General features: G+C 37.5%; 1 protein-coding gene across 1 annotated transcript; it reads right to left on the reverse strand.

Annotated features, from left to right (window-relative positions):
- Positions 1-1,534: 1,534 nt before the first annotated feature.
- LOC140241842 (CDK2-associated and cullin domain-containing protein 1-like) lies at positions 1,535-27,432 on the reverse strand. The gene is made up of 9 exons (XM_072321596.1): positions 27,296-27,432; positions 24,978-25,104; positions 23,152-23,254; positions 20,802-20,897; positions 11,894-11,996; positions 7,964-8,053; positions 3,945-4,086; positions 2,427-2,525; positions 1,535-1,841 (listed from the first exon to the last, which is right to left on the reverse strand). Exons 1-8 carry the CDS (start codon positions 27,345-27,347, stop codon positions 2,474-2,476), a joined length of 765 nt encoding a protein of 254 aa, XP_072177697.1. The 5' UTR covers positions 27,348-27,432; the 3' UTR covers positions 1,535-1,841; positions 2,427-2,473.
- Between the last annotated feature and the right edge of the window lie 44,657 nt (positions 27,433-72,089).

Here is a 72,089-nt window from a genome sequence, read left to right on the forward strand (position 1 = left end):
CAAGGCCAAGCCTGGAAAATTTCATCTGAGCCAAGCTTGGGCTTGGCTCGGGCCTTGATATTTGCAAATGGGGTAACAGTGACAACTTTCTGTACATACTGTGTTTGGGGACAGATGTCAACTCTCACAAACTTTGTTCTCAGTTTCACAACTGGGTCAAGTAAAACTAAATTAAAGTTTTAATTACTTTCACTGAGTGGGACCAAACCTCTAATGCTGCAGAACTTTCCCCCCTCTGTAGAAGACATACACTTGCATTAAATCAAAGTAGTGTGTACTAGATAAAGTTAAGACCTACAGACAGAAAAAAACTACACATATCATATAGAAGAATGGAAATCTTTTCTCTGAATAGATACAAAACTACTGTGATTTAGTACAGTGACCTTTCAGCTCGACCTTCTACCTTTCACAACAATTATTTTATGGAAATGATTGTCTATTTTTTCCACCCTTCCTACCAACGTGCTTTACCACTGGACATTACTATTATGAAGTCAGAGCTGAAAACTAAAATTTTGTAGTGAAAGTTCAGCATCTTTTAACCTTTGGCCTTGGAGGACGGTGTCTGAAAATCTGACCAATGCATCTACACATCCCGCAGCATACCTGGGCCAGGTACCAAAAAATATCCCTTGTTTCTCTTTTTTTCAACTTAAATAATGAGATGTGGGACAGAAGGACGACCAGGAACAAAAAATGCCTCTGTCAAGAAATGAGACGAGAATCGATACAAGTATACCTCTAGTGTTCATCGTGCCACAATATTATGTGTAACAGATATGTAACAGGTATTTCATATCACACTCAAACGTAGAATATATAATATCATATACTTTGGTTGATCCTACTGCGTATCTCAGATTAACACTGTTGGCAAATGAAGAGAAAAGTGGCAAAAATGTACAAGTATAAGTCAAGAATGGGTGAAGATTTCCTACACAAATAGACGTTTGCATTGCACTATGGGATATCAGCTTCCCAGCCAATGTACACATATCTCTTAACTCTAGGATTTCAAGTGAAAAACAACTTCTACGATCTCACTGCAAACACAAAATATGAAGTCTTTCCAGGATTAAAACATAATCCTCTCTGTTCCTAACACATAAATCAAAAGCTCGTCATATATTAGACAGACAATGGATAAGGATGCACAGGATCTGTCATATTGAGAAACCAGCATGCAGATTGACACACGGGCAGAGACAAAGACAGAATGCAAACAGGGTGAGAACCTGGTAGACGGTGAAGAAATAAAAGCTTTTCTGATAGTCATGTAGATAGATATTTAAGTAAAAAGAGAAATAAATAAAGACAGAACTATGGACAGAACAAAAGGGTAGAAAAGGGAGTATACAGATTAGGGAGAGATCAAGAGATTGAGACAGAAAGATGTACAGATGGACAGAGAGAAAGGAGAGAGAGAGAGACATATACAGAAAAATGGACTGACAGACAGACAGACAAACAAACATATAAAGAGAGAGAGAGAAGGGGGTGGAGGCAGGAGGGATAAAATTTGTGATGCGAAATGAGTCACTGTAACATCAAACCCTGTTCTACATTTACGAATTTGAACTGATCTGGTGCAATCCTGATAGTCTCAAATTCAGACACTCTTTGAGACCAGCAAGAAGAGTAGGTAGGGCGGGTCTTTCTTCCAAGTCCAGGGCCTCGCTAGCCTTCCGCTGGCAAAGCTCCGACGGGAAGGAGCGCGGCTGGAGCACTGGTCCTGCCAGTTCAACATCCAACAATGCACGGCACCAACAAGTACATCGTATTCACGTTCTGAGTGACGGCCCCTATGGGGCTTACATGACGATCTCTAGTTGGATGATCTGCATTGCAGGGGGCAAAAATGAAAATAAAGACATCAACATCAACTCTGTTGTTGGCATGTGTATTTTCTGTGCCACCAAAATCACAAAATATCCTCACAAATTCATAATTTTCTTGACTGCATTTTATTTGAGGATTTTTCTTCCCTGGGACATTTACAAATGTGTCATGGTCTATATGCTATCTAGTCTTGTTGAACTCCATTATATGTATTTTTTCATTCCTTTATAACACAGTTGCCTGGATGAGCGGAATGTTCCATCAGGCTTACATTCATGAAATCCACATGGTCACGAAGTAGCACTGTCCTTTATTTTTCTATCTGTTTGATTTAAGGTCAAATGACTTCTGTTTTTGCGTATCAAAGTAACAATCATTTCCCTCCCCCCCCCCCCCATATGCTGCCGGCTAATAACAGTCCATTTCCCCCCTTTTGAATGGATTTTGGCGTCCAAGAGGATGCTTTAAATATACTTTGAAATTTAGAGAAGCAGTTTAATGATTTTCATGTGATATTACACAGGGGAATTCAGCGAAACAAAAATGAACAAAAATACTCTTTAAAAAAAAATGTTTTTACTTACACATCCTGAAATGCACAATACTGAAATTCTGTCGACTGACGTCAGTGTCATCTGTTGACGGGCTCGTCTTCATTGGTTCGTTTCCTGATATGACCAAGTCTGTAGGACAAAAAAAGAGAGTGACATAAAGAATATGAAAGTTTGAGTGAACATTTGAGAGCAATGCCCATAAAGGATCATGTCCCTGCAATGTTAAAGTAACATGGAAACATGCAAGTTATGCTCGTTGTACTTATAAAGCAGTGATTGACAGATAATGTCATCGACAGAATTTTGGTTTGAACGGTGTTTTTATTTTTTTATTTTTTTTTTTTTTACGGGCAAATCCAAGTACAATGTAATCTGAAGAATACCGTATATGGCATGTACATCAGATATTCATTTGGCCATGTAAGTCATGTTGAGGGTATCATGAACCAGCATACATAGTATGCTGTACATTTGCACTGCATAGGTCTTCTAATGCATGGATCTACAATTTGTAGATTTAACTACTTTGTAAAGACTACAGATTCATGAACAGCAAGAGTTCAACCAGAGATAGGTATGGCCAAGCAAGTTCAACTGGGACAATCAACCCCAAACTGCAACGACAGTCCAAGCTGATCACTGTTCAGTGGTCTGTCTCTTCTCCAGTGATGACCAAATGGGGGAATAGATCATAGAAGCTGGCTTGGGGGGGGGGGGGGGGAGGGGGGAGGGTATTGTTTCTGGACTAGGACCAATTCTCGCTGTTGCTTATGAATGTAAACATTTTGTCACCAGTGGTCTGGTTTGTACAGTACATGCAAATGAATGAGGTGATCTTACGCATCCATGCACAATAAGGGGAGATGGGGCAAGGTCGCACTTTCGGTGGCGACAGGTAATTTGAAGTTACATGTACTGTGCAGCAGGTGCAGGAGAGCGTATAATTACACAGTAATCACATCTAACTTTTTCCCTTCTTATCATGACTAAAACATTGTCACTTCACAATGCATTTTCAGGGCATGATAACTTCAGTTGATATTTTTTCCCAAAAAACATAACAATTGCTGAGAAAATCTACAAAACTTTGGTAGACTGGAGATAGAGATAGTGCTCCCATGTTTTTCCTGTACGATCAAATACAGCACGTGCTGTGCATCAGCACAGCATTGTCAACACTTTGACATGGAAATTAAATAGCGCCACCGCTGTTTGAGTTTTTATAGTGATATACGATAGGGAGAATTCTTAGAGGAAGCACATCATGACTAAAACATTGTCACTTCATATTAGAAATGCATTCGCTAATATCAGAGTATGCAATCATTTTTTCCCAAAACAAGAAGAAAATCTACACAATTTTGGTAGACTGGAGATAGAGATAGTGCTCCATGTTTTTTTGTTTTTTTTTTTGCACTTGATCAAATAGATCATTGTCATTAATGTCAACACATTGATACAGAAATTAAATGGCGCCACCGCCGTTTGAGTTCTTATAGTGATATACAATGTACGATAGGGAGAATTCTTCCAGGAAGCACACCGTACCTGTTGAAGTCCTGGCACCCCGTCAGCTCTCGTTGCAGTCTCTGGGTCTCCTCGATGTAGACCGGGATGTCCTCCAGGCGGGTCGGAGGCAAGATGTTGGGGATGTACTTGGCAAAGAGGCCTGGATTGAGCTGTGCATATTCTGAAGTAGATGGGATCAAAAGTCAAAGGTCAAGGGTGAGATTTTGCTTTACTAGAGTGCTGCTGGATGGAGTTACTCTCAGCGTGTTTAGTAAGTCCTATATCTTTGTACTGAACATGATAGGCTATCAGAGCATGTTCCAGTTTCATGTAAACTGAATGAAAAGAGGGCAGAAAAATTTGTGGATTTATACAGCAAGGTAGGCATTACATATAAAAGGGTATTTCATTTTAGATTCTCTTACCAAAAAAAAAAAAACAAAACAAACCAAAACACAACTTACTGTGTAACTGTGACCCTAAAAAAATGTTTAACACATAATGGTCATGTTGATCATAAAAATTTCTTGGATAAGATCACTTCATATCACGATGCACATGTAACCTGCCTCCACAAAATCCTGGCAAATAGATATTTTCCAACTTAGCACATTCCCAAAATGTATGATTTGTCCTGCTTCACTTTTAACAATCTATTGTAAAATGTTGAATAGTGAGCACAGGCCCTCACACAAACACTGTGGTGAGAGAACTGGCTTGTATGTGCAATCCCAAACCATGTTTGGACGAGTAAAATTTACCTAGTATGAACAGAATTGTAGTGGTCTAATTATACGCAAACTTAGAGATTATAACGGTCTTGAATTTGAAAGCTTAGCAGGTTTCTTAGAAAAGAGTGTTATTCACTGCAGACATAAGTGCATATTGGAGGACATGGTGATGTCATCATGTAAACAAGTGTCTCATGACCTGTACATAGTACATGACCACCATATTTCCTTCAAGGTTGTATTAAAACTTTTTGATTTGATTTAAAGGAATGGTACAGTTTTGGTTGAGACCTAATTTCAGGTTTCTAACATTTTCTGGTGAGATAATGAGAAACCTATATGAAATATGAAAGAGCATGTAATTCTATGAGGGATTCAACGTTTATCTGATGAAAATTGGTTTTGAAATGGCTGAGATATCCAAAAAAGAGTGATTCTATCTAATAAAGTGTGGGACCCACACTTTATTACGATCGCTTTGTTTTACTTTGTTTTCGGACTTTTCAGTCTTTTCAAACCCAATTTTCATCAAATAAACTTTGAATTCCTCTTAAAATGGTATGCTCTGTACTATATCATAAGTTTTTTCTTGGTATCTCGCAAAAAATTAAAAGCCCAATTCTCATCTCCACCAATACTGTACCATCCCTTTAATACCATTGTCCCATGATTCAGATTTTCTATGCCCCATCTTCCTGTCCATAATCCTTCATTAAGTTTCTTTGATTTAACATCATTTCGACCATTCTTGATCAATTTTTCCAGATTTTAATCTTTTGATTTGATTAAAAGATTAACCCATTGTTTAAATGTTGTTGTTGTTGATGTTTTTACAGTAAAATCAATTATAAATTGGCTTAACATACATCAACTATCAACGTACTAAGCTTGTTATGATGTAGCCAGATATTACAGAATTACAGGAGAAATTTTGAATTTCGGTGATGAACATGAATTCTGGACATTCATCACAGTTTGTCCATATGTATGGTGTTTCCCATCCGACCACATTGGTGAAACGAGTTTGATGATACCGTGTTCAATACTTCTTGAATTTCACAGTAAACACTGAAATTCATATTTGCCTTTTGATCTGCGTCACCTTATCTGTTCAGATTCTGCCTTAAATCATGCATTTATGCAATAAATTTGAAGAAATGATAATTCATGAAATAAAGTATAAACAATGAACTTGGGAAATCTCATCTTAAGCTCTCAACAAAATTACTCTTTGTTAGTTTTGCTGAAAATCAACTCATTTGGGTGTAAGGCCATCCTTCACCTGACTATCATATCTTACAAAAGCCGTATTAGTGCCCTATTATTAAGGTTGAATAGACAGAAAGATCAATAACCTCCGCCCCCATTCTCTTGGCAGGAAGGCTTGCAAGAATACCACAGCATACTTTTCACAGGAAACAACTGTTATGTACTAGACAGCAATTGTTTGCACAGACAATGATTACTGGTTGATGGAGGGTGCATACTAGGAATAATAGGATGACTCAGCATGTGAAATTAGGTCAAGGATCATAGGTACACGCCCAAAAGTAGGGCATCGGTGTCTTTCTCTGAACTGACATTGTTTTGATTAACCTACTGTTGATTAACCAACAGACAATCATCCTTAAGGGCACAAAAATACCCATGCCAGGTGCGTGACAGGCCCACGCCTAGATGTACGATACCTTCAACCTGGTTCGATGCTGAAATATGACAGATTACGCATTGTATAACGGGATGCAGTTGTCATGGCATGTAAAAGTTTTACAATCAACCCATCACTTGATCACATACGGTATCTAATGTGATGCTCAGCCACATAAAAGACTTTGTGCGGCATGTCTTGTCGTTTCGGTTGTAATATGCCTGAAAAATGAAATTTGGGGATGATCTGTGCACAGCTCAGTGAAATCCTCTTTAGACTATGACATCATCACCACTGCTAGATTCGACCAGTTGTTTGGGACTATTTGTGACTGTCTCATGGAGACATTCTCATGGAGACATGGGAAACTTTCAGAGTCCATAGCTTTCTTATGTTTTAGGGTCAGCTGATTTTGATGATCTCCCGCCATTTTGACTGTTTTGATTTACTCTATACATAGTAGAGCCAACTTGAAAATAGTGTGAAATTGTACTTTTAATAAAGTTGGTTGGCTACCCAACAGAATGCCATAGCATTCCCCCAGGCCCAACCAAGTAAAATTTTACAGGCTACATGTTCCAAAGTTCTCCAGCCTAACCAAACTCTCCATCAATAACACACAAACAGTGTTTTGTGTTTCACTGTTTTTAGCTGTCTGAAGCGTAAATGCGGATTCGAGTCAACAGCCAATGTTGGCAGACGTGTGCGTCAATCTAAAAGTGGGTACAACCACCAACCCACCCACACACACATGCACTGTGGTGATGACAATAACAATCACTGCTTTGTTCTATTCTTGTTGTAAATGGCTTCTAGTGGCTAACGGGGTAGGTGGATGATTACTTGGCAGGATTTGGGTTGGTTCTATTACAGATCAGCCCTTAATACATTATAGAGGGAAGCATTGGCAATCAGTACAGGCAATTTGAACACAATGCCTATTGATGAAATGTTGAGATGAATATTTTGAATTGGCGCAGAGCAAATCATGATCACGGTACACTATCCGGAGTGCTGCATGGATGCTGAATTACGTTTGGTTTCAAATCCTATAGATTTGAAGTGCTGTGTAAACATGATGCGATCAAGTATTATCTTCAGATCAGATCTCTCTTCATGTCAACAAACAGGCTAGACTATAAAAATCTCATTTGCACGACTATTTAGCCAAGAGGAAGCAACAACTTGATTCAGATACTTAGTAGTTTTTATTCTTTAAAACTGGCGATTTTACAGAATGGGTGCTAATAATTTTTGGCTTGATTTTTTTTTTTTTTCATGTCTTTCTTTGCAAAGACACAGCAATTCCAACACAGCTGCCCAGGAATATGGCATGAAACGTGAGATTCTTTAAACCACATCAACACCTCACACTTATAAACACAGACAAAAATGCATGGGGTGATAACACAAATGCCATGTTTTCCAAACTGTCCCTGTCTTCTGCCATATTACATGTATATCACCCACATGCACATAATGGGGGAGGGGGGCACATGGGTGATTCAATACACTCATGTTGTATAATCAGCTGTTTGCATGCCAGAAAATAAACATTTTTTTTTTTTTTGTAAGGCTGTTGACAAGGGGTGGCACCAGTCCATCATTTACGGAGCAGATCCAGAGGCACCATTGGATAAATTGGTGGTCACCATGACATTTCAAGAATTTTGGCTGACCTTGGCTGAAAGAGTACAGACTGCTGACTATCTCCGAGGCAACCGTCGGGTGAACAGCAAACGGCCTGGTCTGGGCATCCTCAAGCAAGGCTGTGGGAGAGACAGAGATAGATAGATAGATACGATAGACAGAGAAAGAGGGAGAGATAAAATTAGGTGTTGAGATGGAGACAGACAAACAGACAAACAACATGCTGCCATAAAAACAGAAAGATCAGAGACTACGCAAAGAAATACAGTAGCAATATCAATTGATATCTATCTATCTCGTTATCTATCTATCTATCTATCTATCTATCTATCTACCTCTCTATAGATCTATACCTATCTATATCTATATCTTTCTCTCTATATATACCCATATACTATCATATACGAGAGGATATATAAAAGATTCGTCTGACACTTTTGACACGCCGTACAAGAAAGTTTTATGTCCTAATGTGAAGCCAAGGGACTTCTAATTTCTCCCACACAGAGCATTTGAAACCCTGTTCCTAATACATTGGTACATTAGATGTACATTCTGTATAATTCCTAGTTAACAGTTATCAGCTGCTATAGGTTGGTCAAAGGTATAAATGTACCTTCAGAGTAACATACAGTGTAAAACTCCAACTATCTTTAATAGCATCATCAACAACCAACAGCTACTGTAACTGGCAACACACAACTACATGTATTGGTATGTTTAGCATCAGCATCTTTACACCTCATTCATGAAGTGCACATGTCCCAAATTGCGTGTCCCAATTTCATTATGCACTGCTTTCCTCATTTGCCATGTGTTAAATCCTTTATGTGCTCAAGTACTATGCAGTATGTAAAAGCTTTTTCATCAGGCTCCCAGTAGGCCCTACCCCATCCAAACTTAACCTAGTTGTAAAGTCAGCAAGCCCATGTTGTACACTTGGGAGTAAAATTTGTAGCAATTTGCCTTTAAATAATAGTCCAACAATTAATGAGCCGCAGTCCAGGACCATGATGACATTACGGGTGCCTTGGTGGCCTGGGGCCAATATAAATTGATGTTGGGCCACCAAAATTCCCAAAAGGCTATCTTTTGGTGGCTCAATCGGGCACTTAAAATTCCACATTGTATGAATATTCATAAGGACTGGTCAAGAAATATTTTCTGAAAAAAATGTGAAATTTCAAAATGTCATATCTTCCTTATTTCTTATCCGATTTTTTGTCATTTGTGCATTGTCTGTAAGGAATATTTGAGCTTTCCTTTGAAATTTATTTATTTTTTGAGGTGAATTTCCTCTTCAAACATGAATGTTCTTCATTACGACAACATTCATAAAGAATGTTAACATTGCAAGTGATCTGTCATTACATAATTCATTCATCCAATTGTTGACTTGTATTTGCCTAAATTGTAAATGTGGACATTTCTGCATGAGTGATTTTTTGTGCTTGGCTGGGTAAAGATGAATTTCACACATTTGTAATTTCGCGGATGGTCGCTTCAAACAGCTCACTGCTGCCAGTGCAGGTAAGGGCTTTGACAGCACATGTACGTATTATGGTAGTGAACGGTAACTAGTCTGCATAAGCAATACAAAGTCATGCACACTACAGGACCAGCAAGCACGAAGAAAACTACAAATTGCATAGCAGTTTGCTACCCCTAAAATAATATGCTAACCTTGAAGTCTTGAAAGATATAAAACAATATGACATAGAACAAGCAGAGAAATTTGAGAGAATGTATTTTTGCGCTTGTTCATACTGCATGAAATGTGCAAAGATTTGCGCTTTTACAGTACCTAAAAAAGTACTGTATTTACCTCAGTGTAACACATCAAGGGTGTGAGATGTGTAAATGATTATAGCTAGAACAAATGGTACTGAAGGGAGAGAAAAACTAGCCACAAAGAGGACTTGGAATGAATTTTTGTATGCGTCATCATACGACATAGGCATAAGTCCAAAATCTCAAAGTGACTTTAACTTCTATTCCTGGTTCCCAAGATGACCATTGACAATAATAGTGATTGCCTTAAACTGTGTGATGGCCAACAAATCAAACACAATTACACAACTATTAAACATACTTTTCAGATATGGTGTAATGTTATGTTTACAATGTAAAATATGTGGTCAATATATTAATATTCACTTCATGGTGTAATATAATACCCAGTAGATATGTAGTTCATAAATTATACAATGTACGGTGTACACATATTTTCCATATTATGTGAAAGTACAATCTTGACATTTCTATGATTTGCCATATATACAGTGTACAAGCTGTAGGTTACTTTTGTTTTTCATGAACACAGTTACAGTGTGCAAAACAAAAAAATACTGTGATAGTTTGTTATTATTGTCTTTTTTTTTTAATGTGTGTGTGGTGTGTGTTAGTGTATAATGTTGGTGTTTCTCTGAGGGTTCACATTGTATAAACAACTGGATGTATCCAACACTTCATGTGCCTAGGCACTAGTAAACTTGCAAGCTTTTTCATCTGCATTATTTTAATAGCGATTCATTTAAACTTGACCTAGTTTGTAGATTAGCAAGCCCAATCGGGTGAAGCAATGCGCCTCAGTCCAAAAGGAATACCTTGGTGATACAATAAAGTATTAATTGACAGTTACTGTAAAAGTGATTTCTTTCGCGTACAAATACTTTCGCGGTTTCCATCGGTGCCGACTTTTTCGCATGTCTATGTGTTTAAATTCGCGGTCGGCAAAATCTGTGAATTCACAGTAGGCAAAAACTGTTTTATTTTGCACATGAAAACCCAAACTAAATCCAATTATTCTTTTATCTATTAAATAGAAATTGAAATTAAATGCAGGCTTACTGTATACGCCGAATATTTTGTGAGGTTTTTATTTTCGCGAATTTCGCGAGTCAGCTGCTATTCGCGAAATTAAAAACACGCGAATATATTGACTCTAATGCCGATATGAATGTGACGTACGCGTATACATTTTCTCGGTTCAGTACAGGACTCCATGATTGCGAATTTAACCACTCGCGAAATTGTCGGGAAGTCCCAATTCGCGAAAATTTAGACTCGCGAAATATATGGCGTATACAGTACCTGAAATCCCGTCTCTCGAGTACAGTACAATGACCGCACGCATGGGGCACGCGCACAGGAGTTGATCTACATTGCGCAGTATCGCTGTGTGTGTGTATTGACCATCAATACACTCAATGCGTGGAATCTTCGTGTGTGCATGTGCGCAATAGCCTTGTAACAAGCGGCGAGTTCAAAACATTTCCTTGCATGGTTAATTTCGCGCAACTTTTCAAAACATTTTTGCGTGATATCAAATTTGCGGTTCAACCTCAAAGCGTGAAAAGCGCAAAAATAAAACCACCGCGAAAGAAAGCACTTTTACAGTAGTTTTCAGACATCTGTGCCAATTGGGAGAGAGAGCACTCCAGCAAGTGTGCCAGTCAGTGAATAAAGCACAGTAAGGGTTCATGTTGTGTGAAATGTGAAAAAAAATCCAATTTTACATACACCCAGTACCTCATATAACATACTTCAGTGTAAAATATCAAGGTTGTGAGATAAACACCTTCCAATACCTCTACATTGAACCTCAAAACCCACCCTTTTCATTTTTTACATTGACTATTGTTTATCGAATGTACAGGTGTATGTAATTGTATGTATTTTGTTTGTTTGCTTTGTTGTTCTGATGTTCTATCTTCTATGATACTACGCTGTACAATTTTGTAGCATAACATATCTATTCATTTTGTTATTATTATTATTATTATCATCATCATCATATTATTGTGATTATTATCATCATCATCATCATATTATTATGATTATTATTACCATTATTAATATTGAGAGTCAAACCGCATTTACCTAGTACTCATCATCATCATCATCATCATTACTATTATTATTACCATTATTAATATTGAGAGTCAAACAGCACTTACCTAGTACTCTAGCTATGTGTAAGTCGACGATGTACTGTGTAAATAGCTTGGTCAGCTCTCTCCTCAGATCACTCTTCATTCGAGGTACGACATAAAAACGGTTCTGGAAAGAAAAGGGATGAACGTTGACATGCAAACATTTATAATACACACATTCAGTACATTATATTGTGATGTGCTGAGGATCATTCCAGTTTAAAGAATATTTTCAACAAGCTTCTTTCTTCTTCATTTTTAATTACATACCTCTGCCAAGAGAGGAGTTTACGTTTTCATGACCGTTGGTTTGTTTGTCTGTGAGCAAAACACCTCAAAAAGTTGAGAACAGATTTGGATGAAACTTGCAGGAAAGGTTGAGAATGACACTAGAAACAGATGATTAAATTTTGGTAGTGATCCAGCAATTTTTTGGATTTTATGAAGGATTTTGGATATTTTGGCAGGTAGGGTCAATGAGCTTGGGAGTTCAAGCCGTGTATTTTTGAGGTTTTCATACACGTACTAGAGTGCATGCTCTAGTTTCTGGTCCAGGGCGAGGCGCTCTGCGCGCTGGCATTGATGATGTAACAAAAGGTTTTTATATTGGGAAATCGGGCGATTTTTCAGCATGTATACTTATGGGTGGAAATCACTGATCTCTATGGAAGAGCCCAAAGAGCTTCTCCCCAGTGGTGGAGGGGGAGAAAAGTCTCTTTGGAAAGAGCAACATCATCAGCGGAAAGTAGCTGCTTGGCAGAGGTCTGTGTTCCCAGGGTGCTTCTCTAGTTATTTCTATCACCAGCAGAATTTCCATCACTCTCATAATGCTGATGATGATCTACAATTAATTCTTAAATATGGCAACCATCCGTTTGATTCCTGAAGCACTTTGGTAGAGGAAAAGTGCTTGCAAACATCACATCATAGTCCCGAAACATTCTAGTAGAAGCAAAGTACTAGCAAACATATAACTTTTGCAGTCCCTACTTAAAGGGAACGTAAACCCAAAGAGCAATGTGGATTGAGTGAAAGCAGCAACATTAGTAGAACACATCAGTGAAAGTTTGAGGAAAATCGGACAATCGATGCAAAAGTTATGAATTTTTTAAATTTTGGTGTTGGAACCGCTGGATGAGGAGACTACTAGAGGTTATGACGTATGAGTGGACAACAATACAAAGAAAATATAAAGAAAATTCAACAAAAATTCACTTTTCTAGCATTATGAAAGAGCGCTTGACTAACCGCTTTCAGAAAGCAGGGGGAATATTGCTACCCGTAACATTATGTCAGTATTAAGTTGATGGAAGTTGTAACTTTCATAAAAAAATGCATTTTTGTGGAATTTTCTCTATATTTTCTTTATATTGTTGTCCACTCATACGTCATAACCTCTAATAGTCTCCTCATCCAGCGGTTCCAACACCAAAACTTTAAAAATTCATAACTTTTGCATCGATTGTCCGATTTTCCTCAAACTTTCACTGATATGTTCTACTCATGTTACTGCTTTCACTCAATCCACATTGCTCTTTGGGTTTGCGTTCCCTTTAAAGGTGAAGGATTCTGGTAGTCAAGAGGAAAAGTGCTACGTAGCAAAGATGAGTTTTATAGTCCCTAAGAAACATTCCGGTAGAGCAGAAGTTCACGGCATCCATGTCACACCAACAAACATCATAAAACATCAAGGCACCACATGGAAGGGAACTTATTCCTGGCATATAAGTAACACCCAGCATAATACTACTGATATTTGATGAAGAATCATTTTTAACCCTTTGTGTGCATTGAGTGCAGATTGGCACAGAAAACCCCATAGCATCATACACTGTATACCCTGTCAAAAGTCCCTGGCATGGAAGGGGCTAATCATTCCACTAGTACATCAATGTGGTTGTCATGTTTATTGCCATTGTTATCATTATTACCATAATCATCATTGAAGTCACCATATTTGATAGGCCTACAACAGTAACATGAGCACAATTTATTGACACTTTGCCAATAGGGAATTAGTTCTTGGCTGAGAATGCTGAAAATGCAAAAGGGGAACTGTGACTGCAAATAAAATCCACCACATGACGTTGAAAGATTTGCTATTTTATCAGTAAGGAGTGTGTTTAGGCCTGAGAACTACTATATGAATTTCCTGAAGACGACTTTGCAAATGACATTGCAAAACAAGCTTTTTCTTGAAAGAAAGATATTTATTCAGAGGGGCAAAGGTTCAGGTGTGAGTTTCTTTAATTTGTCTCCCTCTACAAATTACAAAGTAAATTGCAAGATCGCAACTGCGGATCTGTAAATTAACAAACATGTCGAAAAAAAGGAACCAGTGGGACTCGAACCTGCCATCTACTGCTTTCCGGGTAGCGACACTACCACCAGGCTGTCCCTGGTTGTTGGCAGTGACACATATACATAGGTATGTTTTTCCATAATACATCTACATAGAGATTCTGTGTTAAGAGTATCAAATTAGATTACTGGTGTATTGTGACATTCTTGCTCTTTGCTATTGTAGCACTCATTCATTTTGATTGACAGGTCTGAAATGCAATGTACAGTCTTCAGTTTTTGTGATGGACGTCAATTTCACATTGGGTGTTTGTAACCCTTTCTGTGCTCAAAGCCCTTGAAAGGTTACAGGGATCATCTACACATTGATGTCTATGAACATCACCTGAAATATGGGAGGGTAAAAATGTACTTTGACTTGAGTAAGGAATACAATTTATTAAAGAATGTTACAGACTTTGTCTCTCTTGAGGGACTGCGAGAACTTTGCTCTAAAATTACAATGCCCTCCTTCTCAGGAAAACAACAAACAATAAACAAAGAAACAAACAAACCATATCATTCTGTTATTTTGTGACAACAATTATATGTACAAGCCTGAAATTCACTTCAAGTCCCCTTGCTCCACTCTCAGACTAGGAATTAATCATACCTGACGAGCATCGCAACTACAAATGCATGATAGGTATGGTTTCGGATTTAATCCCAGTGTGTTAGCTACATGTACAATTGTAGTAAACATGACTTTCATCAGAAAACATGTTTTGCACAGCCCTTTCAGCATCACAAAAAGGTGAAAAGGCGCTGCATTGGAAGCTTTACTTGTTTTCATAATCAAAACTCATACAAATGATGATAATAATACAAATTTACAGTAACTATAGATGATGATGCTAATGAAAATTAACAGTAAAACAATAATGATATTGACAATTCTTCTACAACTACATTATTACTACTGATATTGATAACAGTTATCACTAATATCACCAGTGAGTTGTACAGTGTACAGCAGCTGTAGTAACAGTACTGATACTATTGTACCTATCCATTAACTTGTAAATCTATAAAATTATGCTACAAACTTGTAAATCTACACTGTACAGTGTATTTTAAATGATATTCATGTCACACAGATATGCAAAATGGCAGCGTTGATCAAGTACATGAAATTATTGTTCCACAGGAACTATAGGATGCTGGCGTACACACGGGGAATGATATTAAAGCTCTGGTGAGCATTGGCAGTCATTGTTTTTTTGATACACCGTAGAAAGCACTGTGAGTATCTTGTGGGAGTGGTGTACAGACTTAATATGGGGACTTTACCCATGCAGACAATGAACTCTGGAGTCGAAAGTTTTCAGGAAGTTCCAGGAAGTGAAGAAAGTGAGCAATCTATAGTGCTTATGGAAGGAAGATGTGATGTACAGCTGTACCTATTAATCTCACGCATTCAATCCATTTGGGAATTAAAGGGATGGTATAGTAATGGTTGAGGTGAGAATTCAGCGTTTAACTTTTTGCGAGATACTCAGAAACCCCTCCCTGAAATGTTGTAAAGTATACCATTCTAAAGAGGAATTCAATGTTTATTGGCTGATTTACTGGCTGGGAAATGGCTGAGATATCCAAAAACTAGAAATGTCGCTATGGCGACTGATGCCTCCGCCATAATGCATGAATCTCCCAATAGGTGTATAGTACAATGTCTTCACAATGTGTGATGACAGTTTCACATAACTGGCAAAATATTGAAATGACAGGTTTGTCAGAAATATCTTGAATTTTCACTTTCCTTGAACTGGGTTTGCTATAATTGTCTATGAGTGCAGGTACACGCATATTGGGGAATTGAGGATTTTTACTTGACTTCTGACCAACCCTTTTATAAGTTTATGCATTGAGTAATTTTCAAGGTATGAAAAAAGAGTATAATTACAGTACAAAATAGATTTTTTTTTTCTTTTTTGCATTTAAACCTGGCCTTTGACCCTTAACCTTTGACCTTCTGGCTAGAAATTTCCCAGAGAATCTCCAATAGGTAATACATTAATATTAAGTTTTAATACTAATAATGCAAGCATTGCATTATATACTAGTATATGAAATAGTGAAATTTTGAGGAGTTGAGCTTGACCTTTGACCCCCTGACTATTGACCCATGACCCCTAAATTCCCTGGATAATCCCTGCCAGTCAGTACATGTGTATGTACCAAGTTCCATGAAGATACACTGAACCATTAGCGAGAAAAGTGATTACAACATTTTCACCTAACCTTTGACCTTTTACCTTATGACATGAAACTCTCACTGGAGAATCTTTACGCAGGAGTACATGTTTACTCTAAGTTTCAAGAAAATAAATTTGGGCATTGTATAGATATAGGGGAAAATAACATTTTTAGCATATGACCTTGACCTTTTGACCTTTGACCTCATACCAATGTCACTAAAATCTACTCAACTAATTGCCCCATCATATATCATCCTTGGACCAAGTTTGGTGAAAGCTGCTTCATCCAGTTTTGAGTTATCACGTAAACAGATAAATTTTAGGATTTGACCTTGATCTTTGACCTTTGACCTCTGTCCGATTTTCACTAAAACTAGAAATATCACTGAAGGTGATTAATACCCCTGCCCCGTGACGACAGTCTTACCCAAGGAATGATCTTTCCTTGATCTTCTGCCATTTAAATGCCGTTACCATGGCAACGCAGCTTCCGACACGTCCGAAAAATATGTCTTGCACATCTTCCCACCAAGACTATTGTGTGTGCCACATTTCATAAGCTTTTGTCAAAAACTGAGGAAGTAGTTCAATCCACAAGATCTTTCCTTGATCTTCCGCCATTAATATGCCGTTACCATGGCAACGCAGCTTCCGACACGTCCAAAAAATATGTCTTGCACATCTTCCCACCAAGACCAATGTGTGTGCCACATTTCATGAGCTTCAGTCGAATACAGAGGAAGTAGTTCAATCCGCAAGATCTTGCCTTGATCTTCTGCCATTTATATGCCGTTACCATGGCAACGCAGCTTCCGACACGTCCGAAAAATATGTCTTCCACATCTTCCCACCAAGATCAAGGTGTGTGCCACATTTCATAAGCTCTGGTCAAAAAACTGAGGAAGTAGTTAAATCCGCAAGATCTTTCCTTGATCTTCTGCCATTAATATGCTGTTACCATGGCAACGTACTTTCGGGTACTGTCAAAAAATGCGTCTTGCACATCTACAATCAAAGGCACACATCTGTACCAAGTTTCATGGAAATTGGGCAAAAACTGAGGAAGTAGTTTGCAACACAAAATTTTCCATCATTTTGGCTCATAATATGTGAGCTGTTACCATGGCAACATACTTTTTGTCACTGTCAAGAAATGTGTCATGCTGACCTATATCCTAAGACAAACATTCAATATGAATTCCATGAGAATTGGAAGAACACTGATGAAGCAGTTTTGCCATGAAGCATTTTGCCCTATATTTTACCAATAACATGCTGTTACCATGGCAACGCACTTTTTGCCACTGCGGAAATATGTGTCTTGCACATTAACATATTCAGATGAACATCTGTACCTAATTTCATAAAAATTGATAAAAAACTGTGGGAGGAGTTCGCGACGCAAGATTTGTACCCATTTTTGCCCATAATATGCCGTTACCATGGCAACATACTTTTGGGTACTGTCAAAAAATACGTCTTGCACATCTACAACCCAAGGCACACATGTGTGCCAAGTTTTATGGGAATCGGTTGAAAACTGAGGAAGTAGTTCGCGACGCAAGATTTGCAACGGACCGCCCGCCCGACCGCCCGCCCGACCGCCCGCCCGACCGCCCGCCCGACCGCCCGCCCGACCGCCCGCCCGACCGCCCGCCCGACCGACCGCCCGACCGACCGTCCGCTGATTCCTATATACCCCCTTCAAACTTTGTTTGGCGGGGGTATAAAAACTGATCAAGTAATTGTCCCATCATACATCATCATCGGACAAAGTTTGGTGAAATTTGCTCGATCCAGTCTTGAGTTATCGCAAAAATGGATACAATTTCATGATTTGACCTTGACCTTTGACCTTTGGCCTTAGGCCAATTTCACCCAAAATCTAATCAAGTAATTGCACCATCATACCTTATACATGGCCCAAGTTTGGTAAAATTCCAGTCAATATTACTCAAGTTATCGCATAAACGAATGCGGACGGACGTACGTATGGACGTACGGATTTACGTACGGACGGACAACCCGTAAACATAATGCCTCCGGCACCACTTCGTGGAGGAGGCATAACAAAGAAGAACAAAGTGACCCTAATGAAAGATGGGTTCCACTTTTATCAGGATTGCTTTGTTTTGGAAATCTCAGCCACTTCAAAACCAATTTCCATCAAATAATCTTTGTATTTCTCTTAGTATTCTATGTTGTTTGTTTTTTTCATATTTCATTGCAGGTTTCTCATTATTTCAAAAAATTGTCATAAAAATATGTTGCCCATCTCAAGCCAAACTGTATCATCCCTCTTATGTGTTGGTGTCTTGCATTATTCTGAAACCACTCTGTGTATCTCTTGTCAGTCAGGGGTGAAGGATTCTTGAAAACCACACTGCTTTCATGATTGCACGAAGCCACACTGATAGTCAAAATGAGCCCCCCCCCCCCCCCCACACACACACATGTGAAACTTGTTACATACATGTGTAAGCATGCTCTCCTGTGGTCAGCTTTTGCTTGTGGTCCACCATCTGCCATGCCCAGGCCAAACCGAATCGACCACGATTCAATTTGAAGGCTCATGATTATAAGTGTCTGGATCAACATCCAACTTCTGAGTGTTGTTGTATGTTGTTATAGTGTACATAGCATTATAGGAATTCTGCATCACCCTCAGTCAATTGTTCTGTGTGTGATAGAGCTGTTTTCAAAGGGTCAGCTGACATTTATATTTATAACTATAAATATCTTTTAGAGCCATAATGATTTTTGGAGTTGACCTCTTGACCATTTAATTTGAAAGAATATGTCTAAAATTTGACCTGAATAATCAATCATGCACTAGCAAAAATGCCATATTAAAGTCATTGAAACCAAACTGACCCAATGTTAAAAATTGTGCTTAAGGCTTGTGTAAGTAAAAAAAACAAGCAAACTTCAAAGGTTTAGGTGTATATGATACATGTATATCACAATAAAAATATGGGTACACACCACCATTTTTTTTTTTTGTGGGGGGGGGGGGGGAAGGATGCATTTTCACTAACCCCTGCATTTTCATTTTTTTTTTTAAATATGTCTTCCTAAAGATGCTTGAGAAATGAAAAGAAACTCTTCAATATATACAACTTGTAAACTCTCTTACAAAATGGTAATCATATCTCCTACATTTACAAATTGTTTGAGTTTTTTTTCTTTTAAACAAGTTTTTACATTTGCATCTAAGACATAAAACAAAATTACAAGCTTCTTAGATTTGTTCTTTTAATTTTCTGTACAACTAAGAATAAAATCCAATACCAGTAACATGAATTAGATTACATATTAAACCACATTCTTCTATTTGAAACCCTGTACATTTCACAGACACACACACACACAAAAACAACAACACATAAATCCCAGTCTATATTTTGACTAAATCCACAGTATTTCAACTATTCAGGTTTTCACTGTTCATTTCAAAAGCTAGTGTGCAGGTAGCACACAGAACACAAAAGTGGGAAATTATTTTGATGCTGGAGCTAGCGCACGCTAGCCACTGCACTGCACCACATGCACTGCACTGAAGCACACGCTATTGCTAGCACAGCGTACCATGCATGCATAGTATTACATGCAGCGGCATGGGAATGACTATGTACACGCACACACAGTGCATGCATTTCTCTGCGGCTGTCCTCGAGTGGACTTGAGGTGGCGCTACACAACGTGGTTCCCCGGGGTACAACGGTACCCCGGGGTAACGCGTGATGCATCATATAGTAACTTTGTCGAGAAATGTGCAGTAAATAATGGTGTATTAACCACACATTTCCCCCCCCCCCCCCAAAAAAAGAAAAGGTCAAAATTCAGGGTGCGGTTTATACACCATTACAGCCAATACCTTCTGAATGTCTGCATTAATTCACGTGTGCAGACGATGTTCAATGTTCAATGTTCAAAGTAATTTCCTTTTGTTTGGCATTCTATGTTTTATGTTCCTTTTTATGACATAAAAATCAACACACTTTCTCCCCCAAACATTTCACTCAATTCAACCACCAAGCCCGCAGTATCTCCACCCATTGTATGTCAGTATCCGCACTTGTCGGCGGACTATCAATCCCCCCCCCCCCCCAACGGCCGAAAAAAAGGAGTGCAGTTAATAAATTGATGCAGTTTATACACTGTTATTTTGGGTATGCATGCACATCACATTCATGTTGGGGATCAGAGTTGATATTTTTGTATTTTGCCAAAATCTGCAACTAGCTGAGCACCGAACCTGCAAAATTCCAGTGAAAATATAACCCCCATTATAGCTGTAACACCACGGGACACCATCATACTTTGTGCAGTGCTTTTATGGGGAAACCATGGGTGTGGCAATCCCGTCACAACCTAAAGTTCTATCTACTCACCATGTAGTTGAAGATGGGAACGATACCTCCCAGTGCCTGAGTGTACTGCTTCAGTACGTGGTGGAACTGGCCCAGCACCTGGGTCTCGGAACAGTTCTGCAAATGGGGATTGTAAAATGGATGTCAAACTCAGGTACTGATTTTCATACAATCTGAGTTGCTTTCCCTTGCCAGTGTTTGAAAAATTTGTGCATTCATGATGGAAGCAAGCTGTTTAATAATGACAGACCTACAAAACACCTACACATGTGTAGGACTATTTCCCTCCAGCAAAGAGTCCACAGGATCTAGGAATGTGATGCCTTCGTATGGAATACATGTACATACATTCCACCCAGCTGTCCTACATGTGCAGATGACCTTAACTGAATTGGGTCACTGTTTTTGAAAATTAATCTTGAATCCTTTTTGTACCAAGATGTACACGTATCATAATTACATGTAATTTTTAAATGCCATCATACAAGACACCATTCCCACTGGACTTTCCTACAATTGTAGCTCAAGGTATACTTGGCTTTAATATTACATTTTTAGTCAGTGTATCAATTGTAGAGACTTCTGACCTTGACTTCCATCACTTTCATCATCTCATGTACCAGGTACATAATTTCTACCTATAATATTTCTATCCTTGTTTCAAATTTTCATTGCAAGAGGTCATTTGTAGCTCAATTGTTGCTGGAAATTGACATTTGTGGTAGAGATCTTTAACATCAAGGATTTTACCAAAAACCTATAACGGTTCATCTTTGCTTCATGCAACATTAGTTGGCTATTAAAGTTCCTGGAAAAATCATCTGATAGATAGGATTTCTTCTTGAACCTGCATTCATTAACTCATATGCCTTTACTGTTGATCTGGGGTGCGCAAACAGGCTAGTATTAAAAAGCAAAAAACATATTCCTGTTGCATCCATTGAGAGCCGAGGTATAACAATGGTACACTTGTATACCATTCATCAAACATTCCTTAACACCAGTTTTCTGGATTTTCAAGTGTCAAAATAATTGTCTCCTATGATTTGAAACAATCATCAATACCCAGCATCATACATTTACATCATAATATAATGTGAAAGATCTCAAATGCACTGTCATGTGAAGCATGATTGCAGGATTAATAATCAAAGTGCTGTTTTCATGAACTGAGGCTAAAGGCAGAGGGGAATGGAACATACATATCAATTAAACCATCAAGTCAAAGGCACCATATTTACTGTATGTGGTTTGCTGTTCTGTGCTTTCATTCATGATATAAGGTCACTATTCATTCGCTACTTGCATCAAAAGAAGACCACTTAAAGGACAAGTTCACCTTCATTAACATAAGGATTGAGAGAATGTAGCAATATTAGTAGAACGCATCATTGAAAGTCTGAGGAAAATCAGACAATCTGTTCAAAAGTTATGAATTTTTGAAGTTTTTGTGCAGTCACCGCTGGATGAGAAGACTACTGCAGTGTATGATGTCACATGTGTACAACAATATAAGGAAAATATAAAGAGAATTTCACAAAATTTCATCTTTTGAAAAAAGTACACATTCCCTTGACTCGTTACTGATATACAGTGTATGTTATGGGTAATATTATTCCCATTGCCTTTAGAAAGAGGCAAGTCAAGTGCTCTTTTATCATGCGAAAAAAGTGAAAATATGTTGAATTTTCTTTACATTTTCTTTATACTGTTGTACTCATATGACATCACGAGCCGTAGTAGTCTCCTCATCGAGCGGTTCCAACACAAAAGTTTTAAAAATTCATAACTTTTGCATCAATTGTCCAATTTTCCTCAAACTTTCACTGATGTGTTCTACTAATACTGCTGCTCAATCCTTATGTTAATGAAGGTGAACTAGTCCTTAAAGACAACAAACAACAAAGAAAAAATAAAAAGAATGCAACAAAAATATACGTAAAATGACACTGCATATTAGAAATTTTGCCTGGGAGGCAGTAATGAAAGAGGTTACACAGGAAATGTTCAAGTAAAAGCACTTACACTTTTGCTTCTAATGTAAACTGCTATCATTTTGTCAAGTAATCACAACATAAACTCACCAAAAAAACGTACATAACAATTCCATGACCTACAAGACCTTGGCTCAGATCATGTGCTGTACAATGTATCTTATATGCCCATGTCTTGTGAGCATAATATTTCCAAAATAGGGAATTAAAAAAAAAAAAAAAAAATGGTTAGATTTGTAATTGAGAAGAACAGCAAAAAGTACAATAAAATGCTTTGTAACCTCTCAAGTTAGCGAGTTAAGGTTGTAAAAGAAAGGCTCTGCTTGTCAGTTCTATCTACACAATATATCAGATAAGCAAACGCAATGATATCTTACCTGTAATTGCACTGCCATATGCTGTAAATGCTGCGTGATGGTGTGCCGCAGATCTGAGTACATACGCTCTGCAAATTGCTGACACACACACTTGTATACACAGCTGTCACGAAAGAGGGAAATGAGAGTAGAAAATAAACCATAATGAATGTGCATATATGCTGAACAACCATTATCTAGGTTATTTTCTGTTTTGTTTGCTTTTTTTGTGTGTGTGTTTTGTCATTATGCAAAGAATTGTTCTAATCAGGGAAGTACCTAGTTCCTGTATCTCATCTGTAAGGCCATATTTCATCCTCATTTAAAACTGTAACATTCACTAATGACAACAAGAACAAAACAAAACTAAATCAAAATACAAAGATAGGGTGGGCACAGAGACATGAACATTACATGTAAGCTCATGGGAATCTACAATATTATTGATGGCATATGAGGCACTCTCTAACATTTTTAATTGATTTTCTTTTTCTTTCTAACCCTTCGAAGACGGACTGATTTTCCTATTCAACACACATTTCCCATTCACCCCAGCCCAAGTACAGGGTTGCTGGGAATCAAACCAGCAAATTATACATGCCCTTATAATAGTAGTAATTTGTAGTAAGCACACAAACTGGCTTCTTTTTTTTTCTGTATACTGTACGTGTCCACAAAATGGCCAGTTTACTGTGTAACGTACCAAAGCAAAGAAAATAAGTGATTTTTTTGCCATACCTCATTTGCACTAAGTCTTGTTACTCTTCCAAATGAAAGTACATGAAAGACCTTTTTATGTAGCTATATAATGTTAGTGAGGGGTACCAGAATTACCATGGCAACCTCAAACCATGCTGTTATGACTTCCATCAGTTGTGTCTTCTGTATTGCACAGTTTGAAAAAAAAAACACATCAAAACAAAACACAACAAAACAAGAGGAAAGCCTACAAGGCAGCAGCTCATAGTTTGAACTTTGCCTCAAAGCAAAAACTAGAAAATTTTGTGTTCAGTAATGAATGTTCATAGATGGGACCCTAGCATACTGTATACACCGAATATTTCGTGAGGTTTTTATTTTTGCGAATTTCGCGAGGCAGGTGCTATCCGCGAAAATATTGACTCTGATCCCAATGTGGATGTGACGTACGCATGCATGTACATTTTCCCGTTCAGTACAGGACTCCATGATCGCGAATTCAACCACTCACGAAATCGTTGGGAATTCCTGATTCGCGAAAATTTAGACTCGCGAAATATATGGCGTATACAGTACGTATCCCCAGCAACAGCAAAAAACCCAATCACACAAAAGTTTGGGGTGGATTTGGATAATACTAGCTGTTTTGCTAACAGGAAAATGGAGTTTGAAATAAGGAGGCTTGAACTGATGAACCTCAGACAGGTAGCAGTACTACACCATCACCACTACTACACCTTGATGGAATGCTCTACACTATAGATGCTTACAGGCCAAGAGGAGAAAAAAAAATCGTGCTGCACCCGATTCAATTAAAAAAATCAACAACACCACAATATTCCAACATTTCCTCCACTTATCACAGAAACAAGAACAACAAAAGTTGTGACAATCTTGAGAACCACAAATCACCTGAGCAATTTGCACAAGTACAGTTAAAAGGTATCTCAAGTGTTTAGCCACTTTTGTGGTTATGATCATATGTCACTCAGTAATTGTGTCTATATCATTACTACAGTTATTGTGCCTATTTTATGCTGTTTATCTATGCTGTTTATCAGAGCCAGTTTTATATCAAATGCCATGGCACATTGTATTCATGATGCATGTATCATCTGTGTGAAGCAGAATTTCGTTAAAGACATTACCTATACATCTGTTCATAGGATATCTTCATATAAACGCCAGGTTCCTGAGTGAGCAACATACGAACAGCGCCCTCTAGCTGTGGCCAGAACTGCAAGCGATAATCCTCCTCGGTCATGAATCCAGAACCTATAAAAACAGATCACATTGATGTTAAAGTACAACATAAAATTGTATGACTATCATATATTGTTGCACATTTCTACAGTGTGGCCCTATGACTATATTTATATGTGACAAATGTAGTAGAGGAGGGATGACATCAATCTATTACGGTGCAGGATTATAAACCGATATATTTGTCAACTGTCGGGGTTATGGACTTAATGTTGGTTTGGTACTAACTACTAGGTATGGGCGGAGAATGACAATTAATCTAATCATGGTCCTGATCAGGACAATGGTTAAACTTACTGGGAAAAGCTGGGTAATGCTTTTCCAACGGTGCATTTCATGTAATCTATGGTATCAATTTGCTGTTGATCTTTTTATTATCTGGTTTTTCAATACCGGTAATATTTTGGCATCTTCAAAACCCCAGTGAAGAATGCAAAGCCACTGCGTGTAGTCACATGCGTGAATGTTCATTCAGTACCCGCAGTGCTAAAGGGGTGTCGGTTTCAATGTACAGTGTCGATATACTGGACTAGGTTGTACATACAATTGTACTATATGTATTCTTTAACTGTGACCAGCCTGAACTCCACGCATGCTGCCACAGTATAAACTGTGTTTAATGTATTTTATTTTACACCGAGTGTACACTGTATAGTCTTGCCATACTCCAGTCTCTTGTCTAATTGAAAACTCTTAGACTTGAATATCCCGAGATACAATAACATTCATCACTCAGTTGCCGCAAGTTTTTTGATAAGGTATGAAGGTACGTATGTAAAGTCATTTTACTGTTAGTGTTAGGAATGATAAAATAAAACAAAAGATTCTAAATTTACAATACATGACTAGGCTTTAGGGCAAGGCTAGTACTCCACTCCCTCTAAGTATGAATGAGGGTACCACCTATCGGCACCCTAAGGATCTGCAGCTCATTTATTCCAAAAACGTAAAACAAATTCGCCTAAGTTTTTCCTCAAATATGCAGTAAATACCGGTACTGCAGTTTCAAATCTCATGACCTTCCTGTTGATTTTGAATCTCCGTTGTAAAAAAAACGCAATTATAGTGCATGCGATGCATTTTCTTCGCGCAGCTTGAAAGGGTACCTCACGATCAGCACTCCCTCTTCCCATAGGTACAGTAATGTGAATTTCAGTCACACACTGTATATGCATCATTACGGAGCCGAGTGGATGTGTAAGGTTTAACTGAAATGTGTTTAGTTTGGTTTGTTTATCAGCACTCCCTCTTCCCATAGGTACAGTAATGTGAATTTCAGTCAATCACGGTATAGATCTATGCATCATTACGAAGCCGAGTGGATGTGTAAGGTTTAATTGAAATGTGTTTAGTTTGGTTTGTTAATAGTTTACGAGTTTAATTTTCATTTCTTCGTTTTTGTTTTCATAGCTATAAATGACACTTAATCCCACACGTACCTTTTCGTTCTATACATATATAGGCGTACGCAAACGGCCATGATATGCAGGGTGCCGATGTCAAGGCACCCTGCCGATAGGTGGTACCCTTACCATACACTATCTACAAGTAGAACTCTAAAAAATTACTACAACTAGGCTCTACACGGTGTACTGTACTAACATTCCAGTCAGAATCTACGAGAACTATCTAGGCCTTGTCGCTTGACAATTTGCAAATCATTACTAATCTTACATTGTAATTTACTAGACGTCTAGTCTAGTCTACTACGAGTAGGCCTACTAGATCTAGACCAATCTATTCTATAAATTTTACATTAGGCCTGAAAAGTGAATTTAGGCCTACTGTAAAATCTACATAAATGCAAGGCCACTGTACACTGGGACCCCGATTTCTATTCCATCTGACAAAGTAACAGGCCACCATTACAATTTTACATGTAGGTTCCTACCTTCTTTGCCTTGCCTTGTCCATGCCCATGGCCATGCCATGGTCCATGGACAAGATTTTCAAAATTCTACGCTACATGTAGATATGAAGCTCCGTCAAAAATTGTCGCCCCGGGCCGAGCCGGGGGCGACGATCTTTGACGGGGCGACAATCTCTACGCACAATAGAACCTGAAGGCCTAAGCTAAGGCTGTAAATTTACCTGTGTACTACAACCAATATGTGAACACAGCAAAAAAGCAAGTGAATGGGACCGAAGTCTGAAAATTTAATCGGAATAGGTAATCCTTGAAAAAAAGAAACAATGTTCTTACCTAACGGAGTCAGTAATGGAGAATACTCAGTACGTTTAGCCTCACCCATCATAAAGAATGAATTTCCAGAACATCGGATATGAGCTATCCCTATGTCAGAGTTCTAGTAAACAACGACAAGGTAAATCCCTTTCACATTTTCGTGTTTACATCTCCACATCGGGGAGAGACAACTGCGCCATTGTAAATTTATTCTCCGCATCTGAAGCGCCCTCTAACGACTCGCAGCAAGGAGGTATTTTATTGTATAGGGCTCACACGGGTAAATCTTTATTCCCCATCAAAAAACAGAGACGTGTGTTATAATTCAAAAAAAAAAAAAAAATCTCTAAAATACCTGGGAGAAATGAGGTGTTTCATCTTCACTAACCTGGACAAGTGAGATATATCCTTTCATCCGTCAAATTCCCAAGGGGGTTTCTTCAGCTCAAACTCTGTCCAAGGGTCCACAAAGCCAGACTACGAGTTCTTTTCACTCAAAATATCACCTATTGTTATATTTTCTGTACATGCACCCAATGAAACATAGTCCCTTCAAATTCCATGAGAAAAGCTTTCATCCTCCAACCAAAATGCAGTTTGTAGAGAAATTCATACTCAATATCTGCAGCTATTCAGTTTTTTTTTTACCAAACTGCATTATTGATTTTTAATTAATTTTTTTTCATTTATTTTGGTCATTCCATTTTATTTACAGGTGTGAGCCCTATAAGAGATGCAGTTCCAACCGGCTGTTTTTTTTTTTTTAATTATTCAGTGTTGTCAGTTTCATATTGTTAAACAAAAGAATTTCACAGGTGCATTTACGCCTTTTTTTTTTTTTTTTTTTTTTACTGTAGGCGTATCATGTGAAAGTGTTTATAAAACTGTAGCCTCCTAGAAAGCAGGTTTTGTCACTTTTCCACTTAGGCTATAATTCCAAAAAACTGATTTGGTATAGGGCCTTTAATATTCAAGTATAATTGAAGACCTGAATATAAGAACGACCCAAGTCCGATTTTTGGCCAAATTCAGTTTGACATGGGAAATTGTAGCTTATGCATGGACTCATCTTGTGTATAAATGATAAATCCTAATTACCCCCGGAAGTGCCTGAAATGAATGAGTTAAATTTTATATGAATGTAAGAATGATGGACTTGGGTCATTTTTACATTCATATTATAGCGCCCTCTCTCATCCTTCTCTCATCTCTATAGCAGAATATCTTGTATATGATTAAAAGAACGACCCAAGTCCATATGATTCAAAGAACAACCCAAGTCCATATGATTCAAAGAACGACCCAAGTCCATCACACAAAATGACCTCTCCACAATTAATGTAAATGTTAATAGTCATAATAATATATGTTCTAATTTGTACATACAATGTTGCCTTCCCATCACAGTTAAATAGTATATTATTGGACAAATAGAAAAGATATGAAGTTTTTTTCTTTTAAGTTTACTCGAAATGTGCTTCCATGGACTTGGGTCGTTCTTATATTCAGATACTCAATTCTTTATCAAATCAGATTAGTGCCAGGGCACGAAAAGTCGAGTGATTTTATTTTTAGATCATCATATTTCGTGCAAATAATTTCTTTTCGCAATTTTCTATTCGATCCGCTATAATATGCTTCAAACATTTGTGAGTGGCGGCATCAAACCCTCCTTCAAAGGAAATAAGACAGCCTAGTGTGACTCCATCCCTGGACCTCCTTAATTCAATCAACAGGAACAAATTTTCATGCCAGTGGCGATTACTTTTATACGATGCAGGGCCGAAATTTCTGTGTTATGTGTCCATTGGGTGGTCACTTATAATGCGATCTGGGTTGAATTTATACTTCCGTTTCCAGTGGGCATTGTTATTGAGTTTAGATTTCTAGATGTTAACTGATGATGATTATAATTTATAGACAGAAATCAGTTTTCCAGGAATTCAACGATCCCTAGCTGAAAGGGTATATATGCCATACCGGGACGTGCATCTTCCCTCCATGCAGTACAATCCAATGGCAACGTGTAAGTTGCCATTAACGACAAAGAAAAGAGCTGAATCAAAATCTTCCATAATCATGCAATATCTTTAACACTTGAACCATAATAATCATCTCTACGTTAAAAGGTTCTCGAGGGATGGAATTCCAAAAGACGACATAATTGAGTCTCTCCGAATGCTAACAATGATCTAACTTTAGATACCAATTTTACTTGGTTCTCTCCTCTGAACCTATTCATTTTTTTTTTATTGCATCATTCTTTGTAAGTTCATTCCATACATATAATACAAACAATATTCGAAGAATGATCCAACTAGAGGTAGACAATTTCTTTGAAGGTTCTTAATTGCCCCTTTTTTGTTCGTTTGTTCTTTGCTATTTCAAACTTGAATATAAGTGCCACTATGCATTGTTACAAATAAAAGTATGTAAGCCATAATATCGTTAGCCTTATAGACTAAAGGGAAAAATACACCTCACCATGCAGCTTCTAAATTACTCATTAAGAAATAGACCTAAATGTATACATAGATGGACGCCTCAAGAAAACTGAGCAGATATCGCCGGATCAACAACATACCCAACGAACAATACAATACGATACGATACAATACAATACAATACAATACAATGAGTTTGGTTTTGCATCTATGGTAAATACATTGTATACTACATATATAATATGCTCTTTCTATTTTCATCCCTCTCCCTTAAAGCGCATAGAGACACTACGGTATAGTGATATGCGCTATATAAGCACTGCGTTTTATATATGTACGTATGTATATATATATATATATATATATATATATATATATATATATATATATATATATATATATATACACATTATATACAATGCATAGTAGACTCGAAACCCACCTCCAACTACCCAAACTTCAAGCTCCTTTCCCCCTTCGATACTCTGTACCACCGGAATAGTGCCCACAAAATATATAATAACATCTCAATTCTCGATTTATATAGGCTATATACGATAAACGCTGTGAAACCATCTAAATCTTAGGCCGTGGACAAATAAAAAAGCGTAGATTTTCTTTTCTTTACTTCTTTAATATCAATCAAAACAGAAATATTATGTTGTTTGTTGACGGGTCACCACCGTGTCAGTAGCCGCGGTCATAGCACACTAGCAAAAGATCACGAAGTCTTCGCGAGCCTTGGTTGTCGATTACGATGATATATATATATTTTTTTGATAAAAACAGCGTAGTTTTTCCATATAGGATTATAGGAGACGTCTGCTGCTAAAAGTAATCAGTAATAGGGGGAAGCAACGGAGTAAGGGAGAGTCGATCCCCCCCCCCCCCCGCGGCCACCTACCACCCGAGGCTAAATATAATTCATGAAATTTGGGCTACTTCGTGTATTTCAGAGCATATAAGTTGAACCGATGATTATTAATGATTCAGTGCAGAGTCAGAATTTATTGCAAGTGATGCTAGTCAGCTGGAGGAGCAACCTCTTCTTCTGCCACATTTGAAAATGTGTTTCTAAACTGATTTAACAACCTTTAACCTTAAACTCAGTGATGTTAAAAGGATAAAGCGATGTACATTATAGCGGCGATGAAGACGTGGTGCGGATGTTGACAGTGAATAGGAATGCCTGCACGCATCATACATAGGATGGTAGCAGTCTTAAGTCACGGATTTTCATGCAAATACCGATTTATTACACCCTTATTATACTTGTATTATGGCAATGTTTTTTGGGTAATAAAAGAGAGAAAAAGGGGTAAGCGTAATTAAAGCAGGAATGCGGGAGGAGTGGTTGTACATCTAAGTTCCATTCCTCATTCGTCTTTTGAGTGTAGACATGTTACTAATCAAGTGTCGCCGCGAAGAAATTAAATTATTTCCTCGATGCAAAATTCCCGCTTGGGGCTATTAAGGTCAATTCAAAAGTAATTAAAGAAAAGTGTATTTTGTAAGAAATTAATGAACTTCAGTATGAGAGCGAGGGTCTATTCCGAGCTCCGAGCATAATTATTCGTGTTTGCAACAATATCTATTTCAGTCCAACGGCCAGGTAATGAGGTTCTCCTCTGAGTGAAAAAAAAAGAGCAAAAGCAATATAAGTGGAACACATCAGTGTTGAGGTAAATCAGACAATCCGTTCGAAAATTATGCATTTTCAAAGTTTCTGTGCAGTCATTGCTGGATGAGAAGACTACTGCAGTTGATGATGTCCCATGCTTAGAACGATACAATGAAAACATAACGAGAATTCCACAAAATTTCTTCCTTTTTTTTTTTTGGAAGAACTTTACATATATATATATATTTTTTTTTTCAAAGAGATAAAATGGGGAGGGGGATGCCGTCCCCGGTTCCGCTGCTCCTGCTCTTTATTCCATACTATACTCACAACCGTCGTGTGCTTGAGCTTTGGTTTGTGATGACGGTTGGGATTTTTGAGCGTTAATACAAACCATATATACAATGGTCGCATTTGGACGTGTACTGGAATAATAGGGAGCTTTAGATTTTGACGCGCGGACGTTTGAGACAACGCTTGCGTTGGACGTTCTCCTCTTCCCTGCGTCGTGCTGATAAGTAGCTTTAGATTACGCTGGGACGCAACGTATAGAAAATAAAATGGCGCCCCCATATGATCGGTGCATCAAGTAGCTCTCTACGTTGCAAACTGTGCGGACGTAAAAATAGCCCAGTACGCGTCGTGAAAAACTCAGGCGACGCAAGCTAAAAAGAAAAAAAAAAAATCGACTTGACGCGCGCTTCTGCGCATGCTCATAAAATGTTTTTTCCCTCTGAACGTCACCGTCGCGAAAATCTAAAGCTCCCTATTTATCAGCCGGGTTGCGATGAATAAACAGCGATAATACTAGTTTTTGTTTTTTCGGACTTCACTGACTTTTGAACTGTATTGAGTGCTGTCTACTAGAAAGCAATAAATAGTTCTTCTATTACAGACCTGGAAATGCACTTATGGATTGCTTTTTATTATTCTAAATACTTTGGACTTGACAGCTAGTTTGACATATTCAGAAGTAGACTGATTATTATGCTAAGAATTAACCATTGGATAAATCGGTAAAGTCAATCGTATTTGCTTTAACAGACTGATGCCTGTGGTTCTCGTTATGTAACGCTTATCAGTGGGAATTCCCAGTCAATTAGGCGCTCTGAGTGCAATAAAAATATAGCCGGAACAAAGTATCAGAGTCTCCCTTCTATACGTGACTCCATTTCAGTTCTGAAAGAATGGTCAGTAAAGCTTCTTCTTTATCCTCTTTGAAATCCAAACCTGTCAAGATGAACACTTCAATGCTTCCTCGGGTGAGTTTGAAATCATTTTTGTAGATACATTTTGCTTCAGTGTGCCTACCTCATAGTGTCGTATTTTGGCGCCGATCCAAGTAAAAGAAGACATTTACGGGCTAGTGGTTGAGGCAGCTCTGTGAATGTCACACTGGGCTAAAACTTTGTGAGAATATGGCATAATCCCGACAGTTTTGAGGTTTTGTAATAGGATAAGTTGATCTGTTGTTTGATAATAGACAATGCATTGATGTTCTACATGATGCGTGGCGAAGACTTAGGAACGGTAATCTGTGGTAGTTTTGAATCGATTTGGTATGTAGTTTTTTTTCCTAATAAATCAATTTTCAAAATCAGAACTAACAGAGGTATTCCACGCAAAAAAGTATAGAATATACATTTCAGCACAAACAAGCTCGCAAACACTTATTCATTCATTCATTCATTCATTCATTCATTCATTCATTCATTCATTTATTTCCATTTCAAAACATAAAATTTACAATTTACAAAAATCAAAATACTATTGTCTTGGTATAATTTGTGTGACGCTCCAACAAAATGAGTCATAAGTCGCACGGGGAGTTTTCCCGTAATGAGCCGAAAATGAAGGGGAAGCACTGCTCGGGTCGAAATTTTTTTTATGACGGATTTTCATTCCTTGATGTTTTATCTATTTGTACAGAAAATTTCAGCGTGTAAAAATGAGTACAAGTGTCCCAAATCACAGTTTTTCTGAGACCATTTTTTTCGGTTACATTTTTTTTTCGAACGCTCGCCTTTGCGTTGCGTTTCGCACCTATTGTTCTCGCCCGATCGAGACTCCGCCTCCGTTGCTAGGGCGTATGCTAATGAAGCATTGCTCTTGACCCCATTGAAGACAAAACAAAGCATAGTGCGTGCGGCGGCGGCGGCGAGGGCTTTAGAATTACGCAATAACAGTGAGCTGACGAAGGCTATCAATTGCATGACCAGTGAGTTGCGTTTGATACATGCACCACATTTTCATGAAGTGGTGATTGATGTGACGCACAAATGGCGCTGAAAATTTTTATTCCAACGACGATCACGCAAAATTTATGATACTTTATCAATGAGCTAAAATGATCACATATCCAACTTGAAACCTCTCTAGTGATGCGTGTGTGTACTTTTACAACGGTTATTGGCCTCATTAATGAATTCATTCAAATGATTATAACTTTCGTTCCCTGGTATGTGACTTGCTGTTTAAAGCTCATCTTTGGAGATATAGTAGGGCCTAAGTTGTCAATTATTCTCGTTTTTATAAAGTCGACAATTCGTGTGATAATTAGCCAAATGTTTGTAATGCGTAATATTATTTCCCTGGTTAATAAAAATTATTGCCCTATTTACTTATGATGGTTTGGGCCGTGACGGCATGGAGAGAAATCGGAAGACAAACATTATTATTAAGCCCAAATAGCTCGTGTTCCCTTTGGAGGATATTCTGACTCTTGTCATCTGTGTATTTTTTAGAAGTAAGACCTATTTGAGAAAGTGACAGAAAGCTGTGTCGCTACTCAAAAGTGCTTCTTAATTTTTTTTTTTATCAGAATGTTTGTAATGATAGCTGTTTGTCGTGTATTACGTGCAGCTGACATGTGAGAGGTCAAGTCTGCAAAGAATTTGGCTAACAGCTTTGCGAAGTAGCAGCGCTAATTGCCTATTGAATTGTGTATTGTGAGGAATTCGAATGAAAGAACTCGGGCGACACTGTTCACGCCTTTTATCCGAGTAAACCCCGCATCAACGAAGCCTTGAACAATGAAAGGTAAACTTCCTGCTCTCAAGGGGTGGATAATCACGCAACCAGTATTCTTTCTTCGCCATTGATAGCAGAATCAGTGACATTCTGTAAAGGAGCAACAGTGTTGGAGGATCGGCATTATGTCTGCTAATTTGTAAAAGAATTTTTCAGTCCCCTTTTGTGTTCAGAACCACAGTCAGGGACGCTAACTTACTTTATCTCTTACAAGCTATCGTTACCATCTTAAAACGTGAATTTTATGAAAGGTTAAAAGCGATCGCGGAATCAGTTCTTCTGCGTGACACCAGGCTTTTATAAAAGCATACCAAGCTTAAATCGTTTACCTGTATAGAAAGGGCGGGAATACACACTTATCGCAACAATCCGGATTTGAAAGTGATACACTCTACTATTTTTCTTCATCTTTACCCCGACAAAGACCATGGTAATTCAAAACAAACAAACAAACGAACAAACAAACAAACAGGCAGTTGCACTATATCAGAACGTACAGAATTTTTGTGTTTCATGTATGTATAGGTCATCTCTTGATGTATAGTAGGCATTTGTTGTCGTTTTTTTTTATAGCGTTTCCTAATAAATGCCTTTAGCGAAAACCCAACACAACTTTTATCGAGGGAAGGGAACTTAAATTTGAATATAACATAGTTTAAAAAAATCAGACATGTAAATAAGGCAATCATACATCCGCATGGCCGATTGTAATCTCTTACTTTGAATATTAAACATGATCGCCTGCATTTACATGCTTTTTCGAATTTCTTGAACTTTGCCTCATTTTCTCTTTCTTTTTTTTTTTAAACAATGGCTCGCAATATTTAAAAATCGTAACACAGTCTGCTATCCCACAATATAATGTTCCATTTGATTCGGCACTTATATTTGGTCGGGTGACGCCAAATGTTGGAAACTCGATCGATGATACATGGCATTTTGTTTGTTGGTTTTCGTCTCATCGCTCAAAAGAATTTTGACTACGATTACAGAGGTATCATTTACAAGACTTAACTGATGGTTTACAGAAGTGATCATCAATTCAGTAAGGATAAGTCAACAAGTCATGAATTCATTTTATCCATCATGTCTAATCGCACTACGACATTGTTGAGGTAACCGCGCCTTTTTATTCTCATAGTTCAAACTACTTCGATTGCGTTTTGAACTTGTACCGAACTACTCTCAAAACGGCTATTACCTTTATAGTTCGATTAATGAACCAGTTTTTTGAATTCATAACCAACATTCGTAATCGTAACCATCACAGTAACATAATCCTGTCAATAACAGTTGGAAAATGTAAATGCTATTAGCGCAAAATAATTAAGCAACGATTATCTTCATACATTCTAATTCCTAAGTGGTGTCGCTACGAAAATGACACATGGTTTGACTACTGCTTCAAGCAAATAAAAGTAAAAAGGAATGGGATATACTTGTAATGATAATACCACGCCGTACAATGCATTCCACTGTAATTGGTAACGTTTGGTTACGTTTCTGTGCGCTTTACGTACGGAAAATAAAAGGCAGATTGATGCTATTAACATGCTAACGATCAACGCATTAAAATACATCGTGTACAATGTAATGTTTTAGTATACGGTTTGAAACCTTCAATAGATATACAATGTAATTCTGTTTTCATAAATTGAAAGAGAAACGTAAAGAAGTCAACTTTTTAACTTCATTTAGCTTTCTCACCAATGGAACTTGATTTGATCTGCCATGCATGATATCGCTGTGTACAGTGTGTTCTATCAATTCTATTAAATCATTTAATTGGCGTGCTTGTTTTCTTACGCAGAATATTACAGGTAAGTACAAATTCATAATGTTTGTACATATGACATGTTCGTTGTTTTGTATTTTATTTTTAAAATATATCACGTGTCCATTATCTGATTCTGACCACGAAAATATGGCGACTGTTTAAATGCGGAGTATGTACTGGAAAACTAATGTCTGCTGCCAGTATAGACAAACTAATTTCTAGTCTATCCCCGCTTGAAATGGAAATAGAAAAAAAAAACGAAGTTCGACTTTCAGCACATTTCAACCGTTTTGTATAGTGCCTGATACATGTAATGGACATAATTCTTTAGCGCATAAGCAATCACACAACTTTCGGGAATAAAGTAATGTATGTCTTAATGATTGTATCTCATGGAAGAAAACTTGTCTCCTTGCCTCAATTTTAGCTTCTTCCTTTTCAAGTTTGCGGGAAAGAAATAGTTGAACATCAATCGCAATCATAAAGAGAGGCACATCCTTAAAAATAAACACAGGAGTACTGAGACACACTACGAAATAAAAACGGGCCTATCACTATTGACAACGCATGACATTGAAATGCCTTTCCTCTTTTTTTTTTTTGGGGGGGGGGGGTAATACAATTGTTCTGAAGGTTCGTTAATCACACAATGAAATATGGTTCGCTATTAGCTTAGGTTCGTTAACAAGAAAATCAAATGCGGTTCCTTTTCCGGTGGTTCCTTTACCCGAAAGTAATCAAGCAATCATTTTTATTTTAGTAAGGTTTGTGAATACAAAACGAAATGAGGAAGGCCTAAGTATTAATTCCGAATATTTGTCAGTATAATTATCTATCTCAAATGCAGAAAGATTGTAACTGTGAATGTGATGTAAAAAACATTAAGCTTAAGCCACAAGTTAATGGTTCTTTAAATATGCTATGGTATTACAAAAGTGACCGAGAATAAGAAGTATATTTATGATACAATCATATAACCCTAACGTGAAGCTCTCAGGCCTACATCAACCTTTGCTTCTGATACGTATAGTATGTGCAGCATTGGCAAGTGTGATAAGCGATAATTACTGTGGACGCAACGTCTATAAAGGAATGTGCCTATAATATGGCGGGAATTCAGAATGTTACGACTGTATACAGCTGCAGCGCAACAGACGCGAAAGCAGTCTTTGATGCTCTGCAACATTACGACCATGTGCATAATTTGAGGGTTTTTAGTACATGCAAAGAACACGATCTCAAAAGACGACTATCGTTAATTAACTTCATTGATTTTCTCTACCGATGCTGTCTTTTGAACTCCCGCCTACAATGGGTTCACAGGTTCTATTTAGCTATTGGTACTTGCTAAACGTTTCCATTGACAACAACATGGGAGGAGAATGGAAGCGATCAACGCCCTCACTAAAAGACGCTTCTCGTAATACGCATTGCGTGCCTTTTTTTCTTTCTACTGTTTCCTATTGTTTGTGAGTTCAAAACTTGCGGCAAACTACACCGCAGCCGACACACAACGCGTACCGACTCATTCATGCGGCGGCAGCGGCACGGACACAAACGCATTAATGAAGGGATGATAAAAAGCACACAAGAGCCTTGTTGGAAATGATCCCTTACAAACAATATTATTACATTTCAACTGAACAATAATTAGACAAATTCAAATGATAAAACAAAGGTGTAAGATTCTATGAAAAGAGGAGAAAAGAGGCAGGGGCGGAAACAATGCATACTTAGGTACATCTCATTAAAAACCATTTTTGAAAGCGTTTTAAATTGACTTAAAGTCTTACTACTCTTGATTGATGGAAGAATGATATTCCAAAGAAAAGGGCTCTTGTAAAATATGGAATACTCAGCTTTTGAAATCCGGTGAATATTTTGAGCATCCCTGGTGTTGTAATTATGAAGGGAACAATTCAGAGTGAATTGATTGTGAATACTTGAGGAGGAATATTGTTACAAACTTTAATGATAAAATTCACGCTTTCAAGAGAAATAAATTTCTTGAACAGGCAAATTTTCATATTGCAAAATAAAGGCTTACTTGGAGCTAAACATGAAGAGTTAGTTATCAATCGAATACAGCGTTTCTGTAATTTACGAATAGGAAATGAGTGATGATATAAAACAACAACAACAACAACAAACAGACAAAAACAAAACAGTAAATTAGAGAAAAGAGATTAGACTGTAAATTACGTATAGGAGTCTACCCTAGATTTCCCTAAAAAGATGATGCGTTTAATCTCATTGAAATGGGTTTTATGCTCCTTCCCTGCATTTTCACCATTTGATATAGAATGTAATCACTTTGTACGCTGCTTTTGTGACAAAAGACGTCAAACACATCCATTCTGAAAACCCATAATGACACATCAAAAAAGTTCACCTAAAATACTTGAAAACTGTCACTATCATGAATTGACAATCGATTTGCTTTCTTTCGTTGTAGAAAGGCATGAAACTATGGAAGAAACCAGACAAGAAGTAGGCCTACTGGTGATGACCTGAGTGACGTAGTTATTTCTCCCAATTTGATAAAAAGACAGCTTTGATAAATATGCACAAACAAAAGCTGTACATTGATTGTTTGCAGGCAACACCGCGACGTAATGTTTCATGATCTTGTATTATGTGCAATTTCACGGCTGAATGTCAAACAGTAATATTATATATATATATATATATATATATATATATATATATATATGAATGAAAAGTGACTCTCTCCTTCACTGCGGGTCTTGATATGCCAGGTATCCCTGACATTCGCCTTTGCCTGGAAGCGATTACGTAAGACCGTCTGTCTCCCTCTCTGAGTGGATTCAACACATTTCCACACGGTTCCTTCTTTTCTTCCTTGCAAATAAAACTAAACATAAAACATATTAGCTTGAAAATATCGTCCCATCGAGGATAACATTATACACACACACACACACACACACACATCTTTTGCAGATCTTAAATGCTGCAATATACCCTAAATCAACAGTTTATTTATCAATTTCAAAATTTTGCGGTCGGGGAAAAACTACCGTTCCAGCAGGGATGTGATTTATTGGTTCAGTGGTTCCTGCATTATCATCGCACATGCAGATACATACACATGTATATAATTGCCATACATATACATAAACACTAGGGCCCGAATTCACGAAGGTGGTACAAATGAAACCATGGTTTAAACCATGGACAAAAACCATGGAGCGCTAAGTGTCGCACGGAATATTTTCTTACGAAATTGGTCATTTCGTCGACAAAATGACCGTTTCGTTAACGAAAGCATCATTTCGTGGACGAAATGTTCATTTAGTTACAAAATGTTGTCATTTCGTTACAAAATAATCAGTTCATCGACGAAATGACTGATTTCGTAACGAAATATTCCATGCGCCACTTGGCGCTCCATGGTTTTAGTCCCTGGTTTAAACCATGGTTTCATTTGTACCACCTTCGTGAATTCGGGCCTAGTTGTTAACAAAGTAAGTTTCTTCATTGCCTTTAAGATATACATCAATACAGTTTCTTAATTGCCTTTACAATGTACAACAAAACATATCAGCTATATGTAATGAATAATACAGAAGGGCTTCAGCTAAAGCGTTGCTTGATTTGCATGCAGCCCTCGTACATGATACCATAGGAACTTCCGGTAGAGCAGTAGCAACACCGAAGAGGCTACCCCTAATAAAGAAGACCTTATTATTATTATTATTATTATTATTATTATTATTATTATTATTATTATTATTATCATTATTTTTATATAAACATTGCATTTATATATATATATATACATATATATATATATATATATATATAGTGAATTTTACGCTACAACACAACACAATCCGGGTACAAATTGGTCGACGATAGGTAAGATACGCTCGAAAGAATTTGAAATCTGATGGTGTCATTATGAAATTTCATATTTTTGATTTCATGGAGGAATTTGATAACTTCACATAATTTTTCAAGCCTTGACGATCCATGAAATAACACTTACAACTCATCATTCTTCAGTATATGTAATACGAAAGGGGGTCATTGTCTATTCTAACCAGCCATAACAGATTTCATATAATTCTCTATTATGCACTAGCCTTTTTTCGCACATAAGCACCGACGGTATAATTCATACAGGTACAATAGGTGACAGTTGATGTCACACGGATCACCTAAAATTCGATGTAGTGGGGCAGATATGTGAAAAAGATGCTCACATCCGGCGGAAAGCATTAAATTTTGCACATAGAGGTATTTTGGGGGGCTGATTTCAAAAACTGCCGTATCCAAGAGATCTGACCACTGGATCGGCCGCCATTTTAAATGCCAATATGGCCGCCATCACAAAAAAAGATCCCTATCTTCAGTTCTGAACACAATGGGCCATTGAAATTTGATACATAAAAACATGGTGATATGATGACTTCAACAATGGACCTGTTTGATATGTCTGACAAGCTACACGGCAGCCAGTTTGAATTTGCCTACATAGTTGCCATGTTGGAGTGTTGAAAATCTCTATTTCGGGTTTGTAAATTAGGCTACCTGATTGAGCGCGCGTTTGTAACTGATTGAGTGCGCGCTGTTGTATTTACATTGTGACGTCAGTGAAACGTGCAATATGCTTTATTATCATCTATATAGGACGTTTTAGAGGCGCATTAAAAACGCGTATTGTAGTCAACTCAATTTTTACCGTTCAACATCGGAGCATATTGAACGAATCGCATAGACCAACGTATTAATTCCCCATAGGCTACCGTTGTTACTTGCCGTTCAAGATCACACGATATTCAATTCTGTCTCGTTTATTGCGTGAGCGCTTGCTGAATGCGCAAATACTTGCTACTAGTGTGCGTCATTTTGTTACATTTTTCACAAGCGCGCAAACATCTTGCTAGTTGTTTGTTTCAATACGCAGTTTTAGGGGCTTCCCCTTTTCAGCGCTGGGATGGGACTGCCGAGTCAACTTCAAAGACGAGTAGAAGCCGGGTAATTTTGTGCAGTTCATGGTTGCTCTACTTGATTGTATAGATGATAATAATTATATTGGATGGCCTTGATTCATGGAATACCAGGGAATATTGCACTCGTTAGAGTCAATATTGCACTCATCTTCGATTCGTGCAATATTGGCCCTAACTCGTGCAATATTCCCTGGTATCCCATTCATAGCCATCCAATATAATATAATGCTTGTCTTTGCAGCCACATTGATTGGAATTCAAAATAGCGGGCATTGCGTTTGTCAGACACATCACATTATTCCATTTTTGTCCCCGCCGAACGAGTTCGAGCAGGGGACTATGAAACGGGCTCCGTACGTGTGTGTGTCCGTGTGTCCGTCCGTCTGTCTGTGCGTCCGCGTGTGATCAAAATGTTCAATTTGCTACTTCTCTGTCATTTATGAGCCAATTTTGATTCTGTTTGCTTTATATGATAGCAGTACATGGGAGCTTTGAAACTTCTACACAGAATTTCAGTTGTGACCTTTGACCTTGACCTTTGACCTATATTGTACATTCTGCTTCAAAATGCTACTCCTTCGCCATTTCTAACCCAATTTTGATTCCGTTTGCTTTATGTGATGGCACTAGGTGAGGGCTTCAAAACTTCTACACAGAATTTTGACCTTTGACTTCTTTGACCTTTGACCTTGATTTTTGACCTATATTGTACATTGGCTACAAAATGCTACTCCTTCGCCATTTCTAACCCGATTTCGATTCCGTTTGCTTTATGTGATGTTACTAGGTAAGGGCTTCAAAACTTCTACACAGAATTTTGACCTTTGACTTCTTTGACCTTTGACCTTGATTTTTGACCTATATTGTACATTTTGCTACAAAATGCTACTCCTTCGCCATTTCTAACCCGATTTCGATTCCGTGTGCTTTATGTGATGTTACTAGGTGAGGGCTTCAAAACTTCTACACAGAATTTTGACCTTTGACTTCTTTGACCTTTGACCTTGATTTTTGACCTGCATTGTACATTTTGCTACAAAATGCTACTCCTTTGCCATTTCTAACCCAATTTCATTTCCGTTTGCTTTATGTGATGGCACTACAGTCTGTAGGTGAGGGCTTCAAAACTTCTACACAGAATTTTGACCCTGGACTTCTTTGACCTTTGACCTCGATTTTTGACCTACTTTGTATATTGTACATTGGCTACAAAATGCTCCTCCTTTGCCATTTCTAACCCGATTTCGATTCCGTTTTCTTTATGTGATGGCACTAGGTGAGGGCTTCAAAACTTCTACACAGAATTTTGGCCTTTGACTTCTTTGACCTTTGACCTTGATTTTTGACCTATATTGTACATTGGCTACAAAATGCTACTCCTTCGCCATTTCTATCAAAACCCGATTTCGATTCCGTTTGCTTTTTGTGATGGCACTAGGTGAGGGCTTCAAAACTTCTACACAGAATTTTGACCTTTGACTTCTTTGACCTTTGACCTTGATTTTTTACCGATATTGTACATTTTGCTACTAAATGCTGCTTCCGGCGGGGACATATTTTACGCACCGCGTAATTTCTACTTTTCCTTGTTTAACTTAGCATGTTGAAATACCCGCTTGCACCTAATTTCGGCGTCACTCGTCACTGAGAATTTGAGATAGGGATTTTGAACATTTCGTCGAGGCGGCCATATTGGAATTCAAAATGGCGGCCATTCGATGTTTGTCAGGCACTTCAAATTAATCTGTCATCAAAGTCAACATGTCAAAACGCTCTTGTGTACCAAATTTTGGTGCCACAGGTCAATTAGAACTAAAGATCTTCAAAGATGTATCGTGACGGCAGCCATATTGGAATTCAAAATGGCGGCCGAACCCGTGGTCAGATCTCTTGGATCCGGCAATTTTTGAAATCAGCGCCTCAAAATACCCCTATGTGCGAAATTTCATACTTTTCGCCGGATGTGAGCATCCCGACCAATTTCTGCTGCATATCTGCCCTACTAATGGGAGTAGTGGGACGGTTCCCAAGAGGAAATCGTGGGGGGGGGGGGGGGGAGGTGGAGGGAGGTCATTCCTAACCGTAAACCCTACTAAGAGTTGAGTGCTTTGGTTTTGTCTACGCGGAAGCGAGAAATACATCGTAGTCCCTCCATTGTAAATGGAAATTCTTCTACTCCTCTTGTTTTAATACTGGGGAACTCATATCTTACTCTGTCACACTAATGAGTAATTAGATTGATAACATGGAACGTTATGATTTTGAATTTGATGACTTTTCTGTGATTATCCCTGGAATAGATATGTGATGTCAATCATATCTGCTTTTAGATGTCAATAAGTTTCACCCGCATGTTGCGCAATATGAGTGGGAGTTCCCAAAGAGATTGCTCAATCAAGGTACGCTGTGTGATAACATAAGGACAGTCTCCCTTTTACGAGAATCAATTGCTGTCCTAACATAATCGTTCTTCATCCTTTGTAAAATCCAAACTTGTCCAAATGAACATTTCGGTGCAACCTCGGGTAAGTTTGAAATCTAAGTTTTGACTTTCAGTGACATATACAATTTATTTCAGTGTGCCTGCCTTTACTGTTGATGCTGGCGCCAAGTCAAGTATTATTCACAGCATCATTGTCACGCAATGTGGCACGCAATAAGACGGGTTGTCGCAATAAAACGTAAGTCTAACGCAATAGATATCAACGTTTCTTGGAAAAAAAAAACTTTGTAAGAATATGCCATCATGAAAATTTCTTTTCCTGAAGATTGTTTGACCTGTATACGTTGTTACTCGATTATCGTATTTCATAACTTTGTTATTTTACATTATGATAGGCGGAGACGTGGACACGTAAGAGAATGGCTCATGACAAAGATGGCAGTTTTTATAGATGCTTACAATAGGGCCTCTTTGTGTAGGCCTAAAGATTGTTCTGAAAGAATAACTACATGATAGCTGCTACAGACATTGGTGTGTATAGTCAAAAGTGTCGTGGTACATGATGTGTACATCAGCCAATGACACTAGAGTAGAGATAAAAATCAAATCTAAATCCATACATCCGTTCAGGAAGGATCTGGTCTATGTAGTACTGAACAGAACATGATGATCATACGAGTGCCATTATTCTACACTTTTGCATGATATACCCATACATCTTTCTTATCCCCACAAATCTGCAGGTCTTGTCAATTTATGCCTATCTTTTGCTGTACTCTGTGGTTACCACTTGCTAGGAATTCGAAATAAACTCAGGTTGGGTTTAGTCCTCTTCACCCTAAATGGGGAACGGAACCCAAATATATTATATGAATTGAATGAATGCGACAATATTACCATACATGTCAGTGACGACTGAAGAAAATTGGACAATCCGCTTAAAAATTACGAATCTTTAAGATTTCGGTGCCGCTATCGCTAGATTAAGAAAACTACAACAGCGACCGACGTGGAAAGGGTGTGGGAGGGTTTGTTGTTTATTTGATTTGTTAGTTCCTTGATTGTTACTTTGAATATTTGTTGTTATTGTTGGTATTCTTTTCTTGATTTTTAAAGCCAGATGAGTATCTGGATGCAGCAAACGCCGACTATTTGCGCCGAATGTACTTCCAATATAAGGAACGTTTCCCGGGCCGTAAACAGTTTTCGGTCCTGGCGCTGGACCGAGCAGGTGAATCGCCCCACAAAGCGATAGCCGTCGAGTTTGTAGACGATCTTCCCTCAAGCATCCGCTCCCTCGAAAACATCATATGCGTCTGCACTTACGCAAAAGTCCATAAATACAAGATAATGCACGCTGAGAAGAAATTGGTGACGTATTTAAAAAGATGGTTGACTGTCGACGAATTGTGGCGTTGGGAATATGGAGTTGATTTCCCCACCATTCACATCCACACCATTCACATTTTCACTTACTATTCCCCCTGCTCGGAATGTTGTGACGTCATCCGAGACCTTGTCGCCGTCATTCGCCGCCTCAGACTTCAGAGGATCGTTCGTGTCGTTATCGGCGCCATCGTGCCGTACGGTTCGCAGCCGGACGTGAATCATTGCAGGGGAAAAATCGCTCGCATAAAGAAAGGCTTCCCTAATAAGATACAGTTTGGCTACCTTCCGCCAACAGGCGATGACAACACCAAGAAATTGGGACTCTGTTACAAACGGGTCTACGACAGCTATTCTTCCATTGGATACAGGCGATCGCGTGTACTCTCGTGTCATACCAATGACCGGCCATCGGGAAGCCGTAGCCAAGAGGAAAATTTCGACTGGTTAGGTGAGTGGTCACACTAGCAGCAGTTACCATGGTTACATGCCGGAAGTTCTTGGTCGTCCTTGGTAGATCCTAACATTTCTTCCAATGGCTCCTTTAACGATTTTTAAGAACTTATCCTCAAACAATCGACAGGTTCCTTACATCAATAGGTAAATAAAAGTAAAGATATGAAATGATAGATCGATTAATAATGGGAAATGATTAGCTAGATAAATTTCTTTAAAATCTAGAAATCTTTGACGGCTCAGTTTGAAAATTACTGCTCTATAAACAGTTGACTTAAAAAATTACCCTGTCAAAGTCATCATTCAAAAATTTCATATTTTTTGTTATCATCTTTTTAATAATCCAATGATCTACGATATGATAAAATTGTCGCTATAACTTCGATCGCCATGATTATTGTTGTCATAACTATGATTGATATTTTTTGAAGGGTCCAATTGGAGCAATTCTTCTGCCAAAACCATGCAACAGGAATTCTTCCAGGGAAACTCTGCTTTTGGAAGCCTCTCGCGTCCCAGGAACAGCTCCGCTTGGTCTGGTCAGTCCCGACACAAGCAGCGTGCACCGCGGGTTCTTGCGGAAGGTTCTCGGTCGCGGAGAGAGGAAAACTTTGATGTTTGTTATGTTTTCTTGTGTATTTGTTTGGTGTTTCTTTGGCTTGGTTTCACTCATAATTAGTTTTTCCCCTTTCCGTAGCTTAACCTCTTATACGTTAATTTTCATAGGCATGTAGGGTGAGTGGCGGTCTTTTCGTCAAACAACTTTGATTTTTATGACAGCCCCTGCTATACACTCTAAATTCGTTGGATTAAAAAGTAATCTAATAAACCATGAGGAGGGAGAAATCCAAATAAGATTATTAATTTCAAATCTAATGGATTTAATTTCTAAATCAATTAGACTAAAAATTCCCTAATCTTATGTGGATTTGTCCCTCCTCATGGTCTTATTAGATTACTTTTTAATCCAACGAATTTAGAATGTACCTAAGTTTGAGTTTTATTCTGTTACGGGGAAAAATGCACTTTATGTCATGAAAAATACATGATTTTTTTCTCTTTTTTTTGGAGGCATCTTTTACATAGCGAAAAAACAACAATAACCACTGTCATATCTACATCTCATGCTAATTTTTGTTTGTGTCCTTAAATTTATCTATTCTGTTACGGGGAAAATGCGCTTTATGTCATGACAAATACATGATTCGTTTATTTTTTTTCTGGGAGGCATCTTTTACATAGCAAAAAAACAACAACAATTACCATTGGCATATCTACACCTCATGCTAATTATTATTTTTGGCCTTAAATCTATCGTAATGTATTTTGTTTACATACAATGCATTTGCGTTATGTATTTTGTTCTTTAAAGCCACTGCATTTTCTTTCAATTTTGTATCATGAAATGTTCTTCCCCATTGCTTTTTTGACGGTTGGAATATAGTCAGCATTATTAAATGTTACACAATGAAATTTCAAATTATTGAGTGAGTACTCTCTTTTTTTCCCTCAAATATGGCACCATAACGATTGTCCTTGTCTATCAACATGTAATTGAATGAATAAAACATTTTTGAAGAAACAAGCAAATCAGTTAAAATCAGTTATTTAGTCAATAAAAAGGCCACTGATGACATTATATCTTGTATAGAAATACGTGACTGTAAAACTTGTAATTACTGTTATTTTATCATTGGTCTGTCCAATGCCACCACACACGTACAATTAATTACCTGTTGTTAAGATCGCCCTTATTTATGATTTCACATCTAAGCGCTTTAAAGTTATTGTGTTTTTTTTTTTGCTTCCTAATCAATGGTCACTAAGTTCAAATTCGGATGTAAGCATTCATTTTCTTGTTTGTAGATGGATTTCCAAATATTTTCATTCAAGTTAGTGCGATGGGTCAGGTAAGCAGCAGCTGCAGCAGCTCTTGAAAACACTTTTAATTTTCATTTTTGGGCGATCGGTTTTCACAACTGAGCATTCCATTTCGTAACAAACATACATTATAAGCAAGAGTGATTTTGTCCATTTAATCATTGAAAGTAATTTGGACTTTATTTACTTGTGTTTCTAAATATCCTTGTTTTGCGCAACATATGCGAACTTCAATATAAATCCTTCACATTGTTCACTCATTGTTTTTGTAATCTGTAATTTACGTTTTCATTTTCATCATGAACTTGGTGTTTATAATCTGCACTTGAAATTATTGTTTTCATTATGATCATAATTATTGTCTGTGACTTATTCTTCGTATTCTTTAATATCATGTGTATCGTGTGTGTGATCCACATTGGCCTATAAACGTTTTTAACATTCTATCTTAAATAAAGTAGAAGTAATATACCTATATTCGACTTTGTTGTTCTGTTTGCAGATGATTCAAACGTTTTATTTTTGTGTCGTTTGCTGGTTTTTTGCGCCAAAATACATTATTGCTCTTTTACATTCCATAAATTCAAAAATTTTGAAAGTTACTCAATGGATAAGAACAAATAAAATTGTCGGTCATCGTCAGAAGACTGAGTAGATTTTTTTTTTTCAATAGCAATACGAAATAAGATTTGCAAATAGATATCATATTTGATGGCACTCCTTTAGAAAATTCATATGAAATTAAATTTCTGGGTGTCACTGTCGATAGTAAAATATCTTGGAGACGCACATACTAAACGTCGGTAAGACAATATCACGTATTTAACATTGGTATCATTAAACGACTCAAACTGCATATTCCTGCCTCTTCTCGATTGACTTTATACTCTTCCTTGATTTTACCCTACAATCACAGAATTTTAGTATGAGGAAAACACATCAAAGTTCGTTAGGTGAACCTTCTGTCATTGCAAAAGAAGGCACTATGAATTATCTGCTGACTCACCAAACGTTCCCATTCAAAATAATGCACAATTTTCCAATTACAGGATTTTAAAAATGAAGAATCGTACTTGTTTCAGTTGGTACAATTTATGTTGAATCACAGCAATGGCACTTCCACGTATTTCTGACTAAATGTTTCCGAGAAACAAATTATTTCATGAATATTTTAGTAGGCAATCTAATAACTTTTATTTATCTCTTTTAAAGGCCCTTATTAGCTCGAAATACATTTATACACACAGCCCCTTAATTCTTGAATTCTCTGGACTGTGACATAAAAACGCTCTCTCACTGTCTTATTCTAAGTGTAAGTTGATTTTTTCTTTCTGTTTGAGTTTTACCGAGTCAGTGTTTCTAATGATTAATCCACGATGAATCAAATACGCGTACACTATGTTTTATCAGTGCAATTCAAACTGCTCTGAATCATGAACTATTCAAGCCACTTTCTTGATATTCTTGGTTCCGATCCCTCCGCAGCTGGTAGTCATTATACAGTCATGTCATTTTGTTGTGCTTAAATTTTCGCTTGCGTTTTGCTTTTTATGTTTTTTTTTTGGTCTTGTCTTCCATTAAATGTCTGTCATGATTATCTGAATACCTCTGAGTCTTCCCTTTGTAAGATTTTGAGTCGATTAGAGTAGTCCACAGAATATAAGCTCTGCGTTTTATTGAACCACTGATTTTTTTTTTTCTCAGAGTATGGACAATGTAACAATGTTTGGTTTGAAACTACATTTATGTGTACATGCATTAAATTTATCTAATCATATCCTCTAATCTTTATCCTACAGTCAACTTTTGTGTACTCACGATCATCTGCAATTTTCATATTTATGATTGTTATGTCATGTGGAAGAAAGAAAGGAGAAAATTTAAGTGAATTGAATTGAAATGAAATGTTTATAGTTGCTTTTCTCATCAGCTTTACTAAAATCAAATTAGAGCTACATCCTATACACATGTATTATGAAGCACTGTTAAACAATATCCTATACCCATTTTCTTCCATACTTGCCTGTTTCTTCCGACCCTCATTCTACATCACCAAGACAAACAAACGTGAATCTCACACATTACTCCGTTGAAAAAAAAAAACATGGAAAAAACCCCAACAACAACAACAAAAGACAAAAAGTGATTGGAAGAGTTTATTTGTTTGATGGCGTTCGTTGTTAGTTTCCTGAAGTGGCATCTTTTATTGATTGCTATTGTGTCAGTATCTGTGTTTTACATAAGTAAAATTTTTCGTTTCCACACACATTCCTCGTTTCATTCACAGAAGATGTCTGATGAATCAAACATTACAAGAGGAAAATTATATTGAAAAAAAATAACTTGAGGTACACTTGTTATATATTACATCTATGAATATACTTTAGAATTGATGTAGTTGTGCGTCCTTGTGCTAAAGTAGAGCAGATCTATTGCTGCCGGATGAAAAGGTATATATACCACCACGTGGTACAAATAAGTGCTTTTCAATCCGTTGCCAGAGAAATTGTTTTCTTATCTTTGATTATCCCGCAAATTCTCTGATTGTCAAGTCTACATTTGATTTTTGAAACAGTGTCCAGTGTTTAGATATGCATTGCAATTCTACTGATAAATATCTATGTTGAAATGTATAGAAAGTATATTGATCACGCACAAACGTACATGCATACACACACATACCCACACACACACAAGCAAACACACACAATATTCAGCATTAAATATATATGTATATTATACATGCATACGACCCGTCCAAAGTAGGAAGAGAATATTAACTGTCAACTTTTGGCTAGAAAACAAAACGAGCTAATATCAAATCCCACTGTTTTGCCGTTGCATGTCCGTACAGGAATTCATTACAATCAATTTTTGTGATGCGAGATTTCATTGATCATACCTTTTGCATATTTCACATTTTTCATTTTTGCACATTAACATTGATGATGAAAATGGGTTTTGAAATGACTGAGACATCCAAAAACAAAGTAAAACAAAGCGATCGTAATAAAAGGTGGATACCGTGCACCTTTTGTTGGGAATGCTCCGTTTGTGGATATCTCAGCCATTTCAAAACCCATTTTCATCATCAATTAATGTTGAATTCCTCTTGGAATAACATGTGCTTTCATATTTAATGGGAGGTTTCTCATTTGCCCGTGGATCTATGCTTTTGCGCCGTAAGCGCGTGTCATCTGTGTGACTTTCTGTGGGACATATTGCCATATCAAATTCCTTCAGAGGAATTCCTTCACCGAGTTGTCAGCCCTCACTCACCACCCATGCGCCTACACGCAGGTCAAACAGAATGGACGTAAGTAGAACGTAGGTAGCACTGGTCCAGCAGGTAAGACTTATGCGAAACTCGCCCAAATCCTTGTCGGCCTGCAAAAATTGTCCTGCGTGCTCGAAAATCCCCACACGCATGAGGCCCGCGTATCTTGCCCGGAAAGATGTGACAGGGCCAAAACTTGGCTGCGGGTAAAGAGGACTTGCGTGCTCAACTCCGGGTAACTACGGGTGAGATACGTGCTAGGTACTGACATGTGCGGGTCATCTGCGGGGACCTCCGTGTAGTAAAAATTGTTCTTCGCAACTCGCACGCAAGGCTTGCCCAGAAAGGTCTGTGACACGGCCTTAAGCAAGCAACTTTGAACTTAACATTCGAATTCAATGGACATAAACAAGCAATAGGCCTATTGTGATTCAAATCGCATTTTATACACGTCATTTTTTTCTCTCTTAAATAATTTGAGTGTAATTCATAATTTCATCTCTACGTCAAAGTTTCGTTTAATCAATTAATATCAATCATAAATATGTATTTCTATATTTTCTAATCTTTCTTCCACTCTCACTTTATTCATTAGCAACAATTATGGATGTAAACACCTACGGAGTGGTCATATCTCTCATTTTTTTTTTTTTTTGGCACGTCCTGATCCATATTAACATTTTGGATCCACCCCTTTGTCGATTTTATACCTTCTTCGTATCTACATTATTCGTTGTTCGTTTATCGACAGTTATGTATAATCTTGCTGGTTTTCAAATGCTTCAGCTACTACAGTTGCGTCCATACTCAAGATAACTTTACATGTAATCTGATCCTCGAGCAGCTTGCGTTTGAAAGTTGTTACTTCGGATGAATGTTTATAGGAGGAATAAATGAGAAATTTCAGTATACATGTATGTCAAAGGTCCCATTTCAAAGTACATTAAGTTTGCATTATTTGTTCAAACAGATGAGCTACTACAAAAAAAAAAAAAAAAGCACTAACGAAAAGCACTGCCCAAAATAATGCTGTAAATGCTTGCCTTTCTGTGAATCTGAATCCCTTAACTTTCATCGTGGCGGTGCTGATGCGAATTCGAATTTGAATCGCATTCAATTTTTATTCGAAAGCGCTTTTTACACGTTCATGTGAAAAAATTAATGATATTGAATGCTGATAAAACTAAATTAAATGAACTAATTAGCTTTTTGAATGTTGATCTCTGTGATCATTCAAATTCGCTAGAACTTGAATGATCGCATTGTTAAATCGAATGCAAATCAGATGAAATCGGGCGGGAAACCTATATTATATTAATTATCATTTTTTTTTCTCAGTGTAGAACCATTTCTTTTTATTGTCGAATGTTTCAGCTGATTATTATCTAAAATCTGCCCCCAGGTTTCTGCATACAGCTGCGTTTTCAAAACCGAGATATTTCATTCTTTTTTCGAAAGTCACTGCAATTTTTTTTCTTTTTCAAAATTCCTTCATTATGGAATTATAGTGTATCTAGCTTTCAATTTTCCTGTATACATGCCATTTTATGGTTTGTTTTTCAGCTATTGATGAAAATGTGGATACTCTTGGGAAAACCCAATACAGCTCTATGCAGATACATGTACTGCATTTTTCAATGGGGGGAGGGGGAGCTATGCATGAACAATAATAGTCCTTTTTTTTTTGTAAAATGCAAATTCTTCTTTTCTTCGTGACTTTATACTAACGTCTTAGTGTGAAAATCATATATTGCCTCTTGTTATATTTTAGTGTGTTTGTGTTTAATCTGTAAGCTATTTTGGAGATCGCACGTTCTTTAACGAATATTAACAATGATTTATTTTTGTCATGTACACATGACGCAGTAAATGGGAATTTCCACGTAACGCAGACTGTATGGTATGGGTTCTTCTGTAGTTCAGTATAAGTGGCTCCATTTCAGGATCGAGATTAAAATGTCAGTCGACCTTTTGTGTTCTGTTTCATCGTAAAACTCAAACGTTGCCGAGATGATTACTTCTTTGCTTCCGAAGGTGAGTCTGCATTATCATTTTCCATTAACTGATGAGAACAGTTACTTCTCTCATCGCTGTATCTGCCTTACTTAATTTGGCGCCAATGCAAGTGGATCAGTATAGGGTCTAATCCTTATCGATAGTTCAGTTCAAATTGCTGCAATTATTCGAAATAATAAAAAAAAATGTAATTCATTGCATGTCATCGCGTCTGAAATTCAGGTGACAATAAAATAATTAGAAAAACGTATACCATATTTTTCATATTCTATGATAACCCTAAATGATTCTTATTCTACATGTAGCTATCTGCATAAAGAGCTACAGATGTAGCATGTTTCTTTAACACGATGATATTGGCTATAACCATTCATAAAAACCTGAATGTAATAACGTAAATTCAAGAATTTTAGGCCACTGAAAGTGAACGAGTGATGTTATGAAATGACGTTGATTAGGGAAGCCTTTTTGTGGGGGGGGGGGGGAGGGGAGGGGGATATCTTTACCTTATTTCTTTTTTGTCAGTGTGCAATCATTTCAAATCATTCTTAGATGATATAGAGGTAATTTTCTCAAGTACGTCAGGAAAATGTAAGTCAAGGTTGGAAAGAGAAAGGGTATATTAAGATAAAGATTAATGTAAATTAAACAGAAGTATGTAAGTGTGAAATAAATCCTCAGTCTCTCATAATCACAATATTTCCAAATAGTATTCTAACCCATATTTTAGGCATAAAGCTACAATTGAAAGAATAAACATTTTTAAAATGCGCGATCAAAAGTGAAAATAACGGATAGATATTATATCGGGAAATTCAATTCAAATTCTTTTCTCATTTAGTCAAGAAAGCACTTAGAGTCAGGACGGGATATACAAAATATCTTTGTATCATCACCACCAGAGGTAAAAGAGGATATGTAAAAAAACAACAAAAAAACAAAATGTACATTGTGTCGTTTATGGGTGATATAGAGTGGAACGTTCATGGTCCATGAAGACAATGCAAGCTTTTCATTCATGACTGAGAGACATACAATAAGGAGAATTAACATCAGAAAAAACAAATGAAGTCCGCGGTGTTTCGAAGTACATCTAGAGCTTTGATTTGATTACTGCTCTAAACGAAGTTCTATAAGACTCGCTCAGTCCTTTCAAATATCGCGATAAAAGCTCAACAGCGAATGTTTTCTGAGTCGGGGGGGGGGGGGGCATTCGTTCGCCTTTCTCGTGGATTTCCCCCCCCCCCCCTCCCCCGCGGAAAATTGTGACGTCAAATCATGGACCTAAAACTGTTGTAGGCCCGTGGTCAAATGCAGGAAACGTAGCTCGACAGACATACTGTGTTTCCAATGTGGAGCAGCGTGAGGGAGGATGGTTTACTACTGTAAAACGTTTGGGTGCAGAAATTACACCTGCATAATGACCTGCAAGAGTGATTTATAACGCATTTGTATGCACATATCTCATTGTCAAAAGATAATTTTCATTACAATGTGATAAAAAAAAAAAGAAATCTAGTGTGTTTGAGGAACAGCACGAACGCACACTGGGCACTCAATAGCTACACGAATGCAAGGTGCCATACTCTCAAGCACCAGCGTGGGATGGTTTATATTATGTAGTTTGAGCAGTGGAACCTGCAGGCTAGTGTTCGTGGTGATGCCCATAGTTGTGAAGGTGTGCCTGAATCACTACGAAATGCAGGGTCTAGTACCTTATCGTAAATCTTTCCGAATTTCATCCCTATACCTTCATTATGTTTATAAATGTACCATAAAGCAGATGAGATGCTGATGTATTTTGGGACAAATTACCCTTTACTGTGTTTAGTTTGATGACTAACCCCTGAGGCAGGAAAATGTTCTTTTTATTATCAAAGTGATGCAACAGCTGCTACAACAGACAGCCATGGTTCGTTATTTCAGAAGCCTGGCGGAAGTCCAGGAGGTGTTATCCATTTTGAAGCCATTTCGTAATTATAACATTACAGGATGGAACAATAGGTATTGTACTGTGGGGTCGATTTGGAAACTGTGCCTCTCTCAAAGTAGTTATTATCATGATATTTGCTGTATGCTACCAGACGTATATGAATACAAACGTCAAAGAAAAATCAACTTAGATCACTCAGTATGTTTTGACTAAATCCTTGCTACCATTATAACTATCGAGTTTTTTTTTTAATTTGAATGATGATGATGATGATGATGATTATTATTAGTATTATTATTATTATGATTATCAGTATTATTATTATTATAACTCCCATGTTTACCTGAAATATTTCTGCCATTGGCATTTTTACCGCCGCCATATTTTTGCCCTTTGTATTTTTACACTTGACATTTGACAAGGAACCAAGGGGACAGAGAGAGAGAGAGAGAGAGGGAGAGCGGAGGGGGGGGGGGGGGCAGATCAACAATGGTTATCACATGGTATTTTCAGTGGTAATTCAATTTAATTCAACTCGATGCAACTTAAATGCCATTTGCCTGTAAAGCACCTTAGAACACATTTTACGCATTCATGTTCATAAGGTTAGCGAATAAAGGAACAGGAATATATATGTACTAGCTGCCTCGGCGCGCGCTGCGCGCGCGCCTCGGCAGCTAGGCTCGGCGCTACGCGCCTCGTCTCGGCGTCCCTTGTCAAGTATAGTGAGGTGCCCGCACCTCGTCAGGGGCCTGAATACCGTCACCCCGCTTAAAATTGTTTTAAGCACACTAAACAAAAAAATTATGACCGGGAATGTGTTCAGTACGCTTGAAACTTGGCAGGGCCACCAAAACCGAGCAAACTGTGGAGAGAACCGAACAGTTTTTCGCGAAAATCTGAAATTTTAACCGGAATACGTGTTAGAATGCTATCACCACTGTCCCCGCACGCATCTTTTACGTGTATGTCTATGGGAACATGACGGTCACCCGCACACGTCTTTTACGTGCTAAGTCTATGGGAACGCTGGTGACGAGTTGAGGGGTCCCTTCCTTAGCGCACAACTATTCCGCATCGTTCGCGTTTGGCGACGATAGCTGCAAATTTTCGATATCGATCAGTGAATGTGTGATTCCATTGGAATTTTCAGCATTTTTCCTGTGTGTGAAGGGGATTTCATAGAATTTCAGTGACGAAATGTGATTCAAATATGAACAAAAATTAACTATGACGAGGTGCGGGTCACCCAAGCATACTGTAGATTTTTTTCTACGCAATTGTGGGATATGTATTTTGATGACAGTGTCATTTAACGATGTATAGGGGCCCGTTTCATAAAACTTGTCATTAGTGACAAGTTGTCATAGATGTGATAAGCTACTGAAATCCATGCATCTGATTGGCTGAGAGCAAATTTGTCATAGAAATGTGGCAGTTGTCACTGATGACAAGTTTTATGAAACGGGCCCTAGTTTACATTTGTGTTATTGTTTTGAGCAAGTAGAATTATTGTTTGGGTAGTATTGAGTAGTTGTTTATAACTGTAAATATTACGGTAGAAATTTGTTTTTATTTTCATTTCTGCATAGAACTTTTTTTTTGTGTAAGTAGTTATTATATAGGGGTTTTTTTTTCTATGGCAGAATTTTTCTCTTTTGGCATACAGTAGAATTGTATTTTCTATCTTGTGTAGTGTTGACTAATCTTTATTTAGTCTGTTTTCAGTTGATTTTAAAAGATATTTTTCTTTTTTTTTTTGCATATTATTTTGTGTAGTTGAGAATTATCATTGGTAGTTTTATGTAGTTATGTTTGTAACTGTAATTTTTTGGCATAGAATCATTTTGGGTAATTTTTAGCCCCTCCAGATCTACATTAAAAGTGTTTTCAAATGATTATCTCATACATTTGTATCTCATTCTATATCTACTTTACATGAGAATAACAAATCACACATTTTCATTCTTAGATATAGATTTTGGAGTCTTTAACCCATCCCAGTCACACCCAACAACCAGCGTGGGTTTCATTATTTATGACCAAAAAAGGGCGTCCTACTACCTCAGACTTGGCCAGGAGCTGTAAAATGATTTTAACCAATCAGAGATCCTTACTGATACTCTGAAAAGTAATTTTTGCAAAGAAATCTATTTTTGAATGTCTCTTATTGGCTGAAACACCTATCAGAGGTTCGAGCCTGCTGAGAAACTAATCAATATTCATATTTACAGCGCGCATGTATCTATGTTGTCCCAGCAACTGCTGTGATTTCTTACGCGTGGTATCGTGATACAGTGTATAATCGATCTCCTCATAGGGTGCGTGACGATTTGTGTGGTAAAAAACAAATCGGACGTAACTTGCTTCATAAAGATCATTATCGAAGCTGTTAGTGTTATAGTGTTGGACATTTGAAAGAACTGCTTCATGAGAAATTACCTTTCATTTATTATTTATTTTCACAAACAAGAATTTTGATCACTTACATGCTTTTTTAAAATCATTCTAATGTCATAATATTTCACGATGGTACGGTATGTGTTCTGTCTTTACATGGCAAGATGGAATTTTTTTCCATCCAGGGTCAAAGGAGAAAGTGACAGCTAGGAAGGAAACCAAGAGGATAGGGAGGAAATGAAAAGGATAGAATGAAACACCTGCTCAGCAGGCTCTTTTTTATTGATTTCACACAATGGTGAATGCAGTACATCAGAATTTAAGAACAGTTGTTTGTTGGATTTGATTTGAATGTCTTTGAAGTTCATTAGAATAATTTTTTTACCCTGTTTTAATTCCGTGTTAGCCAAGAGATGAACAGAAAAGACTGCAGCCTTCAAGAAAAAAAAAAAGAAGCTATGTCTGAAATATTGTTTGATGATTTCATTTATTAGTTGAAAATGAGCAAAGAAAGAGAGATTTCATCGAGTTGTAAATGAAAACTAAATTAGAATCACAATTTGTAGATCTAATATTTACTACAGAATGAGACCTGATGCAAACTTTATTGTCAAGCTTTTGGTTGAGTTTCTTCACAGACACAAATTTTGGTAGCACTAAACCCGAGTGAACAAGCAAAAGGGGAAAAAATGATAAAATCTAGGTCTCTAGATCTAGACCACTCCGGTGCACGAGCGAGCATCAGCCCCCGTTTCATTGTCACTCTCGTCATGGGACATTGGCCTAGGCTAGGTCACTCTTGTCGTACTCGCCATCATCAACGTCATGTCACTCATGGTCCCATGAAATAAATTGCATCATAACGGTTCGTACATCAACATCACCAGAATCATTATCATCATCATCATCACTATCATCTCAACCACAGCAAAACCCTGGATATCACTCCCATCATAGTCACTCTCTGGTCTCAGCTCACAAAACACATCAGCAAATGATATACAGACATCACAGACCTAACAGTTAGCTAACTATACACAGCCCAGTCGCTGTACGTACGTAGCGACATGCTGTATTCGCACAGCGTACTTACAGCGTCTGGTCGGGCTAACAGTTAGCTAGTCGTACACAAAAATGAAACGGAGGTGGAAAACTAGTAATGAATACACGAAGATCATCAACGATGGCATTTTACCGTAGAAAAAATACACAGAACATCTCGCACCGCAAAAAAAAAAAATCGAGGTGAAAAACTACGATGAAGAAAACTAGGGTGAAAACCCGATGCTTGGAAGACGAACGATGAAGACACTTTACGGTAAAAATGCTTACACGGAAACAAACGAGTGGGTGTACGATGTTCTCGCATACACGTAGATAATCTACATCATGTTCAATCAAAAAACTCGACAAACACTCGAACAAAAACTCACCTCTAAATTGTTGCCATGTTCCAGAGCTATGGGGGTGGGGGGTGGGGGGAGGAGCTCGAGGACGTTATGGACACGTCGATTTGCAAGTGGGTAAGATGTGATTACAGATACTGTATGTTGAAATGAAGAGGATTTATATGACATAAACTATAGTGCTGTATTGAGTCAACTAAGTGCACATTCGCACGAGTGCACACGCATCATCCCTCCTGCCTAGTGGGAACGACACAGGCAGTTTTTCAATGCAATGACCTATGAATGCCCTTGGCGTTCCGCCTGAGTGCACCGAGCAAGTGCGAGCAGCAGCAGCAGCAGCAGCAGCAGTAGTTCGAGACTTTTATATATATAGATATGTACTGATAGATATCACTGCACTCGAACATTAGAGGTGTGTAGAATAAGAAACAACATTAAAAAAGACAATATCCATGGTGTAGTAAATTCGAATTATATTTCATTAAATAATGCAGACTGTCGTAGCTGAAACAAATTCAAATCTCGTATCTTTAGGATCTTGTACTGAGGGAAAACTGGATCAGTATGGCAAATGTAGCTGAATTATACAAACGCAAACAGAAAAACTGACCAGAATGAATATTATTTATTGGTGGAAAATTGAGCAAAGAAAATGGGATTCCATCAGGATTCGACCCCGCGACCTCCTACTTGCTAGCCCGGTGCTCTCCCGACTGAGCTATAGAAAGCCCTAGTTCAGTGTTCGTCCCAGAAACCGTAAATTCTCAATGCTCGAATGGTAAGAAGCTATAGAAGTGTGTTTGTGTGTGACACACACGTACACACTTGAACCTGGCATAAACCCGAAGGCAGGCTGATAATTCAACTTGGGGATAAATGCGAGGGATCACCGAAGTGATGCAGCTTTTTAAGTATGTAACAAACGCAAACAGAAAAACTGACCAGAATGAATATTATTTATTAGTGGAAAATAGAGTAAGGAAATTGGGATTCCATCGGGATTCGAACCCGACACATTACATTTTGTTAAATACAACGAAGGGTGGCTAAAAAATCATTCATCGCCCAAAATAAAATTGACATGGTTTTAAAGTAAGTTTTTAATCACATGTATGTATGCAGAAGACTTTGGTTGACGCTATACTTTCAAAGACGTAGTAAAAGGTGTATTGTTTTCAGGTGAGGTTGTTATTGCGTCGTTGCAAAATGTTCACACATAGATGAACTCAACATCTCTTTAGTTGTTTAAAGATACTCGTTTTCTTTCTTCAATTCTAATTAATCGCTCCTTTCTGTCTACAGCCCAACGAGTATCTGGATGACGATAATGCCGACTACTTGCGGCGAATGTACTTCGAATTCCGTACGCATTTCGAAGACCGTAGACAGTTCGCGGTCCTCGGGCTGGATCGAGTAGGCGAATGGCCCCATAACGCAATAGCCGCACAATTTGTAGACGATCTTCCCGGCAGGATTAGCGGCTTGAGGAACATGATATGCGCCTGCACGTACGTACGCGACGGAAATAACTACTTGTGGCACGCCGAAGAGCAATTGCTGACGCATTTGACGCATTGGTTTGAAGTCGATGGACTGTGGCAATGGCAACGTGGAAGTCAACGTCACACCATTCACATCCTAACATACTTCTCTCCTTGCTTGAGATGTTGTGACAGAATCCGAGATCTTGCTACCATCATTCACAGGCTCGGACTTCACGAGACTGTTCGTGTTGTCATTGGCTTCATCAAACCGTACGGTTCGAAAAAGATGGTGGACCAATGCAAGGGGAAAATGGCTTGCCTGGAGAGTGCGAACGTGCGGTTTGGCTACCTTCCGCCACTAGGCAATGACAGCTATAAGAAGATGGGTCTTTGTTATGAAGATCCTGAAAGGGGCTGTTCTGCCACCGGAACGAAGCAATCTTATGTTCCATTATCGCATCGTTTGATTGCCCCTAGTCTGCCGTGGAGACAACGGCCATTGCGAGAGAGTCCAAACCCAGGCCACGTGGTCAGCGAGTACGGGCAAGAATTCCCTGAAGGTAACTCAAACTTCGGAAGTCACACACGTCAAAGGAACTGTTTTCCTCTATCTGGTCAGTATCAACACAGCCATCATGTACAACGGTTTCCTGTAGGCATTTCGTCGTTACCTGGAGAGGAGACGTTCGTTGACGGTCCAGATGTGACATGTGAGCAAATGACTCTTTATTTTCCTGTCACCACACTGCTTCATATCCCAAAGAGCTGCTTAACACACACACACACACACACACACACACACACCAACACACACATTTCTCAATGTACACAATTACCCAATTCACTCTTTCATTTGTTATGTTCGACAAAAAAGGCAGTGCCATTTAACATTTGCAGTTTTGCATTTTTAAATGTCTCTTTGAAATGGTTTCTCAGCCCGGGCAACACCACGCTATAGTTAGCATGTTATAGGCAGCATTTTAAAGCACCTTTTGATATTATCTGAAGCTAATGACAGGCATAGACCTCTCCCACTGCTTGTTTATAAAGATTTGAAACTAATGATATACCAGGTATATCATTAAAATTTAAATTTCATTTCTTTTTTCTCAACAGAATGTTCAAAGCAATGGATGTAATTAGACATGGAATTGAATGATACTGAGAAAAAAAACATAAGTAAGTTCATATTCATGATCAACAAAAAATGAAATATAGACACACACACTCATAAATATGTTCTGCGAAATATTGAGGCACCCATTCAAAAGACTATGCTTGCAATATGTAGGTGCCTCGGAAAGAAAGAGTGAGAGGGGGTGAAAAGCTTTCAAGAAGCAGTAGGGTATGGTCATCGTACAGGTAGTCAATTTGAACCTTAATTGGCTATTTCGATTATGTTTCTTCTGCAATAATGATTGTGCTTTGTTTTCTTTTCTTTTCACAAAGGGTTAGGCAGGAACCATACTTTCGCGGAAACCAAACTATCTCGCTTTCCTCTACCGCATCGTATGAAAAGCCACAGAAGTGGGCCGTTCTTTTTCCGACCATCGCGAGAGCACCGTAACCACGAAACATCCTGGAGAGAATTCTCGCCTGGAAACTCCGGCTTCACAAGTCCGCCATTCCAAAGGTACAACGTTGCAAGTCCCTCATTCCAAAGGAACAACTTCGCAAGTCCATCATTCCAAAGGAACAACTTCGCAAGTCCGCCATTCCAAAGGAACAACTTCGCAAGTCCGCCATTCCAAAGGAATAACGTCGTAAGTCCCTCATTCCAAAGGAACAACTTCGCAAGTCCGTCATTCCAAAGGAACAACTTCGCAAGTCCGTCATTCCAAAGGAACAACGTCGCAAGTCGGCCATTCCAAAGGAATAATGTGGTAAGTCCCTCATTCCAAAGGAACAACTTCGCAAGTCCGTCATGGCAAAGGAACAACTTCGCTTGGTCTGGCCATTCGCCACACAACCAGGTTCCTTGGTGTCCGGCAGGCAGTTCGTGGGCACCCAGAGAGGACTTCGCTGTCGATTCAGAAATTCCACCCTGGTGCTCCTTTGACGAACCCAGATGAATGTTACATTCCGCATTTCTTTTTTTTTTGTCCCCGCCGAACGAGTTCGAGCAGGGGACTATGAAACGGGCTCCGTGTGTCTGTCCGTCCGTGCGTCTGTGTGTGATCAAAATGTTCAAAATGCTACTCCTTCGCCATTTCTAACCCGATTTTGATTCTGTTTGCTTTATATGATAGCACTACATGGGAGCTTCAAAACTTGTACACAGAATTTCAGTTGTGACCTTTGACCTTGACCTTTGACCTATATTGTACATTTTGCTTCAAAATGCTACTCCTTCGCCATTTCTAACCCGATTTTGATTCTGTTTGCTTTATATGATAGCACTACATGGGAGCTTCAAAACTTGTACACAGAATTTCAGTTGTGACCTTTGACCTTGACCTTTGACCTATATTGTACATTTTGCTTCAAAATGCTACTCCTTCGCCATTTCTAACCCGATTTTGATTCTGTTTGCTTTATATGATAGCACTACATGGGAGCTTTCAAACTTCTATACAGAATTTCAGTTGTGACCTTTGACCTTGACCTTTGACCTATATTGTAGAATTTTGACCTTTGACTTCTTTGACCTTGATTTTTGACCTATATTGTACATTGGCTACAAAATGCTACTCCTTCACCATTTCTAACCCGATTTCGATTCCGTTTGCTTTATGTGATGGCACTAGGTGAGGGCTTCAAAACTTCTACACAGAATTTTGACATTTGACTTCTTTGATCTTTGACCTTGATTTTTGACCTATATTGTACATTTTGCTACAAAATGCTACTCCTTCACCATTTGTAACCCGATTTCAATTCCGTTTGCTTTAAGTGATGGCACTAGGTGAGGGCTTCAAAATTTCTACACAGAATTTTGACCTTTGACTTCTTTGACCTCTGACCTTGATTTTTGACCTGTATTGTACATTTTGCTACCAAATGCTACTTCCGGCGGGGACATACATTACGCACCGCGTAATTTCTACTTTTCCTTGTTTAATTTGCGTATACAATATCAAGTTTGCATACTGCAATTTGTGTTATTTCACACAAGTGTTTTATCCATTGTATTGTAAAGATTGTTGTTATTTGAAAACAAGTTTTACGATATATCGTCAACAGGTAACCAGATAGGTACTAGTAAACTACACGTAGTGGATAATAAGTACATAAAGAGTAAACGACTGGATAAGTTCCTGTCTATAGATATTACGACTGAACATCTCAATTTCTTTAAAGAGGAAATCCACCCCAAAATAAATAAACTTCAAAAGAAAGAGAAAATCATTTTCTACAGAACGATACAAAAATGAGAAAAAAAAAACCAAATCGGTTGAGAAATAAAAAAGATATGACATTTTGAAATTTCATTTTTTCTTCGGAAAACATTTCTTGACCGGTCCTTATGAATATTCAAATGAGCGACTTGATGATGTCATAACCTCACAATTTTTCATGTAAGTTATACGTGAAATTCGGAAAAATTGTATTTTTAGCTAATTCAAGTAAAAGCATGTTCCCATAACAGACATATCAGAGTTAACATTTGTTCGTTTCTATTTTGGATGGTTTTAAGGCAATTTTTTTTTTTTTAATTTGTACGGCTGAAATATGAGATTTTGGTTATTTGTGTATACGAAATGAATAAGAAATTGTGAGAGCATGACATCGCAATCTTGCTGATAAGAATATTCTTTAGTACTAGTCAAGAAATGTTTTCTGCCAAAAAAAAAAATCTTGAAATTACAAAATGTCATATTTTCCGTATCCGATATGTGTAATTTTTTGTATCGTTCTGTAGGAAGTATTTTTCTCTTTCTTTTGCAGTACATATATATATATGTATATATATATATATATATATATATATTTTTTTTTTTTTTTGGGGGGGGGGAGGTGGATTTCCTCTTTAGGCCTAACTGAATAATATGGTAATTTCTTTCGTTGAAATTATCACATTTCAAGTGTTTGCTTCTGTCGTTTTATCCTTTACTACCGTAAAACTGATTAAAATCGTTTTCTGAATTATAATGCCTTCTAATGTTACCGATACTAGTTATTTCTTTAATAATCTGAAAGATTTGATTGATCAAAAATGAAAAAAGGGCCCTAGTTCTTGTTTTTCCATAGTCATGGTGCAGAGATAATGATCAATATCAGCAAAAATATGCAGGTCTAGTTTTTGCATTATTTCTGAGTTACTGGAATAAGGGGCAGCATAATTAGTCTTAAAACATCTCCCAATACAGTGTGGATGTATTTTCTTCTTCTTCTTTTTTTTTTTGAAGTTTCTGACTTCTTTTAATCATGACAATGATCTTAATTCCAAATCATCCTGCTTGTATATATATATATATATATATATATATATATCAATCATGGAGCTTTCAAAACGGCATCCAAAATCTTGTCGCATGACTCGATAACTTCTATTGCCTGCGCCTACATGGATGAAAAAACAATAAAAACAATCGCCTCGTGAAAAAGCAAGAGTACCGCTTACACTTATACGTGCATATTTTTTTTTTTTTTTGCCTTCTGAATACCTACTTCATTAAACAAGAATATAGCATAACAATTATTTACATACAGTGTATCAACAAACTTTCCTGTTTTGTGAAAAGTACATATTTCCTCCACTTGTTGAAGACATAGTTAAGAATGATATCATTCCCCCTGCTTTCCGGAAGAGATAAGTAGAGTGCTTTTTCAGAAGATATGTTGAATTCATTGTATAAATTTCTTTCCTGTTGCACTCTTCTCACCCAGCAATGGCAACACCGAGATGTTAAAGGTTCTTGACAGTTTGTCAGATTTTCCTCAATTTTCACAGATGTATTCTATACTAATATAGCAGCATTCGATCCATCTGAGAACATATAACTTTTAACACAAGACTCGGCCAAACCTTGCTTATGTGAATGCTAATGTGTTGCTTCTCTATTTTTTTTTTTTTTTTTTGGGGGGGGGGGTGGGGGGGGGGAGGTGGACTTGTATTTAGTAAAATGACACTTTGTCGCCTCAAACGTGTTTATCCCTCCCCCCCCCCCCCCAAGTGAGTTGATTTTTTTTATCTTTCTTTCTTTATTGTTTTTACTTGACGGAGAGAACACTTTTTACACCGGTACTTCAAAAGAGCATTTGGCTCCTCACTTAAAAAGGCATTTTACCGTTTTTTTATTTTTTTTTTGTATGTTGTTCTTTTAATTCTAAAAGACCCAGCGGTGCAAACAGAATCAAAATTTCATAACGATTAAGTCCGTAATTTAATGTTAAAAATGGAACTTTTTAGGTGAGTATTATGCTAATGAGCTGACGAGCCCGGATGTTATGATGTCACAGGTGCTCTCACTATTACTGATTACAAGTGCTTGCATACGCGTGCGTTAATTCGTATCGAGTAGCAGACGACGCTTAGGCCTAATTTAGCTAGCAGGCGGCGCTTGTGTACTGTTCTATCCATGTAGATATCTCAAATTTCACTAAACCAAATCGCACCAAAATTACAGGATATACTTCATAGCATATTTCAAAGTATTCTCTTATATTTGAACGAAATCAGTAATCGAAAAGTATCAATATTGACGCCGACTTTCAGGTCGTCACTCAAAAAACAAAAAAAAAAATCACTCTTCGCGAGAGATCTTGGCGAACGCAAGATGCACAATCTAGAACTGAAGTTAGCCGACTAGTACTGTGCGAACGGGGAATTTACGCGAGAACTAAACTCAAAAGTGTAATGATTTTTGCGACTTGTGTGATGTAGGAACTACATTTTTCATTCAACTTACGACAAATAATTTGTAAATTTATTTATTGCCTCCGATTACTTGAAAGATTTGTCTCATGATATTAAATGGCTAACTTCAGTCTGTGCGTGCGCAGGATAGACACGACTAGGTAGGGCCTGGCCGCAATCACTCATGTTAGTCGTAGAGCAGATTATTTTTAGCGACGCCGACAGGAAAGTCGACATCTACACTTACGCTTCCCGACATGTGATTTGTTTCAAATTAATGTGAGCTTTTGGATATGAATCATAAAGTACTTCCTGTGAGTTTGGTGCCATTTGGCAAGGTGAATTTTGAGATATCTACATGGATACGGAAGTACGCTAGCACTATACCTACACCAGCGCTGGGATCGCGAAGCGGCGACACTGTGTTAGAATCTGCGTGGTCAGGCCACTCTTCCGAGGGGTCCTAGAGTAGGCCTACTGAAACAAACTGTTAGATCTAACATTAGTCCTTGGTGTAAAGAACATCACTTGAGATTTACTCGACTACAAAACATCGGAAATCCATAAAGCAGATACCTTACCTGAAAATTCAGCACAGGAACAACAGTGCCTGCAGGACAAGGGTCCAGATCTAGATCTGGGGTCTGGACTTTCGTCTGGACTTTCTTCAAGTTCTGGCAGCAGGGTATGTAACGTTACGCTGTGCCTTAGCGCTGTGCACATACTACAGCTGCAATGTCGACGGTGAGTGAGTGTAGGGCGTACTCATCAAAACTTGGACTGCCACGTAGAACCTACTCCTTGACTGCTCAGTAGTCCTAGTCCTAGTTCTAGTATTTCAGAGTCTATGTGTACTGGGTACCGTTTTCATCTCACTAAGCGTAAATCGTGCGTGCCGTTGAAGAGAGTCTATCTACATTTGGATTTTCGAGATTCACTCAGCCCTCATCTACGTTAGATAGTTTGAACTGGCGAACCATCGCTCGATCATGATCATCAATGCGTAACGTTACTTACACACGGTCTTCTATGGGCAGCACGTTCGGATAACGATGCCAATTGCATTTTGCATATCTGGAATTTCCCCACAAGTTTTATCCAAATAAAAAGCTGTTGAAGAGCTTGCTTTTAAAGATTAATAGATATTGTTTAACATATTTATTATAGCTCCATATTGCAATTATACTAAATAACAGCTTTTGGAGTGCTTCGTGTGAGATTTTATCAGTAAATTGGCATTATGTAGTTCGTCTTGCTTAAATGTCGGAGTTGTGCATAAAGAGCACCTGTGACGTAGGACAAATTGCGTGGATCGTTCCACGGCTTGCTCGTTTTCATTTTTTTCAAAAAATCATTACAGGCTTATCCTGGGTTTTACAATCCTCTCTTTCCAGCAGTAGGCATCAAAAATGTAGATTAGAATTATCAGACAATTAGAAAATGTCAGTACAGTTTTCTTTTAAGGCTTTTCCCACTTATCCACATTTATGTAGAGCCGCAAGCCACATTTCAACAGAAAAGTACCGCTGTAGGAACGAACAGTCTTTCCAGAATCTTCATTCACATTTGACGATGCCCAGATACTTATTGTGCATACCCACTATTTCATACCGATGTGAATGAGGGAATAAAATTACCACCATCAAAGAAATTGATCATTTTGTCGTAACGCGTACACAATGTGTCCAAGAATTGATATCACCCTTCAATAAAACACTTAACTGTTTTTTTCTTTCTCTCATGTGCAGAGCAGCAATGAATAACGCAATGGGGTCCTAGTGAAATCATAGACGGCGAGTTGTAATGTTCTTAAAATATTCTGTAGATTTTGATTTTTTTTTTTTTTGTGTGCTATTCCCCTATTTTTGGGGTGCTGAACACGAATCTATTTGTTGCCATTTTTCTAACAGACGTCTTCAGCCGTTGCCATGGCAACGCATTATTTTCCTTAAAAGAATATGTATTCTTCATTAAACATCATAAAAACATGTAAACACCAAAATATTTCATTATAAGCCCTCTTTAATCAGATTTAAAAAGAATACAATTTCTATGTCATGGTTACCTATAGCAATGATGGTTACCATGGCAACAACTATTTATAAAGAAAAAAATAATATTTTCATGAAAAAACAAGAAAAATGACAAGACTGAGTGGAATATTTATCAATAATTACTCTCTTGACTATCAGCTTATTTCTCCACTATGTTCATTTCATGTCATTTTCGTTGCTATAGCAACAACATGACAAAAGCTGCCTTTTAAAGAAAAATAAGCATTGCGATTGAAAAAAAGCAAGAATGAGATACGTCGGTAGAAAATAAATTTCTGTATAGTGAGATTTTTTGTGCTATTTCCTTTATTTTGGGGGTGCCGAAACACGAATCCACCTGTTGCCATATTTCAAAATGACATCTTTAGCCGTTGCCATGGCAACAAATTGTTTTCTTTGAAAGAACATGTATTTTTCATTAAACATCATATAGACATGCTATAAACACCAAAATAAGTCAATATAAACATATCACTTCAATCAAATTAAAAATCACAATTTTCCGACTGTCACGGCAACCTCATAGCAATGACGGTTGCCATGGTAACAGCTATCTTTTAAAAGAAAATAAGTTTTTCATCAAAAGCATGAAAACATAAAAAGTTTGAGAAGCATTATCATTACAAATTACTATGATAATTATCAGCTTTTTTCACTATGTTCATGCCACATTATTATCGTTGCTATGGCAACAACATGATTTTTTCCCCAGAAAGGAGAAGTATCTCATTAAAAGAAAAAAAAAATGAATAAATGATCAATTTTTGTAGAGTCTAATTTTTTCCACCTCATTTATCTATTTTAGGAATGCTGAAAAAAAATCCACCTGAGGCTACTTTTCTGAATGATGTCTTCAGTCGTTGCCATGGCAACAAATTATTTTCTAGAACATGTGTTCATTCATTAAACATCACAAACATATGTTTTTACTGCCAAAATATATCAATATACACATTTCTCTTCAATCATTAAAACAATCCCCCTTTTCAATTACATTGTTACCTCATAGCAATGACAGTTGCCATAGTAACAATTTTAAAAAAGGAGATACTGCTATGTTAATTAAAAAAAGTGAAAAATGACGAGATTGAGTAACATATTCATTACAAATTACTATCAGCTTTTGTTGTTTTCACAACGTTCATTACACATCATTTCTGTTGCTGAAGCAATAACATGAGAAAAATGTTTTTTTTTTTTTTTTCAAGGAAAAAGTTCTATAGCAATCTGTTGGAAATTGCTATAGGGGAGGTATCATAGTCATTTAAGGTTTTCCAATGTCGTGGAGACATTAATGCTGAAACAGAATACAACATGACGAGAAAATTGGAACTTTTGTGGAGGTTTTTACACATTTGAACAAAAAAACTTTTGTGGAGGTTTTTTGTTCAAGATTTTAGAGAGAGTTGTGTTTTCGAGACTCTCAGACTATATGCTGGAACATGGTCTATTCGATCCTTTACAGTCGGCTTATCGCCCTCACCATAGTGTGGAGACCCTTTTGATAAATGTTTCTAGTTATATTTTAAGGGAAATGGATTCCGGATCCGTCACAGCAATGGTTTTGTTGGATCTGTCTTCGGCCTTCGACACTGTAGATCACAGAATTCTTGTCAATACACTTAGAAGTTTGGGTATCCAGGGACAAGCTCTCGAATGGTTTAAGTCATACCTATCACACCATTCACAGTCTGTTCTTTTGAATGGTGTCATATCGTCTTCAAAGCCATTAGGCTGTGGTGTACCTCAAGGCTCTGTTGGCGGGCCCACCCTTTTTTCTATCTATTTGATCGGTCTGTGGAAAATATTTCAAAGGCATTCTGTTCGGTATCATCTATATGCAGACGACATACAAGTTTTTGTATCTTTTCCACCACATCAAATCCAAGCATCTCATGCACTGCGCTGTCTAGAAAATTGCATCATTGATATTGATGCTTGGATGAGGTCTAACTCATTGTTTCTTAACCACAGCAAGTGTGAATTTATCCTTTTTGGTTCTAAATCTCACTTGAATAAGTTGGATATTAATTGTATTTCGATTGTAGGTAATGATATTCCTCTGTCAAAGTCATGTCGCAATCTGGGTGTTATGTTTGACTCTCACATGGCTATGTCCGATCAAATCACCAACATTTCTAAATCAGTCCGTTATCAATTGCGCAATATTGGTTTTATTCGCAAGTATTTGACTCGCTCTGCCACGGAAAAACTTGTTCATGCACTTATTTCTTCACGCCTTGATTTTGGTAATGGTTTGTTTTTTCAATCTACCAAACTCGCAAATTGCCCAATTACAAAAGCTACAAAATGCCGCTGCACGTATTGTTTCTTTGTCAAGTAAACGCAGTCATATCACACCTATCCTGAAGAGTCTTCATTGGTTGCCTGTACAGGAGCGAATTCGGTTTAAGATACTTCTTTTGGTTTATCATGTTATTGAGGGAACAGCTCCTGATTACAATGTTTGTTTGTTTCGTCAATACCAACCTTCACGAACTCTTCGATCCTCAACTTCAGGTCTCTTACATATTCCGTTTTCTAGGAAATCTTGGGGGGAACGTGCTTTCGCTCACGCTGGACCAACACTGTGGAATTCACTTCCTCGTGAGCTGAAAGACTCAAGCTCTATAACATCTTTCAGGAGTAATTTAAAATCCTATTTGTTTAGCAGTGCATTTTGAAGACCAGTGTCTTTTGAAGACAGACTTTCATGTCTTTTTTTTTTCTGCTTCTTCATCTTCTTCTATTACTGTGATGTACTTGTATTTTCAATCTGTTTGCTTTGATGTACCTATTGTAAAGCGCCTTGAGCATTTAATCAAAGTGGAGAACGGCGCTATAGAAATTGTATGTATTATTATTATTATTATTTGTATTGCTTGTTATTTGTATTTTATATTCCCTAGGTATTTCTATGGTTAAAAAAATAAAGTTCCTTAACATGTTGTTGCGATAAGAACTGAAATGATGTTCCATGAACAAAATTATGTATGGCTAATAGTCTTGCTCATTTGTAATACTTCAAAATTTAGGCCATAATTTCAAAATTTTTTCTGAAAGATTTTTTTTTTAAATTGATGCATTTCCATGGCAACCATGTTAAATATTACCCATTATTACGGATATTTAAGATTTTGAAGGGGCAATGTAATCAGAAATTCAGGAAGCTTACTAAACTTTTGTGTTTTTACTTATTTGGTTTTTGGTTTTTTTCAGTATAATCTTTTCTTCCTTATCTAATGATTAACATTTTTTTTTTCTTTAAGAAGCATCTTTTTTTCATGTTATTGCTATAGCAACAAATACGATGTAGAATGAATATAGTGAAAAAAGAACTGATAGTAATTTGTTATTAATATGTAACTCCATCTTGTCATTTTTTTCATGTTTTTTCATGAAAATATTATTTTCAGAAATAAATTGTTGTTACCATAACTGTCATTGCTTTGAGGTAACCATGAAATCGAAAAGTTTTGATGTTTTACTAAATTAAAGAGACATGTTTATCTTGACACATTTTGGTGTTAACAGCATGTTTTCATGATGTTTAAAGAACACGTGTTCTTTTAAAGAAAATAATTTGTTACCATGGCAACGGCTGAAAACGACGTTTGAAAAAATGCCCACAGGTGCATTCCTGTTCAGCATCCCCAAAATAGAGGAAAAAGCATAAAAGATTTAAACTTTACAGAAATTCATCATTTGTTTAGTTTATTCTTTCCTTTTTAATGAAACAGTTCCTCTTTCTATAAAAGAAAGTTTTCCTCATGTTGATGCCATAGCAACGATAATAATGTGGGATGAGCAGAGTGAAAAAAAGCTGATAATCATAATAGGACCGTAACTGGTAATGGATAACTACTCAATGTTTTCATGTTTTCATGCTTATTGTTTATGTTCATAATATCTGCTGGAAATTACAGTATGTTTTTTATAATGTATAATGAGGAATACATGCTCTTTTAAAGAAAATAATTTGTTGCCATGGCAACGGCTAAAGATGTCATTTAGAAATATGGCAACAGGTGGATTCGTGTACGGCACTCCCAAAGTAAGGGAAAGAGCACAAAAAATCTAACTCTACAGAAATGTATTATCTACCGATTTATTTCATTCTTACTTTCCTTTTTTTGAAATACCTTTTTTTTTTCTTTGAAAGGCAGCTTTCGTCATGTTATTGTTATAGCAACGAAAAGGAAATGGAATGAACATAGTGGGAAGAAGCTGTTAATCATAATAGTAATTAGTAATTAACATTTCACTCTCTCTTGTCATATTTTTTAGCTTTTTCATGAAAGTATCACTATTTTCTTTAAAAATAGTTGTTACCATGGCAACCATCTTTGCTATGAGGTAACCATGGCATTATAAGAATTGTGATTTTTTATTTGATTAAAAGAGATGTTTATATTGACTTAT

The sequence above is a fragment of the Diadema setosum genome, chromosome 18 (assembly GCF_964275005.1).
Source record: "Diadema setosum chromosome 18, eeDiaSeto1, whole genome shotgun sequence".
Classification (NCBI taxonomy): Eukaryota; Metazoa; Echinodermata; class Echinoidea; order Diadematoida; family Diadematidae; genus Diadema; species Diadema setosum.

What these genes read in the sequence shown, in the direction of transcription:
- LOC140241842 (XM_072321596.1), bottom strand. Translation starts at nt 27,347, where the DNA reads ATGATGGGTGAGGCTAAACGTACTGAGTATTCTCCATTACTGACTCCG. An exon ending in TCCATTACTGACTCCGTTAG is followed by an intron (nt 25,105 to 27,295) that starts GTAAGAACATTG and finishes CTGTTTTTATAG; the next exon opens with GTTCTGGATTCATGACCGAG. An exon ending in ATATGGCAGTGCAATTACAG is followed by an intron (nt 20,898 to 23,151) that starts GTAAGATATCAT and finishes CCCCATTTGCAG; the next exon opens with AACTGTTCCGAGACCCAGGT.